The sequence below is a fragment of the Cherax quadricarinatus genome, chromosome 68, assembly GCF_038502225.1.
Source record: "Cherax quadricarinatus isolate ZL_2023a chromosome 68, ASM3850222v1, whole genome shotgun sequence".
NCBI lineage: Eukaryota > Metazoa > Arthropoda > Malacostraca > Decapoda > Parastacidae > Cherax > Cherax quadricarinatus.
In genome coordinates, this window is record NC_091359.1 from 2,490,604 (window position 1) to 2,562,692 (window position 72,089).

At 42.4% G+C, this 72,089-nt stretch overlaps 2 protein-coding genes across 2 annotated transcripts in view; both read left to right on the plus strand.

Moving 5' to 3' along the window:
• Positions 1–13,318: 13,318 nt before the first annotated feature.
• On the plus strand, positions 13,319–44,140 carry LOC128697842 (uncharacterized). Its single transcript, XM_053789785.2, has 5 exons — positions 13,319–13,776; positions 36,716–36,956; positions 37,572–37,616; positions 38,012–38,168; positions 39,374–44,140. Exons 1-5 carry the CDS (start codon positions 13,582–13,584, stop codon positions 39,423–39,425), a joined length of 690 nt encoding a protein of 229 aa, XP_053645760.1. The 5' UTR covers positions 13,319–13,581; the 3' UTR covers positions 39,426–44,140.
• A 4,575-nt stretch (positions 44,141–48,715) lies between these two features.
• LOC128697841 (pancreatic triacylglycerol lipase) overlaps positions 48,716–72,089 on the plus strand; it is a 27,339-nt gene continuing 3,965 nt past the window's right edge. The window contains exons 1-8 of the mRNA XM_053789784.2: positions 48,716–49,027; positions 55,531–55,609; positions 58,433–58,578; positions 62,196–62,444; positions 68,786–68,910; positions 69,129–69,237; positions 71,027–71,201; positions 72,058–72,089. The exon at positions 72,058–72,089 is cut by the window's right edge and continues 69 nt beyond it. Of these exons, the coding sequence (XP_053645759.1) occupies positions 48,850–49,027; positions 55,531–55,609; positions 58,433–58,578; positions 62,196–62,444; positions 68,786–68,910; positions 69,129–69,237; positions 71,027–71,201; positions 72,058–72,089 (1,093 nt within the window). The 5' untranslated portion in view covers positions 48,716–48,849. The remainder of the gene's footprint in view (positions 49,028–55,530; positions 55,610–58,432; positions 58,579–62,195; positions 62,445–68,785; positions 68,911–69,128; positions 69,238–71,026; positions 71,202–72,057) is intronic.

Consider the following 72,089-nt stretch of genomic DNA (forward strand, 5'->3'; position numbering starts at 1 on the left):
TCATTATTGATGGTTCGTGAATTTTTTTTTTTTATATACTTGCTTGTATATTGATTCTTGGTAGTTTGCTTGTACCTGAGGGAGTTATTTGAGTGAATTACGATAGTCTTCCAGTGGCTAAGTACACTTCAGACAGGGGGGAAATCCTGCATTGTGGAGTGAATATACCATTCACCCAGAGGTGCATATTTCTCATAATATATACACTGAGAGCGTATACTTAAAAATGTATAGAAACTGTTAGATGTATATAATCCGAGTGGCATGTATCTCAGTGTATATTCACCGTGAGGTATCTTTCATTGATATATATCGAGAAATGTGTATCTCGGTATATATACACAGAGGTGCATATCTCTATATGCATCGAAAAGAGAATATGCGTGCATGTACACAGGGTATATATCCTGTATACATACACTGAGGTATGTAGATTTTTGTATATACACCGAGGATTATATACCTGTGGGTAAATACAGATACCCACAGTATATATACCGGGTATATATCCCAAGAGGTGTATACTATATCTCAGTACTGTATATACACTGATAGTTACGTTTTTTATGTTAATGTACAGGTGAATTGCGGCCTAGTACATTGGACAGACTTAACATCTAAGAAAGCAAGTGAGTAGAATAAGTTAGAAAGTATACAGCTGGAGGAGCTCTGACCGGCGTCGCTCCAAAAGCATAATAAATATAATATTTCTTATAATCTATATTAGATATCCCTTGAAGATGTGCTTCACTGATCTCACCACGCAAATAAATACCTTTACACTCTGTTAAGTTAATGGTTATTATATTTCTTTTAATTTTATATAGCATGATTTGGAGGGGAAATAATTCATATAACATAGAGGAAGGCGTCTGTTGGCCTGGTGCTCATACGTCTGGCACTGGGCACCGGAGTGTCGCCAGTGTTGCCAACTCCGATGCCTCTCAGGGTTATTACACTTCCTTAATTCTTCAAATATTTATTAAAAACGACTTCTAGAAAAAGAATTCTCCCCTCAAGGAAGGCTCCTTGATGTTGGTGAGGGGCTCTTGATTTAGGGAATTGGATCTGTGCTCCAGTTCCCCGAATTAAGCCTGAATGCCTTCCACATCCCCCCCCCAGGCGCTGTATAATCCTCCGGGTTTAGCGCTTCCCCCTTGATTATAATAATAATAATAATAGAAAAAGAATTACTTTTATTAAAAAAAAAAAAAGTTTCTCGTCTGTATTTCACCATATGAGTTATAATTTTGGCGCCACATGAACAGCAAAGAAAAATAAAAAAAAATTCCCATCTATATTTCATCTTTTTAATTAAAATATTTTTTTCAACTATCATCTCTGAAAAAATAATTAATTTATTTTATCTATACACCGTTTATTATGATATTCATTACGCCTTGGTAATAATAAGAAAATGCTATTAACGATCTTTTTAACAGTTTTAACTTATATATCAGTTAAAATTACATTGCAAATTTAATATTTCTATCTTCAATTGGTTAAAACCCACACGTGACACACACACACACACACACACACACACACACACACACACACACACACACACACACACACACACACACACACACACACACACACACACACAGAACGAGCCCCTGGTTTACCCGACGGTGTAAGGAGGCAAAAACAAAGTGCAATAGAGAATGGAAAAAGTACAGAAGGCAGAGAACACACGAAAATAGGGAGATCAGTCGCAGAGCCAGGAATGAGTACGCACAGGTAAGGAGGGAGGCCCAGCGACAGTATGAAAATGACATAGCATCGAGAATCAAGACTGACCCGGAACTGTTGTATAGCCACATCAGGAGGAAGACAACAGTCAAAGACCAGGTGATCAGATTAAGGACAGAAGGTGGAGAACTCACAAGAAATGATCAGGAGGTATGTGAGGAGCTGAACAGGAGATTTAAGGAAGTTTTTACAGTAGAGACAGGAAGGGCTGTGGGAAGACAGCACAGAAGGGAACATCAAGAGGGAATATACCAACAAGTGTTGGATGACATACGAACAACTGAGGAGGAGGTGAAGAAGCTCTTAAGTGACCTTGACACCTCAAAGGTGATGGGACCGGACAACATCTCCCCATGGGTCCTTAGAGAAGGCGCAGAGATGCTGTGCGTGCCTCTAACCACAATCTTCAACACATCCCTTGAAACTGGGCAACTACCTGAGAGTATAGGCTACCAGAGTATAGGCTAGGTGGACAAAGACTACAGACCTCACTCAGGGAGAAAGACCTTGGGGTGACCATAACACCGAGCACATCACCGGAGGCACACATCAACCAAATAACCGCTGTAGCATACGGGCGCCTGGCAAACCTGAGAATAGCGTTCCGATACCTTAATAAGGAATCGTTCAAGACACTGTACACTGTGTATGTTAGGCCCATACTGGAGTATGCAGCAACAGTCTGGAACCCACACCTGGTCAAGCACGTCAAGAAGTTAGAGAAAGTACAAAGGTTTGCAACAAGGCTAGTCCCAGAGCTCAAGGGAATGTCGTACGAGGAAAGGTTAAGGGAAATCGGACTGACGACACTGGAGGACAGAAGGGTCAGGGGAGACATGATAACGACATACAAGATACTGCGGGGAATAGACAAGGTGGACAGAGATAGGATGTTCCAGAGAGGGGACACAGGGACAAGGGGTCACAACTGGAAGCTGAAGACTCAGACGAGTCACAGGGACGTTAGGAAGTATTTCTTCAGTCATAGAGTTGTCAGCAAGTGGAATAGCCTAGCAAGTGAAGTAGTGGAGGCAGGAACCATACATAGTTTTAAGAAGAGGTATGACAAAGCTCAGGAAGCAGAGAGAGAGAGGATCCAGTAGCGATCAGTGAAGAGGCGGGGCCAGGAGCTGAGTTTCGACCCCTGCAACCACAATTAGGTGAGTACAATTAGGTGAGTACACACACACACACACACACATGGTATATACCATGGTGTGATAAATGAGACACTTGTGCAGCATTTGGGTATCTTTATTCTGTAAAAGTTTCGCCATACAGTATCTTCATCAGTCCAGTGCAGAAAGAGGTGAAAGATGAGGAGTTTGGGGTAATCAGTCCCGCAGTTTTGACAAAAATGCTGCGCTTTTGTCAAGATGATGGACTAAACACATCGACTCCAGGCTGAGGGACGAATTACCTCAAAACTCCTCATCTTTCAGCTCTTTCTGCACTGGACAGATAAAGCCACAGTGTGGCGAAACGTTTCCAGAATAAAGATACTCAGATGTTGCCCAAGAGTCTCTTTCATTAACTTGTCGGTTTTATAAGCCATTTATTCACATACCATGATACATACCATGGTATATACATCTCTCCATGTATATACCATGATATATACATCTCTCGATGTATATACCATGATATATACATCTCTCGATGTATATACCATGGTATATACATCTCTCGATGTATATACCATGGTATATACATCTCTCCATGTATATACCATGATATATACATCTCTCGATGTATATACCATGATATATACATCTCTCGATGTATATACCATGATATATACATCTCTCGATGTATATACCATGTGTACACAGATTTAAGGAATTTTAAAGTATTCTTGAATAATGATGACAGGTGATATGCAGCCTTAATGACACTCATATACTCGATAGGCTTCAAACTTAACAGTAAACCAACCATCCAACAAACTATCCATCCGACAAACCATCCAACACACAAACCCAACAAACCAACCATAAAACAAACCAACATCCAACAAACAAACCATCCAACAAACCAACCATCCAACAAACCAACCATCCAACAAACCAACCATCCAACAAACAAACCATCCAACAAACCAACCATCCAACAAACCAAAAATCCAACAAACCAACCATCCAACAAACCAACCATCCAACAAACCAACCATCCAACAAACCAAAAATCCAACAAACCAACCATCCAACAAACCACCCATCCAACAAACAAACCATCCAACGAACAAGCCATCCAACAAACAAACCATCCAACGAACAAGCCATCCAACAAACAAACCATCCAACGAACAAGCCATCCAAGAAACCAACCATCCAACAAACCAACCATCCAACAAACCAACCATCCAACAAACCAACCATCCAACAAACCACCCATCCAACAAACCAACCATCCAACAAACCACCCATCCAACAAACAAACCATCCAACGAACAAGCCATCCAAGAAACCAACCATCCAAGAAACCAACCATCCAACAAACCAACCATCCAACAAACCAACCATCCAACAAACCACCCATCCAACAAACCAACCATCCAACAAACCAACCATCCAACAAACCAACCATCCAACAAACCAACCATCCAACAAACCAACCATCCAACAAACCACCCATCCAACAAACAAACCGTCCAACGAACAAGCCATCCAAGAAACCAACCATCCAACAAACCATCCAACAAACCAACCATCCAACAAACCAACCATCCAACAAACCAACCATCCAACAAACCACCCATCCAACAAACCAACCATCCAACAAACCAACCATCCAACAAACCAACCATTCAACAAACAAACCAGCCAACGAACAAGCCATCCAAAAAACCAACCATCCAACAAACCAACCATCCAACAAACCACCCATCCAACGAACAAGCCATCCAAGAAACCACGCATCCGAGAAACCACCCATCCAACAAACCATCCAACAAACCAACCATCCAACAAACCAACCATCCAACAAACCAACCATCCAACAAACCACCCATCCAACAAACCAACCATCCAACAAACCAACCATCCAACAAACCACCCATCCAACAAACAAACCATCCAACGAACAAGCCATCCAAGAAACCAACCATCCAACAAACCATCCAACAAACCAACCATCCAACAAACAAACCATCCAACAAACCACCCATCCAACAAACAAACCATCCAACAAACAAACCATCCAACAAGCCATCCAAGAAACCACCCATCCAACAAACCACCCATCCAACAAACCACCCATCCAACAAACCACCCATCCAACAAACAAACCATCTAACGAATAAGCCATCCAAGAAACCAACCATCCAACAAACCATCCAACAAACCAACCATCCAACAAACCACCCATCCAACAAACCACCCATCCAACAAACCACCCATCCAACAAACCAACCATCCAACAAACCACCCATCCAACAAACCACCCATCCAACAAACAAACCATCTAACGAACAAGCCATCCAAGAAACCAACCATCCAAGAAACCAACCATCCAACAAACCAACCATCCAACAAACCAACCATCCAACAAACCAACCATCCAACAAACCAACCATCCAACAAACCACCCATCCAACAAACCAACCATCCGACAAACAAACCATCCAACGAACAAGCCATCCATCCAACAAACCACCCATCCAACAAACCAACCATCCAACAAACAAACCATCCAACGAACAAGCCATCCAAGAAACCAACCATCCAACAAACAAACCATCCAACAAACCAACCATCCAACAAACCAACCATCCAACAAACCAACCATCCAACAAACCACCCATCCAAGAAACCAACCATCCAACAAACCAACCATCCAACAAACCACCCATCCAACAAACAAACCATCCAACGAACAAGCCATCCAAGAAACCAACCATCCAACAAACCAACCATCCAACAAACCAACCATCCAACAAACCAACCATCCAACAAACCAACCATCCAACAAACCAACCATCCAACAAACCAACCATCCAACAAACCAACCATCCAACAAACCACCCATCCAACAAACAAACCATCCAACGAACAAGCCATCCAAGAAACCAACCATCCAACAAACCAACCATCCAACAAACCAACCATCCAACAAACCAACCATCCAACAAACCAACCATCCAACAAACCAACCATCCAACAAACCAACCATCCAACAAACCAACCATCCAACAAACCAACCATCCAACAAACCAACCATCCAACAAACCACCCATCCAACAAACCACCCATCCAACAAACCAACCATCCAACAAACAAGCCATCCAACGAACAAGCCATCCATCCAAAAAACCACCCATCCAAGAAACCAACCATCCAACAAACAAACCATCCAACAAGCCATCCAAGAAACCACCCATCCAACAAACCACCCATCCAACAAACCACCCATCCAATAAACAAACCATCCAAAGAACAAGCCATCCAAGAAACCAACCATCCAACAAACCAACCATCCAACAAACCAACCATCCAACAAACCAACCATCCAACAAACCAACCATCCAACAAACCAACCATCCAACAAACCACCCATCCAACAAACCAACCATCCAACAAACAAACCATCCAACGAACAAGCCATCCATCCAAGAAACCAGCCATCCAAGAAACCAACCATCCAACAAACAAACCATCCAACAAACCAACCATCCAACAAACCAACCATCCAACAAATCACCGATCCAACAAACCAACCATCCAACAAACCAACCATCCAACAAACCAACCATCCAACAAACCAACCATCCAACAAACCAAGCCATCCAACAAACAAACCATCCAACGAACAAGCCATCCAAGAAACCAACCATCCAACAAACCAACCATCCAACAAACAAACCATCCAACAAACCAACCATCCAACAAACCAACCATCCAACAAACCAACCATCCAACAAACAAACCATCCAACGAACAAGCCATCCAAGAAACCAACCATCCAACAAACCAACCATCCAACAAACCACCCATCCAACAAACAAACCATCCAACGAACAAGCCATCCAAGAAACCACCCATCCAACAAACCAACCATCCAAGAAACCAACCATCCAACCAACCATCCAACAAACGAACCATCCAACAAACGAACCATCCAACAAACCAACCATCCAACAAACAAACCATCCAACAAACCAACCATCCAACAAACGAACCATCCAACAAACGAACCATCCAACAAACCACCCATCCAACAAACAAGCCATCCAAGAAACCAACCATCCAGCAAACAAACCATCCAACAAACCAACCATCCAACAAACCATGCATCCAACAAAAACCATCCAACAAACAAACCATCCAACAAACAAGCCATCCAAGAAACCAACCATCCAAAAAACAAACCATCCAACAAACCAACCATCCAACAAACCACCCATCCAACAAACCATCCAACAAACAAACCATCCAACCAACCAACCATCCAACAAACAAACCATCCAACAAACAAACCATCTAACAAACAGACCATCCAACAAACAAACCATCCAACAAACAAACCATCCAACAAACCAACCATCCAACAAACAAACCATCCAACAAACAAGCCATTCAAGAAACCAACCATCCAACAAACAAGCCATCCAACAAACCAACCATCCAACAAACCACCCATCCAACAAACAAACCATCCAACGAACAAGCCATCCAAGAAACCAACCATCCAACAAACAAGCCATCCAAGAAACCAACCATCCAAGAAACCAACCATCCAACAAACAAGCCATCCAAGAAACCAACCATTCAACAAACCAACCATCCAACAAACAAGCCATCCAAGAAACCAACCATTCAACAAACAAACCATCCAACAAACAAGCCCTCCAAGAAACCAACCATCCAACAAACCAACCATCCAAGAAACCAGCCGTTCAACAAACAAACCATCCTACAAACAAGCCATCCAAGAAACCAACCATCCAACAAACCAACCATCCAACAAACCAACCATCCAACAAACCTACCATCCAACAAACCAACCATCCAACAAACCAACCATTCAACAAACAAACCATCCAACAAACAAGCCATCCAAGAAACCAACCATCCAACAAACCAACCATCCAACAAACCAACCATCCAACAAACCAACCATCCAACAAACTAACCATCCAACAAACCAACCATCCAACAAACAAACAATCCAACAAACAAACCACTCATACCTACTACTTCAGCGTCAACAATACTTGGCTCAGGCTATCTGCTCAAAATAATTTTCCGGGATATCCCTCTTGCTAATTCCCCTTGTTTGTTTATTCTCATCTCTGCTCTTTATGTGAACCAGGATTAGTTTTTAATTGTACATTAGGATCCCTTGTGAGTTTAGAGCTTTCTGATGATGTGATGATGATGATGATGAGGATGATGATGATAATAATTATAATAATAATAATAATAATAATAATAATAATAATAATAATGATGATGATAATAATAATAATAATAATAATAATAATAATAATAATAATAATAATAATAATAATAATAATAATAATGATGATAATAATAAAAATGCATATAGAAGTCTTTTTGTGTATGTTGTATGTTTTTTCTTGATTTAAATAGTATGTTGAAAATATCTAACCAAGACAGAACTAGTAGCAATGGATTCAAGTTGGAGAAATTTAGATTTAGAAAAGATATAGCGACGTACTGGTTTGGTAGTCGAGTTGTAGGTGACTAAAATAAATTCAGATAGCGTCACTGTGGCAAGAACTTTGGGTATATAGTGGGCGTTTAAGCATAGAAAATACGTGAGTTGAGAATTAGGCGACGTGTTAACTAACGCTCATGGTGCTGTCTAGGTTTCTAGGGTCATGAATTATCATCCCTAATGGGGCGGGGGAGCAAAAATTATTATCAGGGTCTTCAGGGACCCGCCTGAGACCCCATAGGTCTATGAAAATCACATGCTCCGATTGCCATGCATATCTTAGCCACCTCCTTCTTTTCCTCCTCCTCCTCCTTCTTCTTTTAATTATTATAATTATTATGGGGAAGCTTGGAGGAAATGTGAGGTAATCAGGTTTGATCCAAGGAGGAAAAGGGCAACTTCATAAAGGAGTGGAACGGACGACTGCCTGCACATGTCAAAGCTACAGAACCGAAGGAGAGTGATTTTTTGTATAGCTAACATACCCTATTACTGCAACATTCATGGACCTATTACTGTGATCTGCTCCTCTCTTTAGTGTTAATGTTAATAACTCAGTTTACCTTATTCCTAGTATACCTGGAGTATATCTGGAGAGGAGATATACCTCGGACATATCTCCTTTTATTGTAACTGCTTTTCACACAGTCGAGTTACATAGCTGTTTTAACTTTTAAGGTTTAAATAACAAGATATTATAAGAACGCAATGGTAACAAGTCACATTGATTGACCTTTCGGGGGTTACCCTGGGCAATCTACACATATTCTGACCCTCAAGGGAGGTTCCTTGACGCTGGTGAGGGGCTCTTGATCTAGGGAATTGGATCTGTGCTCCGATTCCCTGAATTGAGTCTGAATACCTTCCATTCCTCCCCCCACATGCGCTGTATAATCCTACGGGTTTGGCGCTCCCCCACGATTATAATAATACACATATGCTGCTGTGTATGATAATTTATGTAACAGTATGAGGCCATGAAGCCTGGTCTCAGACCGGGCCGCGGGGGCGTTGACCACCGAAACCCTCTCCAGGTAAACTCCAGGTAAGTTCCAGGTATTTATATGTACCTGTACCTGAATAAACTTACGCACTACCTTTCCACTCCCGGCACTAGTGGAAATGTTGTTCATGTCTCCTTACACCTTTTCACCTAGCAGTAAGTAGGTACCTGGGTACTAGTCACCTTCCACCTGCTGCCCCTGTTCACCTAACAGTAAGTAGGTACCGGGGTATTAGTCACCTTCCACTTGCTGCCTCTGTTCACCTAATAGTAAGTAGGTATCTGGGAAATATATAAGACATAGTGGTTTTATTGGGCAAGTAAGTAGATTTATTTAGTACAATTACACAATTATATATGACTAAGATAACCTCAAAAAATCAGAGTGACTTATTTCAGTTGGGATCTTCGTAATACCTAATTATTAATGTAATTATTTTAATTTATACAATGAACTATATGAACACATAATGTTTAAATAAAAATATACATACCCGTCCCCTTGGAAGGTAAAAGTTATCAAATAATACGCAAGTTATTACTTGTATAAACGTTTTCTTTTAAGAAAGTTATATACAGAAAACGGTATTAAATGAAGGATAACTAAAACAAGTAAGTACATTTACAGATCAACTGAATGAATTATCATATATATTATAATAAAAAAGAAGCGCTAACCCTACTAGGGTCATAACTTCCAGTGAAGACAAGTTGCTTTGTAAATGTGCTGGTAGGCAGCAATCATCCAGGGAGGTATTACCCTCCTGCTGTATGATGTAGTAGGTTGGTAGACAACAGTTAGTTAGTTAAATATCTTTATTATGCACCCCATACCCATCCCGTGGGCGGTAGTCAAAAGATTACAGAGGTACATAATTGGTCCAGGGACTGGGCCTCAAAGTTTTGATAGCTGAGCAAGTTACAAAGGCAATGAACTTACAATTACAAAGGTAATGAACTCACAATTTACAAAGGTAATGAAATCACAATTTACAAAGGTAATGAACTCCAGGTAGGTCTGGTCACAATCATGACAAGTTACAAAGGGATTTACAGATTACAGAGGTACGTAATGGGTCCAGGGACTGGGCCCCCAAAGTTCTGATAGCTGAACTAGGTACAAAGGTAATGAACTCACAAGCTACAAAAGTAATGAATTCTGTAAGTATCGTTACTTACGTTAGACAACAGTCATCCAGGAAGGTACTAATCCCCTGCTGCATGACATAATAGGTTAGTAGACAACATTCATCCAGGAAGGTACTTCCCCCCTGCTGCATGACGTAGTAGGTTGGTAGACAACAATCATCCAGGAAGGTACTAACCCCCCTGCTGCATGGCATAGTAGGTTGGTAGACGACAATCATCCAGGAAGGTACTACCCCCCTGCTGCATGACATAGTAGGTTGGTAGACGACAATCATCCAGGAAGGTACACAACACTGAGGTACAACACTGGTACACAACACTGAAGTACAACACTGGTACACAACACTGAGGTACAACACTGGTACACACCACTGTACACAACACTGAGGTACAACACTGGTACACACCACTGTGCACAACACTGAGGTACAACACTGGTGCACAACACTGAGGTACAACACTGGTACACAACACTGAGATACAACACTGGTACACAACACTGAGGTACAACACTGGTATACTACACTGAGGTACAACACTGGTACACACCACTGAGGTACAACACTGGTACACAACACTGAGTTACAACACTGGTACACACCACTGGTACACAACACTGGTACACAACACTGAGGTACAACACTGGTACACAACACTGAGGTACAACACTGGTACACACCACTGTACACAACACTGAGGTACAACACTGGTACACAACACTGAGTACAACACTGGTACACAACACTGAGGTACAACACTGGTACACAACACTGAGGTGCAACACTGGTACACACCACTGAGGTACAACACTGGTACACAACACTGAGGTACAACACTGGTACACACCACTGTACACAACACTGAGGTACAACACTGGTACACAACACTGAGTACAACACTAGTACACAACACTGAGGTACAACACTGGTACACAACACTGAGGTGCAACACTGGTACACACCACTGAGGTACAACACTGGTACACAATACTGAGGTACAACACTGGTACACACCACTGGTACACAACACTGAGGTACAACACTGGTACACAACACTGAGATACAACACTGGTACGCAACACTGAGGTACAACACTGGTACACAGCACTGAGGTACAACACTGGTACACAACACTGAGGTACAACACTGGTACACACCACTGTACACAACACTGAGGTACAATGGTACAGAACACAGGTACAACACTGGTACACAACACTGAGGTACAACACTGGTACACAACACTGGTACACAACACTGAGGTACACTGGTACAACACTGGTACACAACACTGAGGTACAACACTCGTACACAACACTTAGGTACAACACTGGTACACACCACTGTACACAACACTGAGGTACAACACTGGTACACAACACTGAGGTACAACACTGGTACACAACACTGAGGTACAACACTGGTACACAACACTGAGGTACAACACTGGTACACAACACTGAGTTACAACACTGGTACACAACACTGAGGTACAACACTGGTACACAACACTGAGGTACAACACTGGTACACAACACTGAGGTACAACACTGGTACACAACACTGAGGTACAACACTGGTGCACAACACTGAGGTACAACACTGGTACACAACACTGAGGTACAACACTGGTACACAACACTGAGGTACAACACTGGTACACAACACTGAGGTACAACACTGGTGCACAACACTGAGGTACAACACTGGTACACAACACTGAGGTACAACACTGGTACACAACACTGAGGTACAACACTGGTACACAACACTGAGGTACAACACTGGTACATAACACTGAGGTACAACACTGGTACACAACACTGAGGTACAACACTGGTACACAACACTGAGGTACAACACTGGTACACAGCACTGAGGTACAACACTGGTACACAACACTGAGGTACAACACTGGTACACAACACTGAGGTACAACACTGGTACACAACACTGAGGTACAACACTGGTACACAACACTGAGGTACAACACTGGTACACAGCACTGAGGTACAACACTGGTACACAACACTGAGGTACAACACTGGTACACAGCACTCAGGTACAACACTGGTACACAACACTGAGGTACAACACTGGTACACAACACTGAGGTACAACACTGTTACACAACACTGAGGTACAACACTGGTACACAACACTGAGGTACAACACTGGTACACAACACTGAGGTACAACACTGGTACACAACACTGAGGTACAACACTGGTACACAGCACTGAGGTACAACACTGGTACACAACACTGAGGTACAACACTGGTACACAACACTGAGGTACAACACTGGTACACAACACTGAGGTACAACACTGGTACACAACACTGAGGTACAACACTGGTACACAACACTGAGGTACAACACTGGTACACAACACTGAGGTACAACACTGGTACACAACACTGAGGTACAACACTGGTACACAACACTGAGGTACAACACTGGTACACAACACTGAGGTACAACACTGGTACACAACACTGAGGTACAACACTGGTGCACAACACTGAGGTACAACACTGGTACACAACACTGAGGTACAACACTGGTACACAACACTGAGGTACAACACTGGTACACAACACTGAGGTACAACACTGGTACACAACACTGAGGTACAACACTGGTACACAACACTGAGGTACAACACTGGTACACAACACTGAGGTACAATGTCAGTTACTCCCAGCAGAGAGCCAACGGTACATCTTCCCAGCCTGGAGGAGCGTCAGTCTACTGCCAGACACTGTACGTGATGGACGTATCCAGAGTCTCCGGCTACACCTGCCCTCTACACGTGTCCACTTTACCAGAATTATAATAAACAACGGTGGTGAAACTCTGCCCAAGATTTATAAAGGTGTCCTGGAATACTTTTTTTGTGGTTATTGGTAAAAAAAAAAAGGTCTTGGGAGGAAATGTGAATTTTTTTGAGGTGTGAGACCATGTGCATGCTGAAGGCGTGTTAAAAAGCAGCCATGTTGCTGACACGAGGCTTGATCTTGCTGCTGATGCTACTGACGCTTCTGGCGTCGGAGGCCGACGCCAGGAGAAGGAGGAGACGCTTCAAGCGTCAGCATAGTCACAGGGACACTGACGTAGACGGACGCCGTAGGGAACATCGACGGAGACGTGGCAGGGAGGGCGCTACCACGCTGCCCACGCCTGTCAGGGTGAGTACCCACGACTGTCAAAGAGTGAGTACCCACGCCCATTTCTGTCAAGGTGAGTATCCACGCCCGTGTCAGACTGCCTTTCTACCAACATTACAGTCTCGCCCTGCACACACTTCCCATTTCGTTTTTATGTACCTCCATAGACAGACGTGCCCATTAAGAGGGCAGTGCCCTCTTGAAGAGCGCTACCCTCTAACATCCTAGTGAGACCGCATCCTGATATCCTAGTAACTGCATCCTGATATCCTAGTGACTGCATCCTGATATCCTAGTGACTGCATCCTGGCATCCTAGCGAGACCTAGCTTCTTATATCCTAGTGAGACCGCATGCTGACATCCTAGTGAGACCGCATCCTGACATCCTAGTGAGACCGCATCCTGACATCCTAGTCAGACCGCATCCTGACATCCTTGTGAGACCGCATCCTGACATCCTTGTGAGACCGCATCCTGACATATAAGTCTTAGGACCTGGGTAAAAATTCTTGTTTGCATAACCTTTCAGAATAAGGAATCCTTGAAGCAGTTGATGGTCTACGCGACGTAAGTTATCACGTAGTGTAATGTGCTTGTGAAAGCAAATTGTACTGGACACCGGATACATGTAAGTGGAGCCAAATAGCGTAGTGCTAACAATGGTGGAGAAACATTGTAGAACTTATTGGGACAACGTTTCGCTCTGTGTAGCTTTTATCAATTCATTATTTCCTGGTAAAACTCTTCCCAGACTTATTTTTCATCAGCTCAGAGAAGAGAATGTCACTGACTTTTTTTGGGCTATCTTAGTTTACATTATAAAAATTGTACTTATGTGTACTTGTGTCTAAATAAACTTACTTAAACACAAAGTGTAACACTACCAGCTTGACTGAACAGATCAATTAAATAGGTTATTATTGAGCCAGAGTCGTAATAGGCTCTAGTCTCCTTGTGTTTGTGGGACTCGATGCGTCACTCCAACCTACCAATGTCTCAAGCAGGTAGGTTTTATGGTAGGTGGATAAATATTAAAGGTAATAGAGCACCATAGTCTCCAACCTAGCAGGAACCATGAGTTAGTCAACCTAGCAGGAACAATGAATCAATCAGCCTAGCAGGAACCATGAGTCAGTCAACCTAACAGGAACAATGAGTCAGTCAACCTAGCAGGAACAATGAATCAATCAACCTAGCAGGAACAATGAGTCAGTCAACCTAGCAGGAACAATGAATCAATCAACTTAGCAGGAACAATGAGTCAGTCAGCCTAGCAGAAACAATGAATCAATCAACCTAGCAGGAACAATGAGTCAGTCAACCTAGCAGGAACAATGAGTCGATCAGCCTAGCAGGAACCATGAGTCAATCAACCTAGCAGGAACAATGAGTCAATCAACCTAGCAGGAACAATGAGTCAATCAACCTAGCAGGAACAATGAATCAATCAACCTAGCAGGAACAATGAGTCAGTCAACCTAACAGGAACAATGAGTCAATCAACCTAGCAGGAACCATGAGTCAGTCAACCTAGAACTAAGACAGGACTCTCAGCATTGGGGGTCAAGTTGGAAAAAAATGGATTTAGAAAGGATATGGGAAAGCATTGGTTTGGTAATAGAGTTGTAGATGAGTGGAACAAACTGCCGAGTAGAGACATTGAAGCTAAAACCTTAAGTAGCTTTAAAAATAGGTTAGACAAGCACATGAGTGGGTGTGGGTTGGATTTGATAAATTAGACACATGTGCAACTCTTGGGTATCTTTATTGGGGAAACGTTTCGCCACGCGGTGGCTTCATCAGTCCATACAAAGGAGAATCTTGAAGAACAGGAGGAGAATGAGGTAATCAGTCCCTCAACCTTGAGTCGATGTGGTCAGTCCATCAATCTTGAATAGAATACGGCATACGTGCGGAGAAGGAGCTTATAAACCGTAGACAGGAGAGGTGCAGCAGTCATAGGTGGTGTCACATTTGTTCGATGTGGAAGTAGGTCGTGCCCAAGAAATAGGCAAGTGAAGAATTCCCAAGTATTAAGATCCCAAGAAGTTGCAGTGCCTGACAGGTTTGTAGATGAATGGTTCAGAGAACCGACATGTGGGTTGGATTTACTTACCTTGGGCCAGTAGGCCTTCAGCAGTGCTCCTTCCCTCTTATGTTCTTAATTGTAAAATAATTTATAACTAAGACGTTAATGAAATACTTGTGGGACATAATATTCATATGCCATATGTTTTAAATGTATGTTAATATTAACATCGAGCACCAGATAACTTCGCTACTAATAGAAAACAACAATCCAAAAAGAAAATGGTCCTTTTTACCTCACATATGACATTTTACAATTTATCCATATTGTTCACACAAGGGAAAGATAAGTGTGCACTGCTGGCTTCCTTGTACTTAGTACATCAAGTGAGCATTCCACACCATGTTTTTTTTTTGCAGGCACATTGTTTCGTATCACAGTCCCTCTTGTAATTGCATCTGATTACATTCAGTAGAGCTTCTCGAGGTGGTGGTACATCATCTCCAAGGTCAAGTTCACCATTACAATACATAATCTTATGGTTCTAAGAGCATGCCACTCAGTTTTACAAAACTTATTACTGTAGTTCCTGTTTGATTTGAGTTTTAGCTTCTACAGAATACTTTAACCCAGTGTGATTATTGTTAGAATAAAGAGTTAATGTAGAAGATTTTTACTTGGGGGGGATCGGGAGGGAGATTAATTTTAGCTTTTGTCTGATGGTTATTGCCTGAAGCTTTGCATTACCTGTGGCGAGAATTAATTGCCTAATGCAGCAAAAAATAATTTAATGAGACTGAGAAGTCAGTTTAACCTAACAAAAACTATGGTAACTGGATGCTTTTGCTTTCCCATGAAAAGTACAGATTGACAAATGTCACTGGCCAAGGACAGCCAACTTCACATCCCTCAGGGGATGTCGTCTCACAGCTTTCTAATCTCCCAAGCAAAAAAACATTATTAAGAAATCAAAACTATATATTTGTAAGTAAAATTATTCCTCTGAAGTGAGACTGACAGGTGTAAACTACAGATTTGTACACTTGCCAATCTCACACTTTAAAGAATTGTAAATATATAGTTTTGATTGCTTAATCAGTTTCTTGCCTGGAAGATAAAAAAGTTGTGTGATGATAATGGTGTCTTTCTCTTTCAGTTAAATACAGTAAATTCACATCATGGAGATGTGCAGTCGGGTTGTCCTTGGCTAGTGGCTGACTCATTGTTGCCATCACAGGTGAGGCTCCAGTGTTGCCGCCACAGGTGAGGCTCCACCAGTGTTGCCACCACAGGTGAGGCTCCACCAGTGTTGCCACAGGTGAGGCTCCACCAGTGTTGCCACCACAGGTGAGGCTCCACCAGTGTTGCCACCACAGGTGAGGCTCCACCAGTGTTACCACCACAGGTGAGGCTCCGCCAGTGTTCCCACCACAGGTGAGGCTCCAGTGTTCCCACCACAGGCGAGGCTCCACCAGTGTTGTCAACAAAGACAAGGCTCCACTAGTGCTGTCACCACAAGTGAGGCCTCACTAGTATTCCCACCACAGGTGAGGCTCCACCAGTGTTGTCAAAGGCAAGGCTCGACTAGTGTTGCCATCACAGGTGAGGCTCCACCAGTGTTGTCACCAGAAGCAGGGCTTCACTGGTGTTGCCACCACAGGTGAGGCTCTAGTATTGTTGCCATAACAAGTGAGGCTCCACCACAGTGGTGTCAAAACAAGTGAAGCTCCTTGAAGGGGAAATTGAGCAACCTCTTCCTCCTTAGATTGAAAGCGATGTGAGGCTCCATTACAGTGATACAACAAGTTAGGCTCCATTACAGCGATACAACAAGTTAGGCTCCACCTAAATTCCACTGTGAATCTTGTCCTAGCCAGGATACAAAGGATAACGAATCTTATCCAAGCCAGGACATACAGGATGGTGAATCCTGTCCTAACCAGGACATAGGATAATGAATCCTGTCCTAACCAGGACACATAGGATAGTTAATCCTGTCATAGGGCACACAGGATGGTGAATCCTGTCGTAGCTAAGCTATATAGGATACTGAATCCTTTCCTAGCTAAAGATACATAGGATAACGAATCTTGTCCTAGCCAGGACACACAGGATAGTGATTATTATTATTATCAAAAAGAAGAGCTAAACCACAAGGGCTATACAGCCACAGGATAGTGAATCATGTACTAACCAGGGCACAATAACAGCGAATATTTTACAGCGTTTAAGATAAAAAAAACGATATTCATTCCTCTAATGTGTTTTTCAGTGACGAGCTTAGTGACCCGTTTATGAAACAGTGTTAAGGGGAAGAGGGAGAGTCATAAGTGTCACTTATGGAGGTCACCAGTAAACCAGACCTTCTCGACGTGACCTGTTACACTCACTCTGGCTGACAAAATGGTTTAACCTTTGTTAGGTACGTTACAGTCACATAAACGAACATTTTGTGTTGTAAACTACATTAAACAAGTTAACAGTCCTTGAGGTTGTTACATAGTAGCTATGTCAAGTTATTATTATTATTATTATTAAATATTAGCCGGTATTCTCCCGGCCCGGGCCTTTTCCAAGTGGTGGCCCGGCCTTGGCTCCCTCTTTAGGGAGTGTCTGAGACCTAAGTCTCCCATGGGAGGAGGCACAAGTACCTCCTCATCTTTGGGACCAACTGTCCCCAGGCCTAGCCATAAGCTAGGCCTCTCTGGTCTGCCATCCCCGCCACAAGGGGGCTAATGGGAATGACAGTCTTATGAGCTAAAGGCTCGGACTCAGGCACCTACCCTACCCTAGAAGGGCTGGGCATGGTGTCGATCTATATGTCAAGTTATTTTTTTATTAACTACAAGGAAAAGAATTTACGTAAATTAGCAGTTTTAGATATGATTATATTATTATTATTATTATTATTATTATTATTATTATTATTATTATTATTATTATTATTATTATTAAAAAGTTCTGTTTAGCAAAGTTACATTAAGCTGTCAGGTTAGCTTTAATGCAAAATAGAAAATTTTGCTTAATTTTATTAGTTACATTTTTCAGAGGAAGTGACAAATTTCCTGGTATTCATTGTCAATTAGTGAGCAAGGCAGTTGTGAAAGACAGCGTCACATAAAGGGGACATCATTACACCTTGTTGGACTACTGTGGTAGGGAACACAGTGCACAATATCCGCCTGTGGCCAGCAGTTTGTTTAAACGTGCTCGCTATGCCCGGAGGTTGCCAAAAACGAAATGTGCAGGAGTTAAGGAAGATGAGGTAGGGGTTCCCGTCTTGTGGTTTATTAAGATGGGTGATGAGGCGCAGACAGCCACTGTTTTGGTGCGCCTCAATAAGCTGTGTCCGGCGCGCACTTTTAATGTATGATTTGTTGCATAATGTAACCCTTGGTCATGTCTGTGTGTAACTTGACGTGTTGCCGCATTCAGCTTGTGTAAGTAGAGCAAGAGAGAGAGAGAGAGAGAGTGAAGGAGGGTGTCTCATGTGGGAACCAGGACGACCGGATGATATTTTATTATTTTGTTTGGAAATAAATAATAACAAAAAATGCAGTGATGTGTTGTATCACGGGGATAACGTGGCACCTGTGAGCTTTGGCCTAGAGAGAGAGAGAGAGACAGAGAGACTGTTTTTAGATAATCCTCTACGAATTTCTTCCGTCAGTACCCCATTTTACGGCTTTAAATATAGCTTGCGTGAATATTTGTAAATCGTTAGTCCAGGTTTATCAATGACAGCTGTGTAAAAAGATTAGCCAACAAATTTAAACATTTTATCCAGTTCAGAAATCTATTTGATTATTTTAAACTAACTCTGATGCATTGATCAAGACTCGTAAGTTTATGTTACTCAACAGTTATAGGTATTATATAATGCTTACATATTAAATGTGGTGCTTGCAATGACAAAAATATTTTATAACAAATTCATAAAATAAAACATAAAACAATTCCAGTCATATAAACATTTACACAGTTTTCAGGCTTTTTTTTTTTTACTTGAGAATGGTTCTCCGGCAGCAGTGTCCGGCAGTAGTTGACCATCATACTGATCCTCAGGTGTCCGTGATATCTCCTCTCTGTGATGGCTGTCTGGGTGAGATCTTTCACCGTGGCGTTGTATATCACGGAAGCAACATTTGGAACAAAACTAGGTTCAGATTTGAATACAGTGTTCCGAAGTTGATGAGAAATACATCTTATTTCACGTAAACTGAAGCCATTGTTTACCAGTATAATCAGTGTGGTATTATAAGTTTTATCAGGAGTATATCTCATAATAAACAGCTCAGTTGTTTATTTTCTTTGTAATAAATTCTAAGTTTTAAGTTAAAACTTATATTCTAAGTTACTCGTAATTTGCGCCTCGAAAAAAAATCTGGAAGTGCGAAATCTGCACATGGGAATTACTCCCTGGGCTAGAGGGTTCAAAATACATCTAGTGAAAAAACAAAGGGGCGGTGACCCCCGGAATGGTCTTTAAGTAACCTTGATACACGAGTCAGTAAAGGTGCAAGCCACCTAAAGTTTTATCCAATATCAGATATGTTTAATTAACTCTCTCATTCCCACTACAAGTGATGGCAAGGGGGGGGGAGGTTGTATGTAGGACAGGGAAGACGCAGCAGTGAACATCACAAAGGAATGACAAGAACAGCTGCAGTCTACTGACCACCACAGACTTGGAAGCATCGTGCCTCAGCCTGCACTCTTACATTCTATGTTTTTTCAGCGATCTACCCAGTGTTTAAGTGTGAAACCTATCGACTGTACGTGGGTCAGCAAGGCAGCATTTTATCTGTACACCAAGAATAAAATTTACCTTAACTCTTAGGGGGTAATATATTGGCTGAAGTAAATCACTGTATATACACAGAGAAACACTCCTTGGGTATGTATACTGCGGATGATGTTTATTTGTTAGGTTTAAAGCCTGCCGACTGCACGGTCTTTAAGGCCACATAAATGTTTGGTTAGAGCTAATGTTCTGATATTTATTTTTTTTCCATTTTTTTATTCCTTAGGCTTATTAAAAATTTTGCCCCAGGGGGAAATTCTTAAAATAAATAAAAATATTTATGCCCTTGCTCGGATCTTTTGGCCTTGTTCTTGTGTATGTAGTTCCTCTTCCTGTAAACATTTTTTATAGTGTCTGTTGATGAAGGTCACAGGTTGAGCTGGTCAGAGCAGATGGCTGACTAAGTTTTAAACCTATCGACTATATAAAGGTCAATATGACTGCATTTCATTAAAACTTTTAATTCCTGAAATAGGGAGTGAAGTAACCTCGCAATGTGTATATCTCTCGGAGTTCATAACACCTTAGTGTATATAACGCAATTTTTTGTATATATTAGTCTTCATCACGGTGTATATACATCTCTCTGTGTATATCCTCTTTGATAGATGGCCAAGGCAGGCGGCCAGTTTTAGGGCGGGGCTTAGCAACAATAGGCGGGACTTATTGCTTTATATTTTGACATTATTGCTTTATTATAAATAATGTTTGTATGATTATACATAATAATAATGTTGTTCTTAAGTGTTGTGTCAGTCTTGTTCCTGGTGCGGGAATTTAATAATTACATTAATTCTGGGTACAATGCGTCACGGGCAAGAAGTCCTTAATTGGTTTGTCGAGGTTACCCCTACCCAAGGGCGCGGCTGTCTACACTAGTTACCCTTCCAGTTACTCTACACTAGTTATCCATCCGGTTACTCTACACAAGTTACTCATCCAGTTACTCTCCAAGCCCAGCGGTACTTAACCTCACTGACCTGGCCACACGTTCTTACCCACAGCACCATAATGGCATTATCAGTGTAATTTGTAATTGTATCTTAATATTACTGCTTCCATCATTACATAGCAGCTCTGAGGCTGCCTTGTTGGTAATTCAGAACCTTGGGGATCATTATTTTGTGGCCCGGTCTCAGACCAGGCCTCCCTTGACGGGTCTGTGAACACTGAGTGACCTATGCGGTTACAGTTCTCTGTAATATCACAACTACTACTACTCCTCTCTGTATACGGTCTGGTCTGTCAGGCTATCCATCACGCAGTCCATCGTAGGTACTGTCGGTTGTCAGTACAGTATGTGTAGTGTATGAGTGATTGTATTAGTGTGTGTATAGTATGTAACCGTCCCGAGTGTACTCAGTAATCGCAATAAAGACCTACACAGCGATATGTTGTCTCAGTTAATTGGGCTTGGTCTATAACCTGTGTCCTTCCTGGAAATGACTAGCAAACTGGTGATAAATAGGGTTAAACAAACACTTAGCAAGGCTAACGTGTATTGGACAAACTTTCCCTCAGTTGTGAGATTTATCAAGTACACACGGTGTTGTTGCTCTGGTCGTCGGGAGTAACTCTCCAAATACGTACTTGTCTTTTTCATGACCCTTCAGTTGTGCCGGTAGTGCGCCTATTATAACATTAAACGACCTCAGACCGGGATACGAGGATAGAACCCTCAAAACTGGTCATGAGTACATAAGGCCGAATTGTATGTTCCATTGTAGCTGATAAAGGAAAGTGTGTGAGATTGAAGCTGCTGTTGGAGTGTGAGCACGGCAATCTACGAAGAGATTCAGGACATTTTACAGTTTTGAAGATGGGGAAATAAAATGCCTTCGAAAGTCGGGTGGAGAAATTGCTATTTGATGAGTCACTGAAGAGTTATGTACCTATGGAATGAATGATGGTGAAAGCTTTCATCTTTGTTACCTTGGTGGGAAACTGCCGAGGTTTTAAAAAAAATATGCAATATAAAGAAAATACTGTACTTCGGTATATTAAGTGATGTATTAATTGGAGAGGAATGTTAATAGAGGAAATAGCATAAATTCCTGAAGCCGTCATCTGCCATCTCGTCAGCCTCCTCATATTTAGCTTTTATCATCATTATGTCTGGCGGTGACATCCACACACTTCTCCACTTGTACATCACCGGAGTGTGAGTGTACTACACGACCTGTGCGACACTTGTACATCACCGGAGTGTGAGTGTACTACACGACCTGTGCGACACTTGTACATCACCGGAGTGTGAGTGTACTACACGACCTGTGCGACACTTGTACATCACCGGAGTGTGAGTGTACTACACGACCTGTGCGACACTTGTACATCACCGGAGTGTGAGTGTACTACACGACCTGTGCGACACGAGTATACACGATGTGTATGAGGTGATCTACTATGAAGAATGTCTGGACGCGACTGCTGGTGATCATGGTACACTCACTCTCGGAATTGGCCGCCGGCTAAGCTACCTTTATATATATATATATATATATATATATATATATATATATATATATATATATATATATATATATATATATATATATACAGAAAAAAGTTAACGTACCCGGATATTTAAATACTGCATATTCTTTTTCACCAGCCGATGATGGGTATATAGTTGTATGTCTCCCCGTTTATACACTTGCGAGCTTACTTTATTCTGTATTTTAAGGATAACTAAATTATTTTTTGATGTTAGAGTAGCCGATAGGCCTTTCTCCTGAAACACTTTTCAGCTTTTTTTTTTATCTGGAGAAAGGCTGAATCCTCTGTTGTGAGTGTAAGAGAGAGAATGGAGGAACACATTATTAAGAGAGAGAGAGAGGGGGGGGGTGAGAGGGAGATTTAAGCAGACATGGTTGTCATTTGTAAGTATTTGAGATATAAAGTTCCACCACAGTTGCTTGGTTCAAGTTGCTTCCCAACACACCACCACACGGCTTGTTTACAAACATGAACATAGGTTACTTATAACTTTCCTTTCTTCTCTCTCCCTCCTTGTTCTTCTCCTTCCTTGTTTTTCTTTGTTATTTCTGTTCTTCTCCCACTTTGTTTTACCTTGTTATTCCTCTCTTCTTCCCTCTTCCTCACTTCATGCCTCACTTTCGCCGACTCCGCACTGTGTACGAATCCAGGATATTAGTATATCTTTGACAAGTTCTTCAACATCTTAGTTTTATCCTTGTAGGATCCCTCTGACCTCAGTCCAGTGGGTAAGTCCGAGTATATCTTGGGCCTTGCAAATGCACGAGGTGCATGCAACCTGCAGGAGTCTTAGGAAGAAGTAATTAACAACACAATATCAGTAACTAACATTTTAATAACTTACTAGTCGCTGCATGAACCTTAGAGATTTAGCGCTCTCCCTAAATATAATAATAATAATAATAATAATAATAATAATAATAATAATAATAATAATAATAGTTAGTCATTCCCTTCTTTTCTTTCTACTTGTAGTCTAATATGTTTGGATAGGTCATCGTGACTGATGGTAACTCTCACGGAGGTAACTACTGCTCTGTTCAAATTTTGTTTTAGTTTTTAAGCTGCCGTAGCTGGTGATCCCTTTGTGGGTTGACCATATCCTCTTGAAGTCTCCTAGCTCAGGTTGATGTGTTTTATTGGTTGATGGACTCGCTCTGTGTGGTGGAAGTTGACAGTGACAACCTGTGTGGTGGAAGATGACAGTGATAACCTGTGTGGTGGAAGATGACAGTGACACTCAACCTGTGTGGTGGAAGATGACAGTGACACTCAACCTGTGTGGTGGAATATGACAGTGACAACCTGTGTGGTGGAATATGACAGTGACAACCTGTGTGGTGGAAGATGACAGTGACACTCAACCTGTGTGGTGGAAGATGACAGTGACACTCAACCTGTGTGGTGGAAGATGACAGTGACACTCAGCCTGTGTGGTGGAATATGACAGTGACACTCAGCCTGTGTGGTGGAATATGACAGTGACACAGCCTGTGTGGTGGAATATGACAGTGACACTCATCCTGTGGTGGAATGTGACAGTGACACTCAACCTGTGGTGGAATATGACAGTGACACTCATCCTGTGTGGTGGAATGTGACAGTGACACTCAACCTGTGGTGGAATATGACAGTGACACTCATCCTGTGGTGGAATGTGACAGTGACACTCAACCTGTGGTGGAATATGACAGTGACACTCATCCTGTGTGGTGGAATGTGACAGTGACACTCATCCTGTGGTGGAATATGACAGTGACACTCATCCTGTGTGGTGGAATGTGACAGTGACACTCATCCTGTGGTGGAATATGACAGTGACACTCATCCTGTGTGGTGGAATATGACAGTAACACTCATCCTGTGTGGTGGAATATGACAGTGACACTCATCCTGTGTGGTGGAATATGACAGTGACACTCAACCTGTGTGGTGGAATATAACAGTGACACTCAACCTGTGTGGTGGAATATAACAGTGACACTCAACCTGTGTGGTGGAATATAACAGTGACACTCATCCTGTGTGGTGGAATATGACAGTAACACTCATCCTGTGTGGTGGAATATGACAGTAACACTCAACCTGTGTGGTGGAATATGACAGTGACACTCATCCTGTGTGGTGGAATGTGACAGTGACACTCAACCTGTGGTGGAATATGACAGTGACACTCATCCTGTGTGGTGGAATGTGACAGTGACACTCAACCTGTGGTGGAATATGACAGTGACACTCATCCTGTGGTGGAATGTGACAGTGACACTCAACCTGTGGTGGAATATGACAGTGACACTCATCCTGTGTGGTGGAATGTGACAGTGACACTCATCCTGTGGTGGAATGTGACAGTGACACTCATCCTGTGTGGTGGAATGTGACAGTGACACTCAACCTGTGGTGGAATATGACAGTGACACTCATCCTGTGTGGTGGAATATGACAGTAACACTCATCCTGTGTGGTGGAATATGACAGTGACACTCATCCTGTGTGGTGGAATATGACAGTGACACTCAACCTGTGTGGTGGAATATGACAGTAACACTCAACCTGTGTGGTGGAATATGACAGTGACACTCAACCTGTGTGGTGGAATATGACAGTGACACTCATCCTGTGTGGTGGAATATGACAGTGACACTCATCCTGTGTGGTGGAATATGACAGTAACACTCAACCTGTGTGGTGGAATATGACAGTAACACTCATCCTGTGTGGTGGAATGTGACAGTGACACTCAACCTGTGGTGGAATATGACAGTGACACTCATCCTGTGTGGTGGAATATGACAGTAACACTCAACCTGTGTGGTGGAATATGACAGTGACACTCAACCTGTGTGGTGGAATATGACAGTGACACTCAACCTGTGTGGTGGAATATGACAGTAACACTCAACCTGTGTGGTGGAATATGACAGTAACACTCAACCTGTGTGGTGGAATATGACAGTAACACTCAACCTGTGTGGTGGAATATGACAGTAACACTCAACCTGTGTGGTGGAATATGACAGTGACACTCAACCTGTGTGGTGGAATATGACAGTAACACTCAACCTGTGTGGTGGAATATGACAGTGACACTCATCCTGTGTGGTGGAATATGACAGTGACACTCATCCTGTGTGGTGGAATATGACAGTAACACTCAACCTGTGTGGTGGAATATGACAGTAACACTCATCCTGTGTGGTGGAATATGACAGTGACACTCATCCTGTGTGGTGGAATATGACAGTAACACTCATCCTGTGTGGTGGAATATGACAGTAACACTCAACCTGTGTGGTGGAATATGACAGTAACACTCAACCTGTGTGGTGGAATATGACAGTGACACTCAACCTGTGTGGTGGAATATGACAGTGACACTCATCCTGTGTGGTGGAATATGACAGTAACACTCATCCTGTGTGGTGGAATATAACAGTGACACTCATCCTGTGTGGTGGAATATAACAGTGACACTCAACCTGTGTGGTGGAATATAACAGTGACACTCAACCTGTGTGGTGGAATATAACAGTGACACTCAACCTGTGTGGTGGAATATAACAGTGACACTCAACCTGTGTGGTGGAATATGACAGTGACACTCATCCTGTGTGGTGGAATATGACAGTGACACTCATCCTGTGTGGTGGAATATGACAGTAACACTCAACCTGTGTGGTGGAATATGACAGTGACACTCATCCTGTGTGGTGGAATATGACAGTGACACTCATCCTGTGTGGTGGAATATGACAGTAACACTCATCCTGTGTGGTGGAATATGACAGTAACACTCAACCTGTGTGGTGGAATATGACAGTAACACTCAACCTGTGTGGTGGAATATAACAGTAACACTCAACCTGTGTGGTGGAATATGACAGTAACACTCATCCTGTGTGGTGGAATATGACAGTAACACTCAACCTGTGTGGTGGAATATGACAGTAACACTCAACCTGTGTGGTGGAATATGACAGTGACACTCAACCTGTGTGGTGGAATATGACAGTAACACTCAACCTGTGTGGTGGAATATGACAGTGACACTCAACCTGTGTGGTGGAATATGACAGTAACACTCATCCTGTGTGGTGGAATATGACAGTAACACTCAACCTGTGTGGTGGAATATGACAGTAACACTCAACCTGTGTGGTGGAATATGACAGTGACACTCAACCTGTGTGGTGGAATATGACAGTGACACTCAACCTGTGTGGTGGAATATGACAGTGACACTCAACCTGTGTGGTGGAATATGACAGTAACACTCAACCTGTGTGGTGGAATATGACAGTGACACTCATCCTGTGTGGTGGAATATGACAGTAACACTCAACCTGTGTGGTGGAATATGACAGTGACACTCATCCTGTGTGGTGGAATATGACAGTAACACTCATCCTGTGTGGTGGAATATGACAGTAACACTCAACCTGTGTGGTGGAATATGACAGTGACACTCATCCTGTGTGGTGGAATATGACAGTGACACTCATCCTGTGGTGGAATATGACAGTAACACTCATCCTGTGTGGTGGAATATGACAGTAACACTCATCCTGTGGTGGAATATGACAGTAACACTCATCCTGTGTGGTGGAATATGACAGTGACACTCAACCTGTGTGGTGGAATATGACAGTAACACTCAACCTGTGTGGTGGAATATGACAGTAACACTCAACCTGTGTGGTGGAATATGACAGTAACACTCATCCTGTGTGGTGGAATATGACAGTGACACTCAACCTGTGTGGTGGAATATGACAGTGACATTTTATCCACGACATATGTCAGGTCACCGCTGAGTACGCAGCGCCAGTGTGGAACCTGCAGCTGATGAAGCATGTCAGGAAGCTGCAAGAAATGCAAAGGTTTGCAACGAAACTAGTCCCAGAGGGAAGGAGGAGAGGCTAATAGAGCTAAGCCTGACGACACTAGAAGACAGATGTGACATGATTACGACGTAGAAAATACTGAAAGGAATTGAAGGAGCGAGTCTGTTTATGTATAATATTTTTTTTCAGGTTCGGATATTGATTTTCTAATGATCTTTCGAAGGATTAGCGTGCCATGTGAGGCTCCACGCTGGTGCTACGTGCTCGAGGGCTGATATAGAAAGAGAGAGAGAGAGAGAGAGAGAGAGAGAGAGAAAGAGAGAGAGAGAGAGAGAGAGAGAGAGAGAGAGAGAAAGAGAGAGAGAGAGAGAGAGAGAGAGAGAGAGAGAGAGAGGAGAGAGAGAGAGAGAGAGAGAGAAAGAGAGAGAGAGAGAGAGAGAGAGAGAGATTGATTCTTACAGAGGATATAACCTTCCAGCAGGCAGGTCTTCTAAAACGGCTCTGTCCTGGATGCGACCCACAACACTCGGCTAACGCACAGTTACCTATTTTTATTGCTGGCCGTAGACCTATTCAGAACCCTAGGGACATTACCCCTCACTGTCTACCTACACACTATCAAGAATACCTTAATTCCTAAGACAGATTAAAAAACACACTACTTGGTGTATATGCAGTGAAACACGCACCTTTCAGTGTACATACGTTAATGGAGGGGAAAGTGTATCGTGCATGGTTTGGAGGGTAGGGAAGAGAAGCCAGGGAGAGGAGCTGGGGAGGGGAGCTGTGGAGGGGGTTTAGAAGGGGAGCTGGGGCAGCTAGCTACTCTTGCCATAAACATAATTTGCGCGTGTTCCACTTAGCTTATCATGGGGGGGGGAGGCAGTAGGTAGATGGTGGTAATGTTGGTAAGGTGGTGAAGGTGATAGTGGTGGTAGTATTGGGATGTGGTAGTAGGGTGATGTGGTGGTCGTGGTTATGGTCGTGTTGGTATGATGGTAGTGTGGGTGATGTGGTGGTCGTGGTGATAGTCGTGTTGGTATGATGGTAGTGTGGGTGATGTGGTGGTCGTGGTGATGGTCGTGTTGGTATGATGGTAGTGTGGGTGATGTGGTGGTCGTGGTGATGGTCGTGTTGGTATGATGGTAGTGTGGGTGATGTGGTGGTCGTGGTGATGGTCGTGTTGGTATGATGGTAGTGCGGGTGATGTGGTGGTCGTGTTGGTATGATGGTAGTGTGGGTGATGTGGTGGTCGTGGTGATAGTCGTGTTGGTATGATGGTAGTGTGGGTGATGTGGTGGTCGTGGTGATGGTCGTGTTGGTATGATGGTAGTGTGGGTGATGTGGTGGTCGTGGTGATGGTCGTGTTGGTATGATGGTAGTGCGGGTGATGTGGTGGTCGTGTTGGTATGATGGTAGTGTGGGTGATGTGGTGGTCGTGGTGATGGTAGTGTGGGTGATGTGGAGGTCGTGGTAATGGTCGTGTTGAGATGATGGTAGTGTGGGTGATGTGGTGGTCGTGGCGATGGTCGTGTTGGGATAATGGTAATGTGGGTGATGTGGTGGTCGTGGTGATGGTCGTGTTGGGATGATGGTAGTGTGGGTGATGTGGTGGTCGTGGTGATGGTCGTGTTGGGATGATGGTAGTGTGGGTGATGTGGTGGTCGTGGTTATGGTCGTGTTGGGATGATGGTAGTGTGGGTGATGTGGTGGTCGTGGTGATGGTCGTGTTGGGATGATGGTAGTGTGGGTGATGTGGTGGTCGTGGTGATGGTCGTGTCGGGATGATGTAGTAGTGTGGGTGATGTGGTGGTAGTGGTGATAGTCGTGTTGGGATGATGGTAGTGTGGGTGATGTGGTGGTCGTGGTGATGGTGTCAGCATAGTTGCTGATCCCTGTGTTATACAGCATAGCATATTAGTATCATCCATGTGCTTTAGATAGGAGATCCCTTGTAGGCCTGTGACTTTGTGTGACGTCATGGGATGCGCGTGTGTAGGCTCGTACCTCTGCCTCCCTCTCACTCGGCGGCAGACCATCCAGTCAAGAACACGGCAAGGCTGGGCTCCATTCCTCATCAGCTCAGTCTGACAATATATGTTACCATCCAACAAGTGTGTCTACCTTCAACCCGCGATATCTCCATTTAAGAACCCCTACGATAATGGTCGTGTTAGGATGATGGTAGTGTGGGTGATGTGGTGGTCGCGGTGATGGTCGTGTTGGGATGATGTGGTAGTGTGAGTGATGTGGTGGTCGTGGTGATGGTCGTGTTGGGATGATGTGGTAGTGTGGGTGATGTGGTGGTCGTGGTGATGGTCGTGTTGGGATGATGTGGTAGTGTGAGTGATGTGGTAGTCGTGGTTATGGTCGTGTTGGGATGATGGTAGTGTGAGTGATGTGGTAGTCGTGGTTATGGTCGTGTTGGGATGATGGTAGTGTGAGTGATGTGGTAGTCGTGGTGATGGTCGTGTTGGGATGATGGTAGTGTGAGTGATGTGGTAGTGGTGGTTATGGTCGTGTTGGGATGATGGTAGTGTGAGTGATGGTTTTGTGGTAGTGTGAATGATGGTAGCGGTCGTGTTGTTGAATAAATTTGATCAGCCTGTTTATGACAATCTTGGTGTGACATAACACAGACACACCTACCTAACTTATCTTCCACTTTCTCAACAGCTCTCTCTCTCTCTCTCTCTCTCTCTCTCTCTCTCTCTCTCTCTCTCTCTCTCTCTCTCTCTCTCTCTCTCTCTCTCTCTCTCTCTCTCTCTCTCTCTCTCCAGTGGCAGATGAAAAAAACCATGAGATTGGGCTCCTGATTTTTTTTATGTATTATGCTAATCCTGTCATGTAGTCAGTGAAGACAGAATCAGTAATGATAACTTTTATAAAGTCATGAAGCTCTGCACAGCTTCATGACTTCATAAAAGTTTACACTTCAACCTGTGTTTCCTTCGGTGGGAAGTATACCAACACACCTAATCACACAATAGAGCGGAAAATTAATGTGAAGGACCTGGGAGTGATAATATCTGAGGATATCACCGTAACATGTTTTTGAATGCCGCTCAAAAACAACTAATTCCGATCACAACCTAATCGAAGTCCAGACGTACATGCATAGGGGTCCTGATCAGCAGAATGCATGTACCTGTGAAGGTGTCTTCACAAAATACAACTTCAACAACAAGAACATCAACTGGGACCAGGTAAACCATGTCCTAAACGAAACATGTTGGGAAGATGTCTTAAATGACATGGATCCAAACCAGTGCCTTGAAAGGATCAACTTCCTGGCAGCCGAAGCATGTTCTAGGCATATTCCCCTAAGAAAGAAGAAGAACAGGAGTAAACTGGAGAGAGAAAGATGCTCCCTCTACAGAAGACGACGAAGAGTCACTGAGCTCCTCAGGAGTGCTAGAATATCTGATACATGAAAGGAGGCGCTGACCAGGGAAGTGGAAACTATCAAACTTAAGTTAAATGACTTACAGGAACCAGGAGAGGCAGGAGGAGCTTAAAGCTATTAGTGAAATTGAAAGAAATTCAAAATATTTCTTTTCATATGCCAAAAACAAGGCAAATACCACATCTAGTATCGGGCCCTTACTCAGACAGGATGGGACTTACACAGATGACAACAAGGAAATGAGTGAAATATTGAAATCCCAGTACGACTCTGTGTTTAGTGAACCACTAATCGGTCTGAGGATCGACGACCCAAATCATTTCTTCATGAATGAGCCTCAAAACTCCATAAATGTATGCCAGATTTCCGACATTACCCTAACTTCGATAGATTTCGAAAAAGCCATTGACAACATGCCTATGCACTCAGCCCCGGGCCCAGACTAATGGAACTCTGTTTTCATTAAGAACTGCAAGAAACCCCTCTCGCATGCCCTAAGTACACTATGGAGGAGGAGCTTGGACATGGGCGAAATTCCACAGTCACTTAAAACAACGGATATAGCAACACTCCGTGAAGGTGGCAGCAAAGCATTAGCTAAGAACTATAGACCAATAGCTCTGACGTCCCACATCATAAAAATCTTTGAGTGTTAAGAAGCAGGATTGCAAATCACCTGGATTCCCAAAATCTGCACAATCCAGGGCAACATGGGTTCAGGGCAGGTCGCTCCTGCCTCTCACAACTACTGGATCACTATGACATGGCCTTGGATGCACTGGAAGAAAATCAGAATGCAGATGTAATATACACAGACTTTGCAAAAGCATTTGACAAATGCGATCATGGCGTAATAGCCCATAAAATACGTGCTAAAGGAATAACTGGGAAAGTGGGGAGATGGATCTTCAACTTCCTAACAAATCGAACACAAAGAGTAGTGGTCAACAGTTAAATCGGAGGCTGCCATAGTTTACCTGGAGTTTACCTGGAGAGAGTTCCGGGGGTCAACGCCCCCGCGGCCCGGTCTGTGACCAGGCCTCCTGGTGGATCAGAGCCTGATCAACCAGGCTGTTGCTGCTGGCTGCACGCAAACCAACGTACGAGCCACAGCCCGGCTGGTCAGGAACCGACTTTAGGTGCTTGTCCAGTGCCAGCTTGAAGACTGCCAGGTGTCTGTTGGTAATCCCCCTTATGTATGCTGGTATGGTAAACACGAGGAAATTAAATCTTCATCAGAGTATAAAACAAATTCTGGCCACAAAATAGAGCGAAACACCAACGTCAAAGACCTGGGAGTGATCATGTCGGAGGATCTCACCTTCAAGGACCATAACTTTGTATCAATCGCATCTGCTAGAAAAATGACAGGATGGATAATGAGAACCTTCAAAACTAGGGAGGCCAAGCCCATGATGACACTCTTCAGGTCACTTGTTCTATCTAGGCTGGAATATTGCTGCACACTAACAGCACCTTTCAAGGCAGGTGAAATTGCTGACCTAGAAAATGTACAGAGAACCTTCACGGCGCGCATAACGGAGATAAAACGCCTCAATTACTGGGAGCGCTTGAGGTTCCTAAAACTGTATTCCCTGGAACGCAGGCGGGAGAGATACATGATTATATACACCTGGAAAATCCTAGAGGGACTAGTACCGAACTTGCACACGAAAATCACTCACTACGAAAGCAAAAGACTTGGCAGACGATGCAACATCCCCCCAATGAAAAGCAGGGGTGTCACTAGCACGTTAAGAGACCATACAATAAGTGTCAGGGGCCCGAGACTGTTCAACTGCCTCCCACCAGCCGTAAGGGGAATTGACAATAGACCCCTAGTTGTCTGGACAGATACCTAAAGTCAATACCGGATCAGCCGGGCTGTGGTTCGTACGTTGGACTACGTGCGGCCAGCAGTAACAGCGTCGTTGATCAGGCCCTGATCCACCGGGAGGCCTGTTCATGGACTGGGCCGAGGGGGCGTTGATCCCCGGAATACTCTCTAGGTAGACTCCAGGTAAACCTACCTAGGAAGACCTTGTGACTGGTATGGTGAACTAAGACGGTTGATACGCGGGGAGGTTAACCTCACACTCCACTGACATAAGTTACAGTGACACATGACAAACTAACCCAAACTAAACACTAACCTCTTACCAAAGAACGGAGACATGGATAACACTGCACCAGCCGGCGTCGTAAGAGAGAGGAAATGTGTGGTGCTATAGATCGTGTTTGACGAACATGCGTATTGACGTACGTTAGAATGGCAACGAACGATTTAATGTGTGTGTGTACTCACCTAGTTGAGGTTGCAGGGGTCGAGTCCTAGCTCCTGACCCCACCTCTTCACTGGTCGCTACTAGGTCACTCCCTGAACCTTGAGCTTTATCATACCTCTGCTTAAAGCTATGTATGGATCCTGCCTCCACTACATCGCTTCCCAAACTATTCCACTTCCTGACTACTCTGTGACTGAAGAAATACTTCCTAACATCCCTGTGATTCATCTGTATCTTCAACTTCCAACTGTGTCCCCTTGTTGCTGTGTCCCATCTCTGGAACATCCTGTCTTTGTCCACCTTGTCAATTCCTCTCAGTATTTTGTATGTCGTTATCATGTCCCCCTATCTCTCCTGTCCTCCAGTGCCGTCAGGACATACCTCTTAGCTCTGGGACTAGTCTTGTTGCAAACCTTTGCACTTTCTCTAGTTTCTTGACGTGCTTGGCTAGGTGTGGGTTCCAAACTGGTGCCGCATACTCCAATATGGGCCTAACGTACACGGTGTACAGGGTCCTGAACGATTCCTTATTGAGATATCGGAATGCTGTTCTGAGGTTTGCCAGGCGCCCATATGCTGCAGCAGTTATTTGGTTGATGTGCGTTTCAGATGTGCCTGGTGTTATACTCACCCCAAGACCTTTTTTCTTGAGTGAGGTTTGTAGTAGTAGTAGTAGTGTGTTAGTTACCATTTTGTCCTAGGCACATGTCGATTAGACACTAGGCCTGTTATATTTGCGAGTGTGTGTGTGTGTGTGTGTGTGTGTGTGTGTGTGTGTGTGTGTGTGTGTGTGTGTGTGTGTGTGTGTGTGTGTACTCACCTATATGTGGTTGCCCAACACACACAGCTCCTGGCGCCTGTGTTTTGTGTGTTAGGCTGTTTGGGGAAAGGTTATATGGTTGAGGGGAGAGGGGAATAACTTCGGGTGTCGGTGGAGGTGGTAGGTGTCAGTGGGGATGGTGATTGTCAGTGGGGATGGTGGGTGTCAGTGGGGATGGTGGGTGTCAGTGGGGATGGTGGGTGTCAGTGGGGATGGTGGGTGTCAGTGGGGATGGTGGGTGTCAGTGGGGATGGTGATTGTCAGTGGGGATGGTTGGTGTCAGTGGGGATGGTGGGTGTCAGTGGGGATGGTGGGTGTCAGTGGGGATGGTGGGTGTCAGTGGGGATGGTGGGTGTCAGTGGGGATGGTGGGTGTCAGTGGGGATGGTGAGTGGGGATGGTGGGTGTCAGTGGGGATGGTGATTGTCAGTGGGGATGGTGGGTGTCAGTGGGGATGGTGGGTGTCAGTGGGGATGGTGGGTGTCAGTGGGGATGGTGGGTGTCAGTGGGGATGGTGGGTGTCAGTGGGGATGGTGGGTGTCAGTGGGGATGGTGGGTGTCAGTGGGGATGGTGGGTGTCAGTGGGGATGGTGGGTGTCAGTGGGGATGGTGGGTGTAATTTAGAAGGTTTATTTACATTGATGTCTAGCTCACTCAAGTGTGTGATTAAAGAGTACTGACACCTCCACACCGCTGCTGCTGTTGTACTGCTGTTGCTCTGGTACTGCTGTTACTGCACTTGTTGTTGTCGGTGCTGTTACTACTGTTGTTGCTGCTGTTGTACTACTGCTACTGTTACTGCTGTTGCTGTTACTACTGCTTCTGCTGTTACTGTTGTTACTACTGCTGTTGCTCTTGTACTGTTGTTGCTGTTACTGCTGTTGCTGTTACTGCTGTTGCTGTTACTGTTGTTGCTGTTACTGCTGTTGCTGTTACTGCTGTTGCTGTTACTGTTGTTGCTGTTACTGCTGTTGCTGTTACTGCTGTTGCTGTTACTGCTGTTGCTGTTACTGCTGCTACGTCTGTTACTGTTCCTGAAGCTAGTAACGGACTCGTGATACAAGGAACTGATGCTCTATGATCAAGCCTAATTCCTACACCACAGGTGCTGCATGACGGCTTCCCCCGCGGGTTTAGTGCTCCTTCCATCATTGTACAGTAACTGACCAGTGAATAAAAGCGTAGTGGTGTGCCTTACTTTCACTGCCATGAAGGAAGTTTCACTGCCATGAAGGAAGTTTCACTGCCATGAAGGAACTTTCACTGCCATGAAGGAACTTTCACTGCCATGAAGGAAGTTTCACTGTCATGAAGGAACTTTCACTGCCATGAAGGAACTTTCACTGCCATGAAGGAACTTTCACTGCCATGAAGGAACTTTCACTGCCATGAAGGAAGTTTCACTGCCATGAAGGAAGTTTCACTGCCATGAAGGAAGTTTCACTGCCATGAAGGAACTTTCACTGCCATGAAGGAAGTTTCACTGCCATGAAGGAACTTTCACTGCCATGAAGGAACTTTCACTGCCATGAAGGAAGTTTCACTGCCATGAAGGAAGTTTCACTGCCATGAAGGAACTTTCACTGCCATGAAGGAACTTTCACTGCCATGAAGGAACTTTCACTGCCATGAAGGAACTTTCACTGCCATGAAGGAACTTTCACTGCCATGAAGGAACTTTCACTGCCATGGAGGAAGTTTCACTGTCATGAAGGAACTTTCACTGCCATGAAGGAACTTTCACTGCCATGAAGGAACTTTCACTGCCATAAAGGAACTTTTACTTAAGATGTTCATAGAAAACTTAAGAATGTTGATCCTTCTTTTGCCTTTTCTTCCATCACTCATGCCTTCTATTTATGCCTCTTTCTTCTATTACTATTTATTAAAGATCCAATTTCCCAAAACTCTGCAGGAGGCCTACTGGCCTGTGCTAGGCAGGTCCAAATCACAATCACACATCCACTCGTGTAGTTGTCCAGCCTATTTTTCAAGGCACACAAGGTTCTTGCCTTAGTGACGCTACTCGGCAGTTTGTTCCACTCATCCACAACTCTACTGCCTAAGCAGTTCTTTCCTATATCCATTTTAAATGTAAATTTGTCCAATTTTTAATCCATTGTTGCAAGTCTTGCCTTGGTTAGATACTTCAGCACCGTATAATGAAAATTTTACTACTATTGCTACTAATACTACTACTATTCTACTACGACTACGACCGCTGCTGCTGCTACGATTACTACTACTACCACTACCATTATTTTTCTCCTCAGCATAGTGAGGCGCTCGTGGAAGGGATTCCGGTCGGGACGGCGGCTTCGGTAGTGTCGGGTACGGCGCCGGAGTCGGGTTCGGTAGCGGCGGGTTCACAATGTCCACCCCCGGTGACACCGTTCCACCGTGACCTGTGTGGCGCCACAGCCTGTCTCCACCACCACCAGTGTCCACACGGTCGCTTGTGCTGCTTCAATGGCTGCATCCACACCTGTCTGGTTAAGCTGGAAAGTCCCCCAGGTGAGTAAGGGAGGGTAAAGCCAGTGTAAGGGAGGGTAAAGCCAGTGTAAGGGAGGGTAAAGCCAGTGTAAGGGAGGGTAAAGCCAGTGTAAAGGAGGGTAAAGCCAGTGTAAGGGAGGGTAAAACCAATGTGAGGGAAGGTAAAGCCAGTGAGGGAGAGAGTCTCCGTCACTGACCACAACTTTCGTGGCCTCTTGTCTCCACCGGAAATTCTTCGATAATTTGGGAAAGAAAAATGGGGTCGGCGCGTTCCACCGGTTACCTGATTGGCTGTTAAGCCACAGCCAATCAGCAGACTGGCTGTGGCGTCACAGTCTGGCTGGCTCTGACGTCACTGCCAGTCAGTTGACTGGGTTAAGTCAAGAATAAAAAGACACAACACCATGACTGGAACAATACACACAACCCGCACACAGTAGAATGTAACTTAGGGCGACTTTTGCTCCGACTTGGACCATTAACTAGTGTGTACTCACCTTTCTACTCACCTATATGTGGTTGCAGGGGTCGAGTCACAGCTCCTGGCTGTGTGTGTGTTGCAGGCTCCTGACAATCCTTGTTAAGGTAGCACACTGTGTTGTACACTTTACTAAGGCCGTGTCTTCTTTATTTCAGTTATTGACTGGCTGGAAGATACCAGCGATGTCTTGCCTATCCTTGGTAAGTACCTGGATAATACCAGTCACTTGTGTGTGTGTGTGTACTCGCTTATATGTGGTTGCTTGGGTCGATTCACCGCTCTTGTGTGTGTGTGTGCGTACGTGCATGCTTACCTTTTTGTACTCTGAAACTTGTAGGGGTTGCGTCTCAGCTCTTGGCCCCGCCTTTCAGATAGCCGCTATTGGGTTTACTTTCCTAGCTTTTTGAGCCCTAACATACCTATTCTTAAAGCTGCCTCTTCAACTTTTCTATCTAGGTCGTTCCACTTCCCGACCACCGTGAGGCTGAAGAAATATTCCCTAACATTCCCCCGTGGTTCATACATGTTCTGCCCGGCAAGTGTTTCAAATTTATGTTGCAGTAAAAATGTTTTGAGAGTATGTATGTCATTACAGATGAGTCGGCACCCCCAGTGCTACCAGTGCGGTACGAGGACCTCTCCTTCGTTGAAGGACGGGAGGAGGCAGTGCACCTGCCTGGCGGGTGTACGATATCAGGTACTCAGTACTCACAGCTTCAGAACTTTATGAAGGCTCCCAGCATCGAGAACTGGTAAAAAAAAAAAAACTTTGTCCAAAATATTGAAATCATTAAAATTACAAGAGCTTCTCTGAAATATATAATGTTAGAGTAGAGAGGATTGAGAACTGTAATAATAATAATAATAATAATAATAATAATAATCTTTATTTTTACAAGTACATGATACAACTTATACAGACCATAGCTGACATCACTGACATACTATTATTATTTAGGTACAGGTATACATAAGTGAAATTATTATACATAGTATAAATTACCCAGGATAAATTACCCAGGATAACCCCCCTCCCCCTCCCCCAAAAAAAAGGCATAGCGACTTATTTCCATTGATGAAATTAAAACCGAAAGCCTCTGTTATTTAAGCTTTTAAGTCTCAATACAAATCATCTTCCTTATAAAAAGCTTCTCTATATGGACCCCTCAAGGAAGGTTCCTTGATGTTGGTGAGGGGCTCTTGATTTAGGGAATTGGATCTGTGCTCCAGTTCCCCGAATTAAGCCTGAATGCCTTCCACATCCCCCCCCCCAAGCGCTGTATAATCCTCCGGGTTTAGCGCTTCCCCCTTGATTATAATAATAATAATTCTCTATATGGAACAGTTTTTGGTAAACAAGATTGAAAAAAGTAACATCGTCTGACCTATTCGGGCTGTCCTAGGTAATTTACACACATGTTTCTATGTAATTACCTAAATTTGTGTAACTGTACCTATGTACACCAGTACCTAAATACATAAATTGTAATCCAAAATTGATCAGCGCGTGGACAGGACTTCCTCCATAGTATGCACTGTTCAGTTTCAGTTCACTTTTTCAGTCACATTTAGGAGATATTGCGTTATACAGAGTGGCTTTGTGAGTCAGGGTATTGTATTTCTTGTTCTTTTTAGAGCTGGTGTCTGTAAGAGCTTTATTTATGGTGTGAAAGCTGACTAGATTACTGTATCAAGAAACGAGAGGAGCTGGCTGGCCAGACGCCAGTCTAACATTATTACCGAGTACCTTCAACTCTTCTGTCTGACTTACGTCTGACTTTTTTGGGTTGTCTGTCTTTTTTCTGGGTTAATTATCTGACTTTTTTGGGTTGTTTGACTTTCTTGGGTTAACTGACTTTTTTGGGTTATCCTGGGTACTCTACATATATTCTGCTATGTAACTGTATTTATGTGTACCTGTACCTGAGTAAACTTATGTGTGTACTGTATTCCACAGCATGTGTGAGCGAGGTGAGGTAGTGTGCGCCGTCAAGATGTTTCACTCATAGTGTGGGCGAAACGAGGTAGTGTGCGCCGTCAAGATGTTTCACACAGTCCTGATCAGCGCCTCGGCTGAGAGGATCCAAGATGACATGTTGGGGGAAACTAAAGAAAATTGAATGCTAGGAGGTTCAAAGAAGACGGGAGAACCAGGGAAGACAAGTTGGGAAAACCAAAGAAAATGGAATGTTGGGATGGTCGTAGAAGATGGGATGCTGCTAATAGAAGCAAAGGAAATGGGATGCTGAAATGGAAGATGGGATGATGAACTGACCAAAAAAATGGGATGCAGGGAGGACTGAAGAAGATGAATTGTTTGGAACTAGGTTTGTTTATAATAAAGATTAATGTAGCACATGACAATGTTACAGCCACACAGCAGTGCTTCAAGACAGTGGTACAGCCACACAGTGCTTCAAGACAGTGGTACAGCCACACAGCAGTGCTTCAAGACAGTGGTACAGCCACACAGCAGTGCTTCAAGACAGTGGTACAGTCACACAGCAGTGCTTCAAGACAGTGGTACAGCCACACAGCAGTGCTTCAAGACAGTGGTACAGCCACACAGCAGTGCTTCAAGACAGTGGTACAGCCACACAACAGTACTTCAAGACAGTGGTACAGTCACAGCAGTACTTTAGGACAGTGGTACAGCCACACAGCAGTGCTTCAAGACAGTGGTACAGCCACACAGCAGTGCTTCAAGACAGTGGTACAGTCACACAGCAGTGCTTCAAGACAGTGGTACAGTCACAGCAGTGCTTTAGGACAGTGGTACAGCCACACAGCAGTGCTTCAAGACAGTGGTACAGTCACACAGCAGTGCTTCAAGACAGTGGTACAGCCACACAGCAGTGCTTCAAGACAGTGGTACAGCCACACAGCAGTGCTTCAAGACAGTGGTACAGTCACAAAACAGTGCTTCAAGACAGTGGTACAGTCACACAGCAGTGCTTCAAGACAGTGGTACAGCCACACAGCAGTGCTTCAAGACAGTGGTACAGCCACACAGCAGTGCTTCAAGACAGTGGTACAGCCACACAGCAGTGCTTCAAGACAGTGGTACAGTCACACAGCAGTGCTTTAGGACAGTGATACAGTCACAGCAGTGCTTCAGGAGAGTGGTACAGCTACACAGCAGTGCTTGAAGACTGGTACAGTCACACAGCAGTGCTTCAGGAGAGTGGTACAGCCATACAACAGTGCTTCAGGAGAGTGGTACAGCCACAGCAGTGCTTCAGGACAGCGGTACAGCCACACAGCAGTGCTTCAAGAGAGTGGTACAGCCACATAGCAATGCTTCAGGACAATAGTACAGTCACAGCAGTGGTACAGCCACATCAGTGGTACCGACACAGCATTGGTACAGACACAGCAGCAATGGATAGAGGAACACACTGTATTTACCGTCTTAGTAAAGGTATGCATTGTAGTGCACTGATGAACAAGACATGCAGTTTGGTGCACCAGTGAACAAGACATGCAGTTTGGTGCACCAGTGAACAAGATATAACTTTTCTGTAAATATATCTAGTATGAAACATGCACCAGATTCACTGTGGTTTGCATGGAGTATACACACCAAGGCATATATCTCTTTGTGTATACACCAAGAGGTGCCTCTATGTATACCAACAGGTGCATATATACGTATATATATATTGAGTACTTGAATCCATTGTTTAGTTATTAAAGTATATTTAATTACATGCAGTGGTAAGTGTTTTAGTAGATTATAACTTATTGTGTTGCTGAAAGACCGTAGAGAGTGATTTAGTCCTAGGCTTTATTTGTTGTAGTGACACCTGGAAAGATGATATTTTGTCACCAATTTTCAGCAATTTTGATTTTCAAATTTAAGTCATGTTGAATGTATGTACATGATGTTCACTTAACTATTAAATGACATAATTGCTAGGTATCCCTGAAGGAATTGCTAGGTATCCCTGAAGGAATTGCTAGGTATCCCTGAAGGAATTGCTAGGTATCCCTGAAGGAATTACTGGGTATCCTAAGGGAAACCTTTAAGTGGTTGCCTGATTTTTTTTCTCTTCAGCTTTGCGATATTCTTTTGCTTACAACTCTAGAACCTTTGAACTCTTATCATAATAAGATTTTGAATGTTTGTGTACTATAACAAGAACCAGATTCTAGGAACAATTGGTTTGTGTAGGGGTCCAGTGACCGAAGTTATTGATCCCATTTCCAGCATCCTGGAATGGCTCGGATAACTCCCGAAACTCTCGATGGTGTAGCTTCAAATGTTCGAAATGTGCCTTTTAATTTGATAATGATAGTGAAATTCACATGGGTAGGTTCAGATTTGACCAGTTTTTGTGGAAAATAGTGTGCAATTTTGGTTTTTGTTTAAGTGTCACGATAAAAAGGTATACATCTATCTATTCTGAGTTGCTTTAGTATTTAATGGCTGATGCATCTTATGACAACGTGGTCTGGTAGGTGAAACTCTCGCTTCACACGGGTCCGATTCCCAGCAAGGGTGGAAACATTGGGCGTGTTTCCTTACACCTGCTGTCCCTGTTCCCCCATCAGCAAAATGGGTACCTGGGTGTTAGTCGACTGATGTGGGTCGCATCCTGGGACAAAAATTGACCTAATTCGCCTGAAATGCTCAGCATAACAAGGGACTTTCTATATAGTAGTATGTTATTGATGTCAGCTATGGTCTGTATACCTTGTACGTGTACTTATAGAAATAATGTTATTATAGTACCTATTAGGTTTTATTTACGTGGGCAAATTTGTCATTGCAGTCGTTTTTAATATACTTGGAATCACACGAACATACACACATGTATACATATTTTTTTATATTTTGCTAATTACAGTTTTATGACCACACTGCACTATTTGTTTATCCAGTGAGGTATGATGGTATTTTTTGCCCGTTTTCATGCCAGCATTGAGTGGAAGGTGGGAAGAGAGCCTTCTGCTTCTCTATCCTTGACTCGCACATCTAGATAATACACGATAGTCCTTAATCTAGTTAGAAATTGATAGTTATTTTCAGCAGATAACCTCTGCTGAAAATAACTATCTGCTGAAAATAACTATCTGCTGATAACCTCTCCAACCGTAGGTCATCTGACTAAGACCGCGTCAGGGAACACTTATCCTGTTTCCTTACGAACGTATCAATATATGAGAGGGAGGCTAGTAGAACACTGCTCACATACTACCACACTTCCGCTCCCAAGGTGACTTTCAAACTGTTTTAAGTATGGATTGTTGAGCTGGAATTTTTAAAGAATGTCTTCCAAATCCTGTCTCCTGTTGCATGTAGTTACTCAGCAGTTGTAGTTCACCGTTGTTTGCCTTTCTACAGTGTTTACTATTCCTTTTCAAGAGTTCTTAGTTTAATATCTTCATTATGCACTGTGGGAGGTAGGCAGAAGATTACATAGGTACATAATGAGTCCAAGTTTCGATAGCTGAACAAGTTACAGTGGTAATGAACTATTTACAAGTTATTACCCGGAGTTTACCACTGTAACTTGTACCTGTGTAATCTTCTGCCTACCTCCCACAGGGTAGGTATTGCTTCTTGAAAGCAATACCTACCCTTAATCTCCAGGTGCTGTGTCACCTGCGTTTTTCCCAATAAATGTGAAATAATGAGTAAAAATTCTGCTGTCTATGCATTTTACATTCACCCCCGGGGGGGGGGGGTATGCTGGTGGAGATCACTTGATCCAAAAAATAAGAGATATCCTCCCATTTCTTGAATCGAGCCTAATTACTTCCCATTTTCCCAGGCGCTGCTTGACCCCTACAGGTTTAGCACTTCACCATACAGTGGGTTTTCTCACAACTACCGACAAGCTGTCATTAAGGAAGGTAAACTGTAGTATCCTCGGCCACCACCTCTTTAGTCTTCCATTTCCATTTTATTTTACCATAAACATGTTAATAAGACAATACGCGGTTTATGTCATTTTATTCAGAAGACATTTCGCCCACCTCAAACTTATGACAATTGATAATAAATTAGAAACGTGTGCAACAATGGATATCTTGATTGTATCTAATTTATCAAGTTGTCGGTTCTCTGAACCATTTATCGACAACTGATAAATTCCCTGGTGGGCGAAACATCTCAGTAAAATGCCATAAACCCTATATAGTCTTGTTAACATACTTGTTAGTACATTCTGACAATAATATAAACACCAGAAATATTTTCAGTTATAACTCACATGGAGACAGAAACTCTGGAGATTAATTGATCTGTATATTTCGACCTCCTCCTGGGATCCTCTTTAGCTGAAGAAGATCCCAGAAGGTGGTCGAAATATACAGATCAGTCAATCTCCTGAGTTAGTCTCCATGTGTGTTATAACTGAACATTGACAAGTGCTCATTATAATTTAGTTATCCACCAGAAATATGTGTATGTAATATAACTATTGTAATGCCGTACTGGTTAGCTGTTTCTTCACGTTATTCGGACTCGTTAGATTTTTAACATGTAGTCTTATTAGTGGTTCTTTTCTCTGATGCCCTCATTCATATATATTTTAGCCATAATTATTCCATTGTTCAATGTTATATATTTATGTTCAGCAGTAAGTTCACTTCTATTTATTTGTCTAAATATTTTGGTTCAGTATTAGGTCTGTTTGGTCCATTACTGTATGTTTTGTCAAAGATAATTCGTCATATTACATTTGCTTCTGTCCAAGATAAAGTCTGTAATATTCTTGTAAGAGACTTATTAATTCCTCCAATAGAACCATGTTGTGTAATACATTTCCATACCGGCTTGACTGTGTTAATCTAGGTCAACTCTTACTGTGCCTAGAACGACGTGCCACTGTGTAAATTGATCATTGTTGGCAATGATAAATGTGCTCAAAAATATTGGGTTATATGTCCTTGTTTATTATACAAGTAGAGAAATGTACAGAGAACTTTCACGGCGCGCATAACGGAGATAAAACACCTCAATTACTGGGAGCGCTTGAGGTTCCTAAACCTGTATTCCCTGGAACGCAGGAGGGAGAGATACATGATTATATACACCTGGAAAATCCTAGAGGGACTAGTACCGAACTTGCACACGAAAATCACTCACTACGAAAGCAAAAGACTTGGCAGACGATGCACCATCCCCCCAATGAAAAGCAGGGGTGTCACTAGCACGTTAAGAGACCATACAATAAGTGTCAGGGGCCCGAGACTGTTCAACTGCCTCCCAGCATACATAAGAGGGATTACCAACAGACCCCTGGCAGTCTTCAAGCTGGCACTGGACAAGCACCTAAAGTCAGTTCCTGATCAGCCGGGCTGTGGCTCGTACGTTGGTTTGCGTGCAGCCAGCAGCAACAGCCTGGTTGATCAGGCTCTGATCCACCAGGAGGCCTGGTCACAGACCGGGCCGCGGGGGCGTTGACCCCCGGAACTCTCTCCAGGTAAACTCCAGGTCCAGGTATGTGGCATTATTTTAAAGATATACCAAATTATATAATTTCTATTAACTATGAAGAGCACTTCGTCCTTCAGAGATGCCAAGGAAGTGATAGTGTGAATCACTGGTCAGCTCGTCACTGGGATATAGTTTAGACTTAACAGTTTAAGGCTGGAGAAATCGAAGAACTGGATAATGTACAGACGACTCTCATTCCCTATATCAGTTCACCAATTACACTCTCATAGTACTGCTTGTGTCTTCTTGTGGATGTTGTCTTGATGCTGTTGAAGGCTTCTGTATTGAGGAATTTGTGCTTCACTCTCCCTTCCTCAGGTCAGGCCTGATTACCCCCCCCCCCCCACTGTGCGTCCCTCATGAATATAGTGCATACCTATGAATATATATATATATATATATATATATATATATATATATATATATATATATATATATATATATATATATATATATATATATATATATATATATATATATATATATAATAGTGGAGTCTACTCCGATGACTTAATGGCCCAGTGGTGTGGGAAATATGACGGGGGGAAAATCTGTTTTATAGGTCCGTCAAATTGTGGTTAACTGCATGAACAAGGACACTGTATCATAGAAGAAACATTTAGGTCCAGCAGTGAACAAGGTCTTGCAGTGAACGATGTCCAGCAGTGAACAGGGTCCAGCGGTGAACAAGGTCCAGTGGTGAATAAGGTCCAGTGGTGAATAAGGTCCTCAAGGGAGGCTCTTTGATGCTCAAGAATTGGACCTGCCCTCAAATTCCTTAAATCGAGACTGACTGTCTTCCAATTCCGTCACGAATGTAATAACGAAGTTAACCAGGTCCTGCAGTGAACAAGGTCTCAGAACTAAAACTCTTATAATAATGCAGTGTTCACGTCTCTTTAACCACAATACACAATAGTGTTTGCAGGTAGCATGACATGAGGACGCTGCTGCAGACATGCAAGGCTTTCACGGCAGCACTGCGTCGCCACCACCATCCAGCAAGGTGCCAAGTCTGCTGCCTAACTAAAGTGTCACTCAAAATTCGCTTCCAGCAGTCGAAGCCGCTGACTCACCCACATCATGGCTCACCCACGTCCTGACTCACCCACATCCTGACTCACCAACGTCCTGACTCACCCACATCCTGACTCACCCACATCCTGACTCGCCCACATCCTGACTCATCAACGTCCTGACTCACCCACATCCTGGCTCACCCACGTCCTGACTCACCCACGTCCTGACTCACCCACATCCTGACTCACCAACGTCCTGACTCACCCACATCCTGACTCACCAACGTCCTGACTCACCCACATCCTGACTCACCCACATCCTGACTCACCAGCGTCCTGACTCACCTACATCCTGACTCACCAACGTCCTGACTCACCAACGTCCTGACTCATCCACGTCCTGACTCACCAACGTCCTGACTCACCAACGTCCTGACTCATCCACGTCTTCACTCACCCACATCCTGACTCACCCAAATCGTGACTCACATCCTGGCTCGCCCACCTTCAGCAGTCACTGGTGCTCACCCACCTTCGGCAGTCACTGGTGCTCACCCACCTTCAGCAGTCACTGGTGCTCACCCACCTTCAGCAGTCACTGGTGCTCACCCACCTTCAGCAGTCACTGGTGCTCACCCACCTTCAGCAGTCACTGGTGCTCACCCACCTTCAGCAGTCACTGGTGCTCACCCACCTTCAGCAGTCACTGGTGCTCACCAACCTTCAGCAGTCACTGGTGCTCTTAATCCCACTAACTGGAGCTGCTTTCCACATCCTCAGGTCAAAACCCGATTACTTCTAATCCCTATGGGTTTATCGCCTTTCCTTGAATATGGTAATCATTGCAGTAAACACTGGCTGTTTACCTTTAGTCGCTTATGGAGTTATTGCTCCCACAACCCGGTCCCTGATCAGGTCTCCTGGTGGCTAGCCTGATCGATGAAACTGTTAGTGCCCACCACTCGCAAGCTGACGTATACACCACAACCCGGCTGATCAGGAACTAATTTGAGGAATTAGCCGAGTTGGCTCTTGAAGACAGCTAGGGGGGAAGGGGTTGCTGGTAATCCCGCTTATGTACAGTAGGAGAGTGTTGAAGAGTCGTGGTCCCTTTACACTTATTGAATTATCAGTATACTCATCGCTTCCCTACTGTCTTAGTGGAGGTTTCCTGCACCGTGTGTGTCCCGTAGTTCGGTTGGTAGCGCACTCGGCTCATACATTGAGAGTTCGTGGTTCGATCCCCAGTACGGGTGAAAACATTGGGCGTATTACTTTACACCTGCTGTCCATGTTCACCTAGCAGCAAGTAGGTACCTAAGTGTTAGCCAACTCGTGTGGGTCGCATCCTGAGGATAAAATTAATCTAAGTTGGGGAAATGCTCTGCATAACCAGGGACTTTCTATATGGTATTATGTCATTGATGTCAGCTATGGTCTGTATAAGTTGTACCATATGGAAATAAAGTGTATTATTGTTATTTAAGCTGAGTGACTGGCACCAGTGAGAGCTCTTGATCCAAGGACTCGCAACTTCCTGTATCAAACCTGATCACCTCATTCCCCTAGGCTGATAAAGGGGCCTTTGATCCTAGGAGTTGGATGTATCCTCCCCTTCCTTGGATCAAAACTGGTTGCTACTCTCTCCACCCTCCCCCAGGAGCTGTATGGCTCCCATGAGGGTTTAGCGATTCTTAAATATGAATTCTAAAGTGAAGCGGTGCTGATCTCCCATATGGGTTTAGCACTTTTAGTATAAGCTGCACCGGACGTGAGTGCTCATGTGCGGGCGTGAGTGCTCATGTGCGGGCGTGAGCGCTCATGTGCGGGCGTGAGTGCTCATGTGCGGGCGTGTGTGCTCATGTGCGGGCGTGAGTGCTCATGTGCAGGCGTGAGTGCTCATGTGCGGGCGTGTGTGCTCATGTGCGGGCGTGAGTGCTCATGTGCAGGCGTGAGTGCTCATGTGCAGGCGTGAGTGCTCATGTGCGGGCGTGTGTGCTCATGTGCGGGCGTGTGTGCTCATGTGCGGGCGTGAGTGCTCATGTGCAGGCGTGAGTGCTCATGTGCAGGCGTGAGTGCTCATGTGCGGGCGTGTGTGCTCATGTTCGGGCGTGAGTGCTCATGTTCGGGCGTGAGTGCTCATGTGCGGGCGTGAGTGCTCATGTGCAGGCGTGAGTGCGGTGCGCAGGTGTGGCTGGCCAGGGTGGCTCACCAGTAGTGCCGCAGCCGTCGTGGGGTGAGCTACTACGCTCCCTCACGCCCAAGATTCTCCCACTCCCCACGCACTTTTCACCCCCACAGCAGCACTTGCCGCTCCTCTGGCCGCACACACACACCTATAACACCAAAAGTGACAACTTACCCATGTTAACAGTCTATCAAGCTGTTTTGCGTGTTAATATAAGCAAGGAGGAGAAACAAAATACGCCCACAGGAACTGGGTCTGTGTTTCGTGCCGACATTTCACTGTTAATGGTTTGTTTTGGGGATGAAATTGTCGAGAAATAAGTATGGCCGACCATGAAGTGTTGGGAGGGGCGCGTCCGGCCACTGTTGCAGCAGGAAGCACCTTAACAAGTCTTGCAGGAAGGTTGCACAGATAGTCCACGTGGGTGGCTGTTGTCACGGGATAGTTACTGCTGATAGTCAGTGGCAGTAGTGCTGATAGTGGCAGTAGTGCTGATAGTGGCAGTAGTGCTGATAGTGGCAGTAGTGCTGATAGTCAGTGGCAGTAGTGCTGATAGTCAGTGGCAGTAGTGCTGATAGTCAGTGGTGGTTGTAGCACTAATTTTTCCGTGAACGAAAGGTCGTGAGGTCGTTCAACAACAGTGGTTGCAACAGTAGTGCTTATAACTAGTGGTTGCAATAGTAGTGGTTGCAACAGTAGTGGTTGCAACAGTAGTGGTTGCAACAAAGCAGTTGGAGGAAGGAGCGGCCGTACCTCAACTATTATGTGCCTAATTTCCCATGAATGAGGAGGACGTAGGAGATAACAGCAGCTGGAACAGCAGTTGCAGCAGCAGCAGCAGTAGTGGTACAGAGTCATCATCATCAGCTCAATCTATGGATCCTGCCTGGCCACTCTCGCCCCGGGCCATGGCCGCCACCCTGGCTTTATTAATGGCCGTCCTCATCTTTCATCCTAGTAAGTATGAGAGATATTCAAATCAGGAACCTAGAACAAATCTTTATTAAAACAGTTTCGTGTTTTATTGAAGACTTGTCCTGTCTACATGCCTTTCATTTATCTTTACTTCTTAATGTACTGTATGACCCTTGTGAGTTTAGCGCTTAGTTTTGATAATAATGGTAATGCCTTTTAACCTAGGGATATTTACCTCCATCATGAAGGATAATTAGACCTGTTTCTGGCGCCACTTAGCCCACTTAGGTTTCTTGACGATGGCGAGGGGCTCTTGATCTAGGGAATTGGATCTGTGCTCCAGTTCCCTGAATTAAGCCTGAATATCTTACACCCCCCCCCAACGTACCCTGTATAATCCTACGGGTTTAGCTCTCCTTGATTATGATAATTGGCGCCACTTAAGAGACAAGAGAATTAATTTTTATTTCCCGAGTCTCTTGTTTATATATATATATATATATATATATATATATATATATATATATATATATATATACTTTCCTATGTCTTTTCTAAATCTAAATTTATCCAACTTAAATCCATAGTTCCTTGATAATGTGAGTAGTCACGAAAGCGCTTGGAATTTCTTTATTCTTTCAGAGTGGTTGTTTTGCATATTTTGAAATCACCTGTTTACTGTGATCTTATTGGATATATATATATATATATATATATATATATATATATATATATATATATATATATATATATATATATATATATATATATATATATATATATATAAGCTTCGATATTAACGAAGCTTTTAATATATCTTAAAACAGGAATAGTGTATGATGGAAGATGGCTAATATAATTTACTTTTAAAGCAGGGGATAAGTCATTACCATTAAATTACCGCCCAGTAAGCCTAATCTCAATTGTAGGTAAAGTACTAGTCGATTATAAGTGATACTATAAGTGCCATCTTGATAAGCATAATTTATGATACAGTTATTACCTGTGTCGTGTTCTTAGTCTACGTGGGTGGTTGTTAGCCACGGGATAATCAATGGTTTTAGTGGTAGTATTGAGTGGCTAGAGTAGTGAGGAAGGTGTTGGCCACTGCTTCAACCTAGACAGCAACAGTGCTTGTATTATCTCTCATACACGCTACATTCTGGAAACATCTTGTATCGTGTCTCCCACACACTACCTAGTAAGTATCTCCTTGTATCGTGTCTCCCACACGCTACCTGGTATCTCCTTGCATCATGTCTCCCACACGCTCCAAAGCCTCGCCCTTCCTCATTTTCCCTGTCATTATGTAAGCAGCACCTCACGCCACGTAACACTTTCACCACACGAAATTGTTTCTTTCCCACTCGCAGTTGACATATTGTTCTAATACGCAGTATACTCTATAAATTCATGCAAGCAAACATACAGTACATATGCAGCTCTGCAAGTAGGGGCCCCTCCTGTTTGTCTTTCCTAGGACGGAATCAGATTGATTTACATTTCCAAGGCACTGTATAAATCCGGCGGATTTAGTGCTAATAATAATAAACTCCAGACCTCAGCGCGATCAATTCTTGTTCTGGACTCGTCTAGGGTTAGTACTGCCAGTAAACATGTTTAACATAGAGGACTCTGATTGAATTATTGCCATGTTTTTAAAAGGGGAAAGCCTTGATTCTAGTTAGTGACTTGATGCGAGGCATTGGAACGCCCTCCCCTTCCTCTGATTATGTCTGGTTACCTCCCATTTCAAAGGTGGGTGGGGCGTTTCCCCGTGAATATAATTGGTTTTAATAATGGTATACAATAGCGAAAAGTATTGCATCACTTAGGCATCTTTATTCTGAAATATTTCGCCCACACAGTAGGCTTCTTCAGTCGAATACAGAGGCAGCAGCAGAAACAGTAGATGTAAAGACGATGTGATCAGTCCATAACCCTCGAACTGCGCTGTTTGACCCTCGTAGGTTTAGCGCTTCTTTATTATAATAATCACCCTCGAAGTCGTAGTTTTGAGGTGGCCAGTCTCTCAGCCTGGAGAAGAGCTCTGCTCCAGTCTGGAGCAACAAAATCTATGATGGCGTGCGCTGCCTCGCCGCCTGCGTGACCTCAATATTTATAGCATGCAGCAACATCGTGATATCTAAAATTTACACATCTATACCTTAATTAAACAAACTCGAGAAAGTCCAGAGATTGGTGTCCAAACCAATCCTTCAGATAAAAATGCTGGACTGCGAGCTTGCAAGAAGTGAACATTGCAACAGAAGAGAAACGAAGCCTGAAGGGGGCACATGTAGACCTGGAGAATATACAGAGCTTTTACTTTACGTATAAGTACAGTCAAGCACCAAAGTTACTGGGAACGGTTAAGTCCCTTGACCTGTACTCCTTGGAATGCAGGCGATAAAGATACATAATATACACTTGGAAAATCTAAGAGGGTCTAGTCCTAGATCTGCAAACGGAAATCACTCCCTACGAAAGCAAAAGACTTGGCAGTCGGTGCAGCATCCTCTCCAGTGAAAAGCAGGGGGGCCATGAGTACGCTAAGAGACAACAGTAAGTGTCTTGGGGCCCCAAGACTGTTCAACTGCCTCCCAGCATACATAAGGCGGATTACCAGTAAACCCTTTGGATGTCTTCAAGGAGAAGCTGGACAGGCACCTAAAGTTCGTTCCCGACCAACCGGGCTGTGGTTTGTACGTCGATTTGCGTGCGGCCAGCAGTCGTAGCCTGGTTGATGAGGTCCTGATCCACCGCGAGGCCTGGTCATGGACCGGGCCGCGGAGGCGCTGACCCCCCGAAACACCCTCCAGGTAACATACAGGGCACTCGAAATTTTAAATATGGATAATACATGAACAAAAGAAGCACTATACCCGTATGGGCCATACATCAACAGGATTGATAAATATATGGTTGGGGGTGGGACCAGGACGAGAGAGCGTAGTTTAAAAATTAAATCCCGCATTACTCACCTGCAGAGCCTTTTTCCCTGGCTCCACCCGCCACGCTTCATGTACTGCATGAGTTGGTCCCAAAGATGAGGAGGTACTTGTGCCTCCTCCCATGGAAGACTTAGGTCTCAGACACTCCCTAAAGTGGGAGCCAAGGCCGGGCCACCGCTTGGAAAAGGCTCGGGCCGGGAGAATACCGGCTAATCTTTAATAATAATAATAATAATCTGCTGCATAACTCGCTGGTGAGATATGCCGCTCTCCTTGGCAGGGAGAGATGTGTGGTAGTTTCCGCTTAGCAGTAAAATTAGGTATCTGTGTTAGCCAACTTTTGTGGGTGGCATCCAGGGAAGAAATGTATGGGAAAACACTCCATTCCTGCTGGAATTTTATATGCTATGTAAGAAACTTTGCCTTGCTGGAAGTATTGGTGCTATGTAAGAGGTATTAATGTACCTAATTATGTTAATTAAAAATAAAATAAAATTTCCTTCCCTCCCCCTTCAACCCTTTTCTCCCACATTTTCCTCTTCCTTCCCCCTCCATCACCCCCCTTTTCCTAACTTACCCCCCTCCTCCACCACCCATAATTCACCATCTCCCCCCCCCCTTCAACAGTCACGCTGTCATGTCTTCCCTAACCTTCCCCCCTTCTCCCTCAGTGTTGGCTCCAGGTGGGGTAAACACGTTGGTCTCTCATATTAAGAACTCGGGCCATTGCTGCGACTAGTAGTAATAGCCTAGCCCAAGTAGATCATTGTTCCACCAAGAGGCTTAAGCGGTCTGGGACCAGCTGCAGGGGCGTTTACCCGTGAAAACATCGTTCAGGTATCGTTCAAGTGTGTAGTTCCAGCGGGTCGCCAGTATACTCTGTTCTAACTTTGTTTAGCATGGCTCTTAATATGGTTTAAATATCGCTTCAGAGCCCAGCCTCATCTAATACCTAGAGTATACCTGGAGAGGGTTTCGGGGGTCAACGCCCCCGCGGCCCAGTCTGTGACCAGGTCGCAGGGCTGATTGCACCCCACCCTCCCCAGGATTCAACCCATTATTGTCGACTACACTTAGGCACCTATTGACTGCTAGGTGAATGTGAGCAGGTGTAGATTATTATTATTATTATAATCAAGGGGGAAGCGCTAAACCCGGAGGATTATACAGCGCCTGGGGGGGGGGATGTGGAAGGCATTCAGGCTTAATTCGGGGAACTGGAGCACAGATCCAATTCCCTAAATCAAGAGCCCCTCACCAACATCAAGGAACCTTCCTTGAGGGGAGAGCAGGTGTAGAGAGATGTCCATACTTATCCTGCTCATAATTGAATCCGGATATTTTCCGTTGCGAGATGAGCGCTGTACCACTGGGCTACAGGTCACAAGTGGTGGAGAGAATGGAGGTATCGTATTACTCCTGACATCTTATATCCTTGGTCACATTGACAGCCATTGAGCCGTGTTATAAATTAAATGAATAAATGACTATGGTAATATGAAGATTGGCCCAGTACTTCATATATGCCTGTACATAGTTTGTGTGTGGTGTGTACATGTGTGTGTGTGTGTGGGGGGGGGTAGTTTGGCTGAATAAGACTAAGTGAAAATCTGTTTATGCAGCCGCATCCGCCGCCGTAATAGTCATAGTAGCAGCAGTCTGTGAAAGTTAGGTTCTTAAATTCGTATTGTGATTAATAAACAAGTCACAGGTATACTCCAGGTTATGGCTGAACACGTGATCCTGATGAAAATAAATGGTATAAAATACCGACACTATGGAAACATAAACACATATGCAGTTTAATGTGATCCTTTATTGACACCGTTTCGCCCACACGGTGGGCTTTTTCAGGTAGATCTGTTAGTGACTTGAAAAAGCCCACTGTGTGGGCGAAACGTTGTCAATAAAGGATCACATTAAACTGCATGTGTTTGTTTCCACGTTGTGATCCTGTTTCATGCTCCTCCCTCGCTCACTGCATACCACAGCTTCTCCCTTATTCCATCCTTCCCACTGTGTCTCCCTCTTGTTTCTAATTTAGGTTTTTGTACATACCATACAGATATTTTTTACAGTAATCTTGAGGCCACGAGGGTGTTATAAACTTTAAAATCCCGGGTAGCTTTGATAATAGGTTGGACAAATATAAGAGTAGAAAGGTTGGATTGGAGACGGCCCTGCTTACCATTGGCCAGTAAACCTATTGTTGAAGGATCAGACACATGTACAACATCTGGGTATCTTTATTTGTAGACGTTTCGTCATCCAGTAGCTTTATCAGTACAAGGACATAATGTGAAGAATTACATAAAACAGATGAGGTAATCAGTCCCTCAGCCTTGGAGTTGAAGAGCGCCGTAGTCTTGCAGGAACTGATCTGAGGAATTGGATTTGTTCTCTCTTTTTTTTTTGGATTGAGCCCTTTTCTCTGAATAAATATATAAACCGTCTAGGGCTCAACTAGCCAAACTTCATGTTTTTATTTTTTGTTAATTATTGTGGGAAATTACCTGCAGGAGGTTTACAAGGTATTGAATTATTACATGCAAGTAATTTGAGTGAGGTAAGTGGGATTTAGTAGGTCGCTAAACTGTCACTCCCTCGATGCCCACTCCCACAAAAAAAGCTAGACCTAACATTAAATTAATAATTACAACATTAAAACCAGCTACTCTGGTAAATTAAAGTGGTGTGGACTGTATATGATTAGGCTTGCTGGGTACACAGAATATAATTATTGTACATAAAATAGTGTTATTAGAAAGAAAATTCGTATTACCACCATTCGTATTACCATTCATATTACCACCATTTAAATACTGGATCATAAGTATTATTTTGGAAACACACCCTAATGCTACCACTACAGATAGAATTTACGATGGCCATTGCAAAACTACTGTACATTATGAGTAAGCATCACTTAACTAAGGTGTACTCCTGAGAGAATTGGTGTCATCTATTTTTCCATCCTTGTTGCCAAATTGTAAGGGTTTTCCACACTATCCCAATTCTTAGCAGGAAAGTGTCAGCACTTTCTAAATTACGGACTGAGGCTGATAACACCAATTGACCTTTGAGAATGCCTGATTACGTTGTACCATTCAGTCCAGTGTTCACACATTAAATTCATTATGGTGTCCATCTCTGCTGCATCACTCCCCCGGCTGTTCCACACACCCCTTCACTTAAAATTTCTCGAAGGGTCCAAATAGCATCACATTTTGGTACGCAATTATTATATTATTCATTTATATGTTCTACATTTAGGAAAATTATGTAAACATTTTCCACAATTATAATTGGAAAATAAGCTTAAAAACGAACATGGTTTGCAAATTCAAATATAAAGATTATTGTATTCATGGATTCCCCTTTAGGGTAGATTCCTTGATGCCAATAACAAGCTCGTGACCAAAAAACAGTGAATCTGGACTTCCGTCCCTTAGATCGAACCAGAATGCCTCCCATTTCCCCAGGCACTATATGACACCTACACTTACTAATGATGCTTTATATTTATGATAATACTGACAGTTATAATGTTATTGGTTCTTAACATTGATGATAATGTATCCCACTACCCAGGTCTGGTGAATTTCCTAGTGAGCAGTGAAGATACTTCCATCAATTTAAAGTATGTTCAGAACTTCTATCTTTGGACCAGGTGAGACACCTACAATCATCGTTAAATGTTTTAGTTTAGGATTTATTAAGTTGAAAAAGTTGTAGATTATTGTACAGATATAAATGTGAATGTTGCAACAAGCAGAAGGCTGGAGGCAGTGGAGATATTATGTCTGAGGGCAGTGTGTGGTGTGAATATCATGCAGAGAATCCGTAGTTTGGAAATTAGGAGGAGGTGCAGGATTACCAAAACTGTTATCCAGAGGGCTAAGGAGGGGTGGTTAAAGTGGTACAAAATAGAATGACTTCGAGAGTGCATAAATCTGTAGTGGAGGGAATGCGGGGTAGGGGTCGGCCTAGGAAAGGTTGGAGGGAGGAGGTAAAGGAGGTTTTGTGTGCAAGGGGCTTTGACTTCCAGCAATCATGTGTGAGCACATTAGGAGCAAATGGTTTTTAGGACTTGACATGCTGTTGGAGTGTGAGCAAAATAACATTTATGAAGGGATTCAGGGAAACCAGCAGGCCGGACTTGAGTCCTGGAGATGGGAAGCACAGTGTATGCACTCTGACGGAGGGGTAGTAATGTTGCAGTTTTATAACTGTAGTGTAAGCATGCCTCTGGCAAGACAGTGATGGAGTAAATGAAAGTTTTTTTTTTTCGGGCCACCCTGCTTTGGTGGGAGAAGGCCAATGTGTTAATAAAAAAAATAATATGAATGTGAACAATACTTAACGACACATTACAATAGCCAATGGCTTTGGAAGTTTAATAAGGACCAATTTATGGGTGATACATGGAGTATACCTGGAGAGAATTTCTGGGGTCAACGCCCCACAGCCCGGTCTGTGACCAGGCGTCACGGTGGATCAGGGCCTGATCATCGAGGCTGTTACTGTTGGCTGCACTCAAACAGACGTACGAATTACAGCCCGGCTAGTCAGGTACTGATTTTAGGTGCCTGTCTGGCGCCATCTTGAAAACAGCTATGGGTCTATTGGTAATCCCCCTTATGTATGCTGGGAAGCAGTTGAATAGTCTTGGGCCCGTGACACTTATTGTATTGTCTCTTAGCGTAGTCGTGGCACCCCTTCTTTTCATTGGGGGGGATGTTGCATCTGCCAAGTCTTTTGCTTTCATAGGGAGTGAGTTTCGTGTGTAAATTTGGGACTAGTTCCACAAGGATTTTCAAAGTGTATATTATCATATATCTTTATCACCTGCATTTCAGGGAATACAAATCAAGAGACTTTAACCATTCCCAGTAATTCAGGTGTTTTATAGTACTTATTCATACCATGAAATTTCTCCCTATATTCTCCAGGTTTCCAATTTTGCCTGCCTGGAAAGGAGCCGTTATCGTACAGCAATATTCCAGCCTAGAGAGAACAAGTGATTTGAAGAGAATTATCATTGGCTTGGCATCCCTAGTTCTGAATGTTTTCATTATCCATCCTGTCATTGTCCTTGCAGATATGATAGATACATTGTTATGATCTTTGAAAGTGAGATTCTCTGACTTTACCACTCCCAGGTCCTTCACATTAGTTTTTTGCTTGATTGTGTGATTTGAATTTGTTTTATACACCAATACAGTTTTTATTTTCTTGAGTTTTCCATTGCAAATAATTGAAATTTGTCTTCTTTGAACTTCATATTGTTTTCTGACACTTAAAGACTTGGTTAATGTCTACTTGGAGATCTGCAGTGTCCACAATGGATCACAATGTCTTGCAAATTCTGGTATCGTCAGCAAAGGAGGACACGGTGCAGTGGCTTACACCTCTGTCTGTGCCAGATATGAGCATGAGGAAAAGGATGGGAGTGAGTACTGTACCATGTGAAACAAAGCTTTTCACCGTAACCGCCTCTGACTATTCTGTCTACTATTACTGTGTTCTATTTATTAGGAAGTTATAGATTCATCTACCAACTTTTCCTGTTATTCTTTTATCATGCATTTTGTGTGCTATTATGCAATGATAAAACTTGTCGAAGGCTTTCGCAAAGTCTCCATCTGCATTTTGATTGTTCTCCAGTGCATACAAGATCATGTAATAGTGATTCAGTAACTGTGAGAGGCAGGAATGACCTGTTCTAAACCTATGTTGTCCTGGGTTGTGCAACTGATGGGTATCCAGATGGTTGGCGATCTTGCTTCTTAGAACCCTTTCCAAGATTTTTATAATGTGGGATGTTAGTGCAACTGGTCTGTAATTCTTTGCAGTTGCTTTACAGCCACCCTTGTGGAGTGGAGGCTATATCTGTTGTTTTTAGTGACTGTAGGATGATCCCTGTGTTCATGCTCCTCCGTAGAATAGTCAATGCACGTGAAAGGGATTTCTTGCTGTTTTTGGTGAATGGGGAGTTCCATGAGTCTGGGCCTGGGGTGGAGTACATTGGGATGTCGGTTATTGCTTTGTCAAAGTTCTGCAGTGTTAGGATTATATTGGAAATTCTTTAGTTGGCCAAATTTTGAGCCTCGGTCAAAAAAAAAAATTTAATTGTCAACCCTTTAGCCTGATTAATGGCTCACTAAAGGCTGATAATGGGACAGTATCTCACTCATTTCTCTGCTGCCATCTGTGTAAGTCCCATCTCATTCATTACATTTTACTCAATCTTCCTCCTAATGACTGTTGTTGAAGCCTATTATATCACCTCTTTAATACTGTAGCAAAGATTATAATGCATTATTATATTCCCATAAAAGAGCACTAAACCAGTATGGGCCATTGTGTTGCATTGTAGTAGACTGAATTTTTCACTTTCACCTTACATGCTAGAAAATTACTAAGTGTTAATGTGTAACTTTAGATCATTGCATAAATAGTTTTAAGGTATAATTTTTCATTACCACAACAGACGTCAGAAAAGTGAACCTCAAGAGCTGAAAGTGGGTTCACATGCACTACTGGCAGCTACCCACTTCTACCCACGCAAAACCTATGTAATCATCCATGGCTTCCTTGGTTCTGGTACTGATGGCTGGATCCTCTCAATGAAGGATGGTAAGTAGCAATGGGACAGTACCAATTTTTTTTTTTTTTTGCCAGTACTGATGCTCAATTTTAGGCCAGTGCCATTAAAATTACGTCCCTGATGGTAAGTAATGTTGATTGTGGAAGAAGGGCATTAGAGAACTTGCTGCAGTAATGGGCACTTTATACCAATAATGTTATTTCCTGGAAAGTAGACACGTTAGGTTATCATTATATCTTAACTCATGGAAATAAATGGTATTTTATACCGACACAGTGGAAAAATAAACACAGACACAGTATAATGTGTTCCTTTATTGACAACATTTTGCCCACACTGGATTTTATCAAGTCACAAACAGATCTGTCTGTAACTTGATAAAGTCCACTGTATGGGCAAAATGTTGTCAATAAAGGATCACATTACCTGGAGTTTACCTGGAGAGAGTTCTGGGGGTCAACGCCCCCGCGGCCCGGTCTGTGACCAGGCCTCGTGATGGATCAGAGCCTGATCAACCAGGCTGTTACTGCTGGCTGCACACAATCCAACATACAAGCCACAGCCCAGCTGGTCAGATACCGACTTTAGATGCTTGTCCAGTGCCTGCTTGAAGACAGCCAGGGGTCTATTGGTAATCCCTCTTATGTATGCTGGGAGGCAGTTGAACAGTCTCGGGCCCCTGACACTTATTGTATTGTCTCTTAACGTGCTTGAGTCACCCCTGCTTTTCATTGGGGGATGTTGCATCATCTGCAGAGTCTTTTGCTTTCATTGTGAGTGATTTTCGTGTGCAAGTTCGGTACTAGTCCCTCTAGGATTTTCCAGGTGTATATAATCGTGTATCTCTCCTGCCTGCATTCCAGGGAGTACAGGTTCAGGAACTTCAAGCGCTCCCAGTAATTGAGGTGTTTTATCTCAGGTATGCATGCCATGAAGGTTCTCTGTACATTTTCTAGGTCAGCAATTTCACCTGCCTTGAAAGGTGCTGTTAGTGTGCAGCAATATTCCAGCCTAGATAGAACAAGCGACCTGAAGAGTGTCATCATGGGCTTGGCATCCCTAGTTTTGAAGGTTCTCATTATCCATCCTGTCATTTTTCTAGCAGATGCGATTGATACAATGTTTTTTATTTATTTTTATAATTTGAGCACACTTACAGAGGTACAAAAAAAAAAAAATACAGATAAGAGCAGCATGCCAAAGCCACTTATACTATGCATAGCATTACGGGCTGGCTTAAAATTAACTTAAGATTAACTAAGCAATGATGAAATCAGTGAAAAACATTAATGTAAACTGATTACTATAAAGCACAAGTGAGTATTACAAAGACAGGTCATATGGTTGCATGCATTGTTGTAAATTCAGTAGAATGGAGTATTCTGTTAGGTAGTGAATTTAAAAAATAATAAAGTTAGATTGGGTTTTAGGTTTAACATTTATGTGATATAATTGTGAGAAACATTTAAGATATACAATTTATAAGGTTCAGTTATTCAGTATTTATTTGGTTTTGGGTGAGTAAGTGATCTTTGAGAAGAGACTTGAATTTATAAACAGGTAGTGTTTCTTTTATATTTACAGGTAATGAATTCCAGATTTTAGGGCCTTTTATGTGCATTGAGTTTTTGCATAGCGTGAGATGGACACGAGGAATATCAAAGAGTGATCTGTGCCTTGTGTTATGGTCATGTGTTCTGTTGATGGTCTTTGAAGGTGAGATTCTCCAACATGATCACTCCCAGGTCTTTGACGTTGGTTTTTCGCTCTATTTTGTGGCCAGAATTTGTTCTGTACTCTGATGAAGTTTTAATTTCCTCATGTTTGCCATATTGGAGTAATTAAAATTTCTCGTCATTGAACTTCATGTTGTTTTCTGCAGTCCATTGAAAGATTTGGTTGATGTCCGCCTGGAGCCTTGCAGTGTCTGCATTGGAAGACACTGTCATGCAGATTCGAGTGTCATCTGCAAAGGAAGACACGGTGCTATGGCTGACATCCTTGTCTATGTCAGATATGAGGATGAGAAACAAGATGGGAGCGAGTACTGTGCCTTGTATTCTGTTTGTGAGGAAATTATAGATCCATCTACCAACTTTTCCTGTTATTCCTTTAGCACGCATTTTGTGCGCTATTATGCCATGGTCACGCTTGTCGAAGGCTTTTGTAAAGTCTGTATATATTACATCTGCATTATGTGTTTATTTTTCCATATCTTAACTCATAGGGGTCATTTAGCACCTGAGGAATAGGTAATCAGGTTTGATCCAAAGAATGGGAGGGTAGCACCAGTTTTTTGGATCAAGAGCCCTTCAGCATCAAGATATCCTTGTTTGAAAGGACAGCAAGTTAGAACCTTTTTTTTAGAGCTTTTTCCATCTGTTGGCCTGGTGGCTAATACTCTCGCTTCACACGGCAAGGGCCTGGGTTCGATTCTCAGCCAGAGTAGAAACATGGGGCATGTTTCTTTACACCTGTTGTCTGTGTTCCCCATCAGTAAAATGGGTACCTGGGTGTTAGTCGACTGGTGTGGGTCGCATCCTGGGACACCGACCTAAATTGCCTGAAATGCTGAGCATAACAAGGGGCTTCCTATATAGTAGTATGTCATTGATGTCAGCTAGGCCTGTATACCTTGTACATGTACTTGTAATAAATAAAGATATTTAAAGACTTGGAGCTTTGTTTTTTGTATGTCTTTATACAAGCATTTGGTAACTGGTGTCTATCTGCACATTTCTGTATTCTCTTCTTTATTTTTAATTTAAAGCTCAGCTTTAGACAAGCATTCATTATTTTTAACTTAACAAGTTTTTACATCTTGTATCTTTTTTTTTTCCAAAAAGGTCTTTAATTTTGTGTCCCGTAGCTTGATTGCTAGCACACTCGGTTCACACACTGAAGTCCGCAGTTCAAATCTCCTCTGGTATGACTGGAAAACATTAAGGATGTGTTTCCAAAAGACACCTGCTGTCCCTGTTCACCCATCAATCTAAAATGGGTACCTGGGTGTTGGTCGGCTGGTGTGGGTCGCATCCTGGGACAAAACTGACCTAATTTGCCCGAAATGCTCAGCATAACAAGGGGGCTTTCTGTATAGTAGTATGTCATTGATGTCAGCTAGGCCTGTATACCTTGTACATGTATTTGTAGAAATAAAGATTATTATTATTTTCTTGATATTCTTTTTATAGTTGATACGGCTAAAAGGTATTCGTTCATATAAAATTTCCTAGGTCGGCCTAGGAAAGGTTGGAGGGAGGAGGTAAAGGAGGTTTTGTGTGCGAGGGGCTTGGCCTTCCAGCAGGCATGCGCAAGCGTATTTGATTGGAGTGAATGGAGACAAATGGTTTTTAATACTTGATGTGCTGTTAGAGTGTGAACAAAGTAACATTTATGAAGGGATTCAGGGAAACCGGCAGGCCGGACTTGTCCTGGAGATGAGAAGTACAGTGCCTGCACTCTGAAGGAGGGGTGTTAATGTTGCAGTTTAAAAACTGTAGTGTAAAGCACCCTTCTGGCAAGACAGTGATGGAGTGAATGATGGTGAAAGTTTTTCTTTTTCGGGCCACCCTGCCTTGGTGGGAATCGGCCAGTGTGTTAATAAAAAATAATAAAAAATTTACTAAGTGTATGTACCCCACAGCTCTGCTGAGACGCGAGGACTGTAATGTGATTAGTGTCAACTGGTCATCGGGGTCGATGACTATTGGATACTATGTGATACAAGGGCGGGTGTCAGGAGTTGGCGAGGACATAAGCAAGCTCCTTATATTTCTCCAGGATGTAACAGGCTTGACTCCAGACCTTGTTCACCTCATTGGACATTCCCTTGGAGCTCATGCAGCAGGATTTACTGGAAAGATGATGAATGGTACTCTGTCAAGAATTACAGGTAAGATTTTTTTTTTTTAGATTTGGTGTAGAGGCTCAAATTTATTGGGAAATAACAAAACACACCCGAGTGAATATAACACTTAAAATAGCATTGCAACCCAAATAATTGAGCTACCATTGGCACTTTTTTTGATGTTGCAGCAATCAAGAATGATTCCATTTCCAGATTAATGTATACATGCATAATTGCAGCAAATCTCAAATATTTTTTTAAAATGCTACATAACTCAATTACACGATTAGTGGCCTCCTGATGAGTAATTTATGCATTAATTTGTGTAGAACCTCGGTTAAATTAACAGGCAGGGAGAGATTCAGGCTCCAAGCACAAGCTGCTGCTGATTTATGTAGCAGTAAACAAGTATAAAGTTGTTAGTAGATTTGTGGTCACCTCCTTTGGGTGGTACAGTATACCATAGGCAGGATTAGTTTTTATTATTGTACTCGGGAAGTGCTAAACTTGTTTTACACGTAGGGGGAAGTGCTAAACCCATAGGAGTCACACTGTTGGAGAAATAAGAGATAATTATGTTTGATTGAAGGAAGAGAAGGGTAATACCAGTTCATTATGTCAAAACAAAAACTTCTGTATTAAGGCACTGCTTGTGAAGAGAATTTTTTATAATTTGTTCTTAAAAAAATAACCCCAGGTATACTCCAGAAGTGTGTATGGTCATTTACTGTAATTAATTGATCTTAGAATATTACCTTGTACATACTGAACATCCTGTAAAGTTAGATAATTTTCAGCCGTCTACAACACCTAAAAGTGCCGTAGTTAGTTGAGTGTAGCTAATTGTACTCTGGTACCTAAAATAATTTGATAATCTTTCTTTACCTAAAATAATTTGATAATCTTTCTGGATAAGTATATTTCCTCTCCATTATTATTATTCGCTAAAAAAGCTCTAAACCTGTATTGGTCACACAACACTTCTCCACCCATAAAAGTGTGGAAAGGGAATGATGATTTAGGATTCTTCATTTCAACATTATACAATGTTTGTACACAGATGGGTGACATTTAGGCATGCATGCAGAAAGCATAAGCCTTGTGTATATACATATATATATTATATATATATATATATATATATATATATATATATATATATATATATATATATATATATATATATATATATATATATATATATATATATATATATATACTGGACCTCTGTCGCAACACATTTCCTTAATTTTTGAAGTAGGCACAATGGATTCCACAACTGGCATAGGCATATATATATTTCCATACTAATTCTCACCCTTTTTACCACAGGGTATATATATATATATATATATATATATGTTATATATACCGGCGGAACATGTGATATATATATATATGCGATAATTATATATATATGCCATATATATATATATATATATATATATATATATATATATATATATATATATATATATATATATATATATATATATATATATATATATATATATATATATATATGCAAAACAACCACTCTGAAAGAATAGAGAAATTCCAAGCGCTTTCGTGACTACTCACATTATCAAGGAACTATATAGTTCCTTGATAATGTGAGTAGTCACGAAAGCGCTTGGAATTTCTCTATTCTTTCAGAGTGGTTGTTTTGCATATTTTGAAATCACCTGTTCACTGTGATCTTATTGCATATATTATATATACAGTGGACCCCCGGTTAACGATATTTTTTCATTCCATAAGTATGTTCAGGTGCCAGTACTGACCGAATTTATTCCCATAAGGAATATTGTGAAGTAGATTAGTCCATTTCAGACCCCCAAACATACAAGTACAAACGCACTTACATAAATACACTTACATAATTGGTCGCATTCGGAGGTAATCGTTATGCGGGGGTCCACTGTATATATATAATATATATATTATATATATATATTATATATATATTATATATATATATTATATATATATATATTATATATATATATTGTATATATATATATTATATATATATTATATATATATATATATATATTATATATATTATATATATATGTCGTGCCGAATATGTAAAACTGGTCAATTAGCAAGAACTCATTTAAAATTAAGTCCTTTCTAAAATTTTCACTTATACGTTTAAAGATATATTTTTTAAATTAATGTTAATGTAAAAATTTTTAATTTTGCACCAAAAAAATCTTAGAAAACTTACCTAACCTTATTATAACAAGCGCAATTTATTTTAGCCTAACCCAACTAAATATGTTTTAAATACGTTTACAATAATTTAGTACTAAACAAACACAATCAAACATATTTTTTTCATTAGGTTCAGAATGATTTTGGCGATATTATTGCATACACAAATTTTCACTTGTCCTATATGGCAAGATGAGCGTTGCTATTTAAGCCAAGATCGCAAGTTCTGCCTATTCGGCACGACATATATATATATATATATATATATATATATATATTTTTTTTTTTTTTTCAACAAGTCGGCCGTCTCCCACCGAGGCAGGGTGACCCAAAAAAGAAAGAAAATCCCCAAAAAGAAGATACTTTCATCATCATTCAACACTTTCACCACACTCGCACATTATCACTGTTTTTGCAGAGGTGCTCAGAATACAACAGTCTAGAAGCATACACATATAAAGATACACAACATATCCCTCCAAACTGCCAATATCCCAAACCCCTCCTTTAAAGTGCAGGCATTGTACTTCCCATTTCCAGGACTCAAGTCCGACTATATGAAAATAACCGGTTTCCCTGAATCCCTTCACTAAATATTACCCTGCTCACACTCCAACAGATCGTCAGGTCCCAAGTACCATTCGTCTCCATTCACTCCTATCTAACACGCTCACGCACGCTTGCTGGAAGTCCAAGCCCCTTGCCCACAAAACCTCCTTTACCCCCTCTCTCCAACCCTTTCGAGGACGACCCCTACCCCGCCTTCCTTCCCCTATAGATTTATATGCTTTCCATGTCATTCTACTTTGATCCATTCTCTCTAAATGACCAAACCACCTCAACAACCCCTCTTCTGCCCTCTGACTAATACTTTTATTAACTCCACACCTTCTCCTAATTTCCACACTCCGAATTTTCTGCATAATATTTACACCACACATTGCCCTTAAACAGGACATCTCCACTGCCTCCAACCGTCTCCTCGCTGCTGCATTTACCACCCAAGCTTCACACCCATATAAGAGTGTTGGTACTACTATACTTTCATACATTCCCTTCTTTGCCTCCATAGATAACGTTTTTTGACTCCACATATACCTCAACGCACCACTCACCTTTTTTCCCTCATCAATTCTATGATTAACCTCATCCTTCATAAATCCATCCGCCGACACGTCAACTCCCAAGTATCTGAAAACATTCACTTCTTCCATACTCCTCCTCCCCAATTTGATATCCAATTTTTCTTTATCTAAATCATTTGACACCCTCATCACCTTACTCTTTTCTATGTTCACTTTCAACTTTCTACCTTTACACACATTCCCAAACTCATCCACAAACCTTTGCAATTTTTCTTTAGAATCTCCCATAAGCACAGTATCATCAGCAAAAAGTAACTGTGTCAATTCCCATTTTGAATTTGATTCCCCATAATTTAATTCCACCCCTCTCCCAAACACCCTAGCATTTACTTCCTTTACAGCCCCATCTATAAATATATTAAACAACCATGGTGACATTACACATCCCTGTCTAAGACCTACTTTTACCGGGAAGTAGTCTCCCTCTCTTCTACACACCCTAACCTGAGCCTCACTATCCTCATAAAAACTCTTTACAGCATTTAATAACTTACCACCTATTCCTTATACTTGCAACATCTGCCACATTGCTCCTCTATCCACTCTATCATATGCCTTTTCTAAATCCATAAATGCAATAAAAACTTCCCTATCTTTATCTAAATACTGTTCACATATATGCTTCAATGTAAACACCTGATCTACACATCCCCTACCCACTCTAAAACCTCCTTGCTCATCCGCAATCCTGCATTCTGTCTTACCTCTAATTCTTTCAATTATAACCCTACCGTACACTTTTCCTGGTATACTCAGTAAGCTTATTCCTCTATAATTTTTACAGTCTCTTTTGTCCCCTTTCCCTTTATATAAAGGGACTATACATGCTCTCTGCCAATCCCTAGGTACCTTCCCCTCTTTCATACATTTATTAAACAAAAGTACCAACCACTCCAACACTATATCCTCCCCTGCTTTTAACATTTCTGTCATGATCCCATCAGTTCCAGCTGCTTTACCCCCTTTCATTTTACGTAATGCCTCACGTACCTCCCCCACACTTACATTCTGCTCTTCTTCACTCCTAAAAGATGGTATACCTCCCTGACCAGTGCATGAAATTACTGCCTCTGTTTCTTCCTTAACATTTAAAAGTTCCTCAAAATATTCTCGCCATCTACCCAATACCTCCATCTCCCCATCTACTAACTCCCCTACTCTGTTTTTAACTGACAAATCCATATTTTCCCTAGGCTTTCTTAACTTGTTTAACTCACTCCAAAATTTTTTCTTATTTTCATTAAAATTTCTTGACAGTGCCTCTCCCACTCTATCATCTGCTCTCCTTTTGCACTCTCTTTACCTTTCTTTTACTCTCCATATACTCTGTTCTTCTTATAACACTTCTGCTTTGTAAAAACCTCTCATAAGCTACCTTTTTCTCTTTTATCACACCCTTTACTTCATCATTCCACCAATCACTCCTCTTTCCTCCTGCCCCCACCCTCCTATAACCACAAACTTCTGCCCCACATTCTAATACTGCATTTTTAAAACTATTCCAACCCTCTTCAACCCCCCCACTACTCATCTTTGCACTAGCCCACCTTTCTGCCAATAGTCGCTTATATATGTATATGTATATATTATTTATTTTTTTATTATCACACCGGCCGATTCCCACCAAGGCAGGGTGGCCCGAAAAAGAAAAACTTTCACCATCATTCACTCCATCACTGTCTTGCCAGAAGGGTGCTTTACACTACAGTTTTTAAACTGCAACATTAACACCCCTCCTTCAGAGTGCAGGCACTGTACTTCCCATCTCCAGGACTCAAGTCCGGCCTGCCGGTTTCCCTGAATCCCTTCATAAATGTTACTTTGCTCACACTCCAACAGCACGTCAAGTATTAAAAACCATTTGTCTCCATTCACTCCTATCAAACACGCTCACGCATGCCTGCTGGAAGTCCAAGCCCCTCGCACACAAAACCTCCTTTACCCCCTCCCTCCAACCCTTCCTAGGCCGACCCCTACCCCGCCTTCCTTCCACTACAGACTGATACACTCTTGAAGTCATTCTGTTTCGCTCCATTCTCTCTACATGTCCGAACCACCTCAACAACCCTTCCTCAGCCCTCTGGACAACAGTTTTGGTAATCCCGCACCTCCTCCTAACTTCCAAACTACGAATTCTCTGCATTATATTCACACCACACATTGCCCTCAGACATGACATCTCCACTGCCTCCAGCCTTCTCCTCGCTGCAACATTCATCACCCACGCTTCACACCCATATAAGAGCGTTGGTAAAACTATACTCTCATACATTCCCCTCTTTGCCTCCAAGGACAAAGTTCTTTGTCTCCACAGACTCCTAAGTGCACCACTCACTCTTTTTCCCTCATCAATTCTATGATTCACCTCATCTTTCATAGACCCATCTGCTGACACGTCCACTCCCAAATATCTGAATACGTTCACCTCCTCCATACTCTCTCCCTCCAATCTGATATTCAATCTTTCATCACCTAATCTTTTTGTTATCCTCATAACCTTACTCTTTCCTGTATTCACCTTTAATTTTCTTCTTTTGCACACCCTACCAAATTCATCCACCAATCTCTGCAACTTCTCTTCAGAATCTCCCAAGAGCACAGTGTCATCAGCAAAGAGCAGCTGTGACAACTCCCACTTTGTGTATATATATATATGTATATATATATATATATGTATATATATATGTATATGTATATATGTATATGTATATATGTATATGTATATATGTATATGTATATATGTATATGTATATATGTATATGTATATATATATATATATATATATATATATATATATATATATATATATATATATATATATATATATATATATATGTATATATATATATATCTGTATATATATACATACATGTATACCTGGAGTTTATGAATTATAAGGAACACAAGAGAATTGAATAGTGTATTAATACATCCTATATAACATTTATCTGTTTAAGATAAATTCTGGTACCTAGAAGTTGTAGATGATGAGGAACAGTGACAATACCTTCTGCCCGATAGGTCTAGACCCGGCGGGACTCAAGTACCACCAGGCTGAGTCAACCGACCGACTAGATAAAACAGATGCTGCCTTTGTGGACGTCATCCACACTCATGGCTGTACTACCATTCTTAGCCAGTGGACGGTTAGTTAAACACAAGGACAATGGTTTGAAGTTATGAACTTCTAACACATTACTACATTTTAAGTTTTATGTTTCATAGATGATGAAAATTCAGATTAACTTGAATTATTAAACTAAGATTTTCTTTCTGTTGTGCAAAATATTTGGCTAAGAACTCTTGTTGTACACACTATAAACCATTCAAAGAATCCAGTACGATGTGATTTCCTTTATTGCAGGATTGCTATGGCATTGATGAGAATTTGGGTGATGCAGACTTTTGGCCCAATGGTGGTGAACGCCAGCCTTCTTGTATGCCTGGAGGAGATGGTGCTACTGCTGTCAAGGGTCAGTACTATTTATTTACTTAAGTGTTCACCAATAAATCTAATAAGCTAATAATGGACTATTGATGAAATTTGCAATAACATTGATGAGCAATTTTTTTTTTCCCAACAAATTGGCCATATCCCACTGAGGCAGGGTGTGATACAGCCAATTTGTAATTTATACAGAAGCAGTTACTAGCTCCTTGCTTCCGGCATTTTAGTTGCCTCTTACGACACTCATGGCTTTCAGAGGAAGAATTCTTTTCCACTTCCTCATGGAGTAATGAGCAATTATCATTATATTTATGGGATGTGCTACACCCATGAAGATCATACAGTACCTGAGAATGGGAAGCAATTATTTTTATCCAAGGGAAGAAGAGCTCAAATTTCTTGAGTCACTAGAGGTAGCATCTTTGGCATCATCTCGCTTCTGTCCTGCCTTACCATACAATATACCGAACTGGTCACTATTACATCATGTTTTCTGACATGTAAAACAATTTGGGCTGGCTCAGCAATCTTGACTGATTGATGCTGAGCAAGTGATGCTTGGTACCTCTCTTTGTAACTCAAGTTTCATTGATAGTTGAAACTTTTGCTTAATTTTTCCTTTTACCAGTGAGCACATAAGATTAATTTTTTTGCTTACTTTTCAGAGCCTGGGTACTCTCATGTTGCCTACACTTCTTTCAGTGAAGATGAACTTTTGATTTTTTCATTGAAATGATTTGGCCAACTCTAATTTTCCTTATTGACTTGTAAAGTTCATCTTTAGTATTACTTACCTTAGCTGATAGCTTCTTTCAGACTTTTGGCATTGTGTCACTTGTATGAGTTGAGCATATTTTGTGAATATAAAGTATTATCCAGAGGGCTAAGGAGGGGTTGTTCAGGTGGTTTGGTCATTTAGAGAGGATGGAGCAAAATAGGTTGACTTGAAGGTTGTATAAACCTGCAGTGGAGGGAGGGCAGGGTGGGGATTATCCTAGAAAAGCATGAAGAGAGGGGGTAAAGGAGGTTTTGTGTGTATGGGGCATGGACACTCGGCAGGCATGTGTGAGCATGTTAGATAGGAGTGAGTGGAAGTAAATGGTTTTTGGGATCTAATTAGCTGTTGGAGTGTGAGCAAAGTAACATTTTTTGAAAGGATTCAGGGAAACCGGTTAGCCAGACTTGAGTCCTGGAGGTGGGAGGTACAGTGCCTGCACTCTAAAGGAAGGCTGGAGATGTTAGCTGTTTGGAGGGACATCTGAGCTTTTGGATGTGCACACCTCTGGCAAGACATTGATATTGTGAATGATGGTGAAAGTGTTTCTTTTTCGGGTCACCCTACCTTGGTGGGAGACACCCAGTGTGTTTAAAAAATACAATAACAATAAAACAAAATAATTAACAATGCAATTAATAATTAAATATCAAGATAATATTTTATTTTGATAGTAAAATATTTTATTTTATTAAATAATATACTGAGCATGTAGTCCTGTGTTCTCTGGCAATTCCTCAGACCAAGGCATAATGTATGTATCTAGTTGGATCTTATGTACTTATAATCCATTTTTCAGCTTTCAGGAAGGGCAAGATTTTTTCAGAGACTGGTTTTCAAGACTTTCTTTCCTTTTGTCTTGTTTCTGTTTCTCAAGCCAGAGGAAAAATAAACTGTATAAAGTGCATGAGGGATACAACCCTAGTATTGTACAGTATTAATAAGTTACATACTGTATACCATTTAATAAAAAATGCACTAAACTGTATGTTATAATTACACAGGATTTATGGATATTTATTTACTGTACTTATAACAGATGGCAGCAGTTGTGATCATGGAATGGCATATGTCCTGTATACAGAGTCTCTCTTATACAGTGCAGCCACAACTCGTTTTCTTGCCCGGCCATGTCTCTCGTGGAAACTGTACAATACTGGCATCTGCCCATGTAGCCATCCTGCACAGTATATGGGATACAATGTCAATACAGAGTAAGTTTCTGTGCAATATTTTTTTTTTATATTGTACTTTGAAATTTAGTAATTTTTTATTTCAGGGAAATGAGGTGGGGAGATTGGGAAAGGAGCTAAACCCATATGGGGCATACATTGCCTGGTTAATGGGATTCAGTTATGTTTGATCTCAGGAAGAGAAGTGGGTAGTTCTATTAACAAATCAAGATCACTCCATAAGCATTAAGATTAGAGATAAAATTTTCTTCAGATTTTTAACCCTGGAGGGTTAGCGACCCAGGATAACCCAAGAAAGTCAATGCATCATCAAGGACTGTAACTTATTTCCATTGGGGTCCTTAATCTGGTCCCCCAGGATGCAACGCACATCAGACGACTAACACCTATTTGCTGCTAGGTGAAGAGGACAACGGGTGTAAGGAAACGCGTCGAAATGTTTCCACCCACTGGGAATCGAACCTGGGCCCTCCGTGTGTGAAGTGGGAGCTTTAGCCACCAGGTGTCCCATTGCAGAGTTAAATCGTTTAAGGTTTTCTTAGAAGTATTAATACTTTTGAGATTATTTTACTCATAAAAAGTACTAGTTTTGATTTAGCTAAATAGAGAAAGGTATACAGTGGACCCCCGCATAACGATTACCTCCGAATGCGACCAATTATGTAAGTGTATTTATGTAAGTGCGTTTGTACGTGTATGTTTGGGGGTCTGAAATGGACTAATCTACTTCACAATATTTCTTATGGGAACAAATTCGGTCAGTACTGGCACCTGAACATACTTCTGGAGTGAAAAAATATCGTTAACCGGGGGTCCACTGTACATGTATTTACTTTTTTAACTCGTCAGATATAAATTTTTTTTCGTAATTCCCCAGTGTTCATGGAGTTTTTTACTTGAATACGAGTA

What these genes read in the sequence shown, in the direction of transcription:
- LOC128697842 (XM_053789785.2), top strand. Translation starts at nt 13,582, where the DNA reads ATGTTGCTGACACGAGGCTTGATCTTGCTGCTGATGCTACTGACGCTT. An exon ending in TAAGCTGGAAAGTCCCCCAG is followed by an intron (nt 36,957 to 37,571) that starts GTGAGTAAGGGA and finishes TCTTTATTTCAG; the next exon opens with TTATTGACTGGCTGGAAGAT. An exon ending in GCTCCCAGCATCGAGAACTG is followed by an intron (nt 38,169 to 39,373) that starts GTAAAAAAAAAA and finishes TGTATTCCACAG; the next exon opens with CATGTGTGAGCGAGGTGAGG.